This window comes from Gossypium hirsutum, chromosome D10, assembly GCF_007990345.1.
Source record: "Gossypium hirsutum isolate 1008001.06 chromosome D10, Gossypium_hirsutum_v2.1, whole genome shotgun sequence".
In the NCBI taxonomy this organism is placed as follows: Eukaryota; Viridiplantae; Streptophyta; class Magnoliopsida; order Malvales; family Malvaceae; genus Gossypium; species Gossypium hirsutum.
In genome coordinates this window covers 2,788,406-2,857,736 of record NC_053446.1, presented here as the reverse complement: position 1 = coordinate 2,857,736, position 69,331 = coordinate 2,788,406, and the positions used below count along the sequence as shown (strand labels likewise).

Below are 69,331 nucleotides of genomic sequence, written 5' to 3'. Positions count from 1 at the left end.
TCTTCAAACTACCACATGAAGATAAGAAGCTTTTATGGCAAAAACCAGATAACCATGAAGGGTTTGGTCAAGCTTTTGTAGTTTCACAAGATCAGAAGCTAGATTGGTCTGATATGTTCTATATAACCACACTGCCATACAATCTTAGGAACATTGACGTATTTGAAAAACTCCCCTTTAAGTTAAGGTATCTCTCCCATGGTTATTTTCAACTTTGGAATTTGAGACTTCGATTTACAGTGTTTTTCTTTTTAATGATTTTAATGCAGAGAGACCCTGGAAGTGTATTGTGTTCAAGTGAAAAATCTAGCTATGAGGATATTAGGTTACATGGCTAAGGCCTTAAATATGGATGCTGATGAAATAAAACAGCTGTTCAATGATGGGGTGCAAGCAATGAGAATGAATTACTATCCACCATGCCCTGAACCTGATATGGTCATTGGTTTCAGTCCCCATTCCGATGCTGATGCTTTGACGATTCTCCTTCAGCTCGACGAAACCGATGGCCTGCAAGTTCGAAAAGATGGGAAATGGGTTCCCATTAAGCCACTTCCCAATGCTTTTGTGGTTAACATTGGAGACATCATGGAGGTATATATACATATATATTGCAAGTGCTCCAATTGAGTCATTTCCTAACAATGATGATTGTATTTTGTGTGTTTGGTCTGCAGATTTTGAGCAATGGGATATACCGTAGCATCGAGCATAGAGCGGTTGTAAACTCAACCAAACAGAGGCTATCAATCGCAACGTTTTATAGCTCCAAGTTAGACTCGGAATTAGGCCCTGCACTTAGCCTTATCGGTCCAAATAACCCTGCAATTTTTCAACGAATCCCTTTGGAGAAGTACTTGAAGGAATTCTTTGCAAGGAAACTAGATGGCAAGGCTTACCTTGATTTCATGAGAATTAAAAGCAATGAAGAACATGAAAACTGAAAAACATTAGCTGAAGAATGGATTGAAATGACTATACTTAGAATAAAAACACCTATAACCAGGGTGGTTAATTGATCAAATTTACGTTGAATGCTTAACATGATTATCAAAATCCGCGTTTTTCGAGTTCATCATATCTCTATAACCTCACTAAAGCAGTATTAAAGAAGAAGAGAAAGGTCTCATCTAACTGGCAATGAACAATGGTTTCTAAAAAGGAGAACGAATCCACTAAAACAAATAAACAACTCAGTTCACGTGTGTAAATCCCCACATACAACCTTTTTTTCTTTACCAAATTCTCAAGCATTCTTTTTCCTTCTTTTAACATCACCCTCCTTTTTATAACCCCAAGCAATGTCGATCCCTCCAACAGGACATTATTAACCCAAATACCACCACAAGCCACTCTTGTTACTGATACAAGCCATCATCTTGCTTCACTACTAAACAATAAACCAAGCCTGGTTTTTTTATAACAATGCATAGATAGGCACGTTTGCATGTATTCCTATTTGGTGAGGGCTGGTCCCTTTGTAAATAAAGTTGTGTCTAATAACGCAACCCCATATACTCAGCTTTCAAACAAAGATTTCTAGCTAGTGCACTGTCCTTTCCAGCTATATTTGCTCTGTAGTTGGTTCTTGGTCACGCATCCTACATATATATCTAATTATTTTATGGTCCCTCTTGTGATTACCTATATAAGGGAAGTAAAGGGCTCCTAGCAAATTCAAAAATTACAATCCTTTCTCTCTTTAATATAGATGGCAACTTCATGGTTTTCAGTGTTGCTTTTGGTTTCAATTGTTTTTAGTTGTTTCTTGGCTGCATCAGCTGGTGATTTTTACCAAGAGTTTGATCTGACATGGGGTGACAAACGTGCTGAGATACTCAATAGTGGGAGGCTTCTTACACTTAGTCTCGATAAGGCCTCTGGTTCAGGTTTCAGGTCTAAAAGAGAGTACGTGTTTGGAAGAATCGACATGCAAATCAAGCTTGTCTCTGGCAACTCTGCCGGCACTGTTACTGCTTTCTATGTAAGCTCTTTGTCTAATTTTTTTGAATTAATTGCACCAAACGACCCCAAATTGTGATATGGATTCTAAATTGATCTCTAATATTAAAATATTTTAATTGAGTCCTCAAAAATACCAATATTGTATCAATCAAGTCATTCTATCAGCCTAGATATTAGCTTAAGCGTTACATGCCAACTTTAATCTATACTTAAACATATTTAAAACACATGAACTATTTATATTTTTTGCAAGTGTAGGAAACCATGTTTTGTAATGTCTAATTTTGGTTGCAGCTGTCTTCAGAAGGGCCAAACCACGATGAGATAGACTTTGAATTCTTAGGTAACTTAAGTGGAGATCCATACATTGTGCACACTAATGTCTACTCCCAAGGTAAAGGTGACAGGGAACAACAATTCTACCTATGGTTCGACCCAACAAAGAATTTCCACACCTATTCAATTATCTGGAGCCCGCAAGGCATTACGTAAGATTAAAATGTTGGTCTAATTTGGTTTCAGTCCCTCCACTATGCTATGTTTTGAGATTCAGTCATTCAATTTATTTTGATATAATTCGGTACTCAGGCTCAAATTGATAACACTATTAATTGTTTTTTAGCCATATAGTCAAAAGTCATGTAGTATCGGGAGCAGAACTTAAGAGGCTAAAAAATTTAGAAAATTGCCATTAAGTCTTTCATTTTTATTGAAAATTTAACTTAAACCCTTAATTTTTAAAAAATTCTAACTAAGCCCTACAAATGTTTTGAAAAAATTAGTTAAACCATTATATTTTTTAAAATTCTCATTAAATCCCAAAATTTTTAAAAAAAATTAGTAGATCCCAAAACTTAATGCCACCACCTCTCGCCACCACGTTGAACTCTAATAGATCATGTTCAACTAATAACAAAATTAGCCAAATGCTTATGACCATTTAAGAAAGAATTCACATAATTTTAAACGGTAGCAACCATCATTTAACAACGATGGACTAAATTATACTAAATCAAAATAGAGAGATTAAATCTCAACATAGTGAAAAGACTAAAACTATAATATACCCAAAAATATGCCTCTTTCGAAGTCTTTAAAATCTCTGAAAAAGATGAACTAACTCCTTTGTTTTTTTTTTCTCAACTCACCAGTTTCATGGTGGACAACATTCCGATCAGAGTATTCAACAATGAAGAATCCATTGGAGTTCCCTTCCCCAAAAACCAGCCGATGAAGGTATACTCAAGCCTGTGGGATGCAGATGAATGGGCGACAAGAGGCGGGCTGGTGAAAACCGATTGGTCGAAAGCTCCTTTCAAGGCGTATTATAGGAATTTTAATGCCTATTCATGGAACTCCGTCGGAACCGATGTTTGGCGAACTCGGGCACTGGATGCTACTGGAAGAAGATGGCTCCGATGGGCACAGAAATACCACATGGTTTACAATTATTGTGCTGATTTGAAGCGATTTCCTCATGGTCGTCCCCTTGAGTGTAGGCGCTCTAGGTTCCTTTAACCGCCCAAAAAGAATGTTGCTTCAATCTAGGATTTAATTTTGTCTATTGCTACTGTAAATTTGTTCTATTTATGGTTTAAATTTGGAATTCACCCATTTTATTTTTTATTTGGAAAAAAAATATTTATGTATTTTTATAATATTATTAATTTATCCAAATTAGAGATGTTATTGGAAGCCCAAATTTAAGGGTAAAAATATGTCAACTGAATGCCTTTAAAAAGAATCCAAGCTATTGAACCCATGTGTTGGCCTGATAGATAAAATATTCACCGCCTCAGACCTGACCTAGGTTTAAGTCGCGCTAATCGCGTTATTGTTAGAGCTTTGCCCTCTTGTAATTCACCAAAAAAATCCAAGCCATCACTTTATCAATAAAATGCAAAGGGAGCAAACGAAATCTCTGATCAATAGTTTAATGGCAGTAAAAGAAAAAACTGAAGAAATAAAAGCTAAACCATAGTTCTATCATCTAAATAATTCAAAAATAGATGGATACATTTACAATAATTTTTAACCTATCTGCTACACGGACCAATTGCTTCATTCCCTATTTCCAAACTTGTATTTCAATCCTTGATTTCCACCAACTCGTTACAAAGACGGGTCTTTCGCAACTAATGTCGGAATACAGCAGAATCCCTCCAGCAAGCATCGGTTGCATTGTCTCTCGACCTGTCATTTCAAAACCAGAAAACAATCATAACCAAACTTATGCAACTTCATCAAAGACCAAATGTATAGCCATATTTCCGGGTTACACGACAAGGCATGTACTAAAGTGCAGTTTGCAGAACCTACAATGATCATCACTCTTTGCTGCATACTCTCACCGATATGAAGCAAAAGCAAAAGAGTATGAGACAAGAGCATCCGGCTTGACCGTCTGGCTCACAAGTTAATAAGTTACTTAGCCAGGGAGGGGTACGAAACAAAAACATGCCGAACTCAAGGAGATTCAAAATAGGAAAGCCGGTATGATTGAAACTTTTAATGGTGGAGGAAAAAGTTTTGGTAGGGAAAAAGGAGAATGAAAATTATGATGCAAGAACTTTAGATACAGTCATTATGAATAATATATTATTGTGGTGGTGCCCCCTTTTTCTTTTAAACATTCCCACTTCTGGTCTATTTCAAATATTTTTCCACCGATTCGATTCATTAAACCCCCCGCATACATCGTACAATCATCCCAACTTGTCGATGAAAATTTCAACCCCACAAACTTTTATGCACACCAAGATCTACATAGATTCATGGTTTCCCGGACCTACGGAAGGTTACTATATGGTATTGTTTAGCTAATGCAAATGTATATCTGAGACACAGGCACGGTTTATCCCGAGAATCTAAACTAAAACTTCAGGTAAGACTCGGAAGCCATCGAAAACACTATGAAATCAACATCACTCATATACATTGTTAACACGGGATATTATATAAGTCGAATCTGAAAAGCACATATAATCTAGTCCATCAATCCGAAATTCCAAATAATCCAACAAATTGCAACTAGAGACCTTAATATAAGCAAGCACATTATGAAAATTTGCAATATCTGCCTAACAGTGAGATTTAAACTCTTAAAAACTATTCCAATCAATTGCAGAAGAGACCTTGACACCACAGCTTCTAATAATTATTTACATTCAAATCCTTAAGCCTCCTACATTTTTGCTCATACAATCTAAATCAAATACCATAATATATATAGAACAAGCAACCAAACATTCCAACAGCAACAGAAGCAAAAGCAATAACAAGCCCCCATTTTTTTTCTGGGTATAGTACAAAAGCAAGCAAAATTGCAGTATCAGACAACATTGTAATAAACTAAGCTAAAAAACCACACTTTATATAGCATAGTAAAAAAATGCCTAAATTTTAATAAACCCCAAACATTCTTTTAAAAGAAAATAAAACAAAATCTATAAAAAAATCCCCAAAAAAATAAAAAAATCAAACCCCAGACTTTAGCACAGCAAAATAGCACCTTTAAATGATGGGAAAAGAAAAAGGAAGAAACGGGGAAAAAAAGAACCTTGTGGGCACAAACAATATCCCAGGAAAATGTCGTGGCATGAGCAAACTACCACGGCCAAAGTGACCTGCTTGAGACATTGTAGCACAGCAGATTTTAAACCCTAAATTTTTTTTGAGAGAAAAAGACAAAGACAAGAGTTTTTTAAGTAAAAGAAAATGCAGCTTTTGTGTATGTATATATATTTATTGATATTGAAAATAAAGAAAGGGTTTAAGGAAAACAAGGTTCGTTTCTGGGTATATAATGCAACTTGGAAAATACAGAACTACAGGGAGTAAAAGAAAGTGAAAGCTTATAGATTTGCACGAGTCCCGATGAAAAATTGTGAAAATGGAGCAGTTTTTCGAGGAGTTGAATGTAAATTTTTAAATTGTGATTTTTTTTATATTTTTATTTTTTGCGTATCCGAGGTCATTTGTTGTTATTGTTTGCTGTTCTGTTTTTTTTTTCTTTTTCCTTTTTGTCTTTGCAAAACTGCATTTAAAACACACTTTGGGTCTTCCTTGTTGGTTTTCTGTACTTCAATTACTACAAACTGCAACTCAACTGGTTTTGGCATTAGATATTGTGTACTTTTTTTTTTGTTTAGGCGCGTTGGAAGCACTCTCCAATGGAGGTCTTTCATTAAGAGTTTCAGACATAATATTAGACAAAATCCTATGCCACCCTCTTTTGCTTTCCTCTGCAGATTCCTAAAAACAGATTGGGCTTTGCTTGTTCTTAGCTGGTAACACGTTGACAGGGCTGATGGTTTTTTATGTTTATGCTTGAAGGAGAAGTAAATTTAGGTTAAATTTCACTGTTGTTTAATCGTTACTTTGAGTCTTGAGATTGAAAACAATACTTATTATGTTTTTTAAACTGCCAAAAATTTTATTGTAAGAAAGTTATTTGAGCTATTTTTGTTGTAAAAAAAAGTTATTAATAAAATTAATTTTTATTGAATTTACTAATAAAGAGAAATTATTTTATGGATTTTTCTTACCATATCATCTATTGTTTCTTTCCAATCAAATAATGATGTTTCAATAATTTTTTTCATATAATTGACACATAATTTTAGTAATTTTTTTACCCTAAACCTTAAATTTTAAACTATAGATTCTAAGCACTAAACCTTGATCCCAAATCCTAAATTCAAACTTGAATCAATGTTTGAGTTTGACATTTAGAATTTGGGGTTTAAATTTTAGTTTAGGATTTGAAATTTCAGATTTCAAATTTGAGTTTAAATTTTTAGGTTCAGATCTAGGGTAAAAAAATTACTAAAATTATGTGTTAATAATATGAAAAAAATTACAAAAACGTCGTTAAATAATTAAAAAAATAATGAAAATAAAAATAATTTCACGGCAAAAAAAAAGTTAAGAAATGATATTATTAATCTATTTAATTCAAAACGGGTATCCTATTTTGCCAAATCAAGACAAGAAGTAATGCCAAATAATTATTAAGCTCTTTTGGGAAAAAAAGTTAAATTCCCATGTACCAAAGCGACATTCATACGCTAATACTACAACCGGCAAATGAAAGCGAAGAGTAGTATCATACAGCAACGTTGCTTTAGGGAGACAATTGGGATCCCCCGAATTTTTTTTTCCCTTTTTTGTTCTAGTAACAAGTGTCTTCTTCTATTTAGTGGTTTGAGATTAATCGAAAAATATTTAAATATCTTTTTTAAATAGTAATTATTTCAAAATTCAAACCCAATCTAGATGTTTAAAAAAAGAAGTAGAGGTAAAGTTAGAAAATTTTATGAAATTATTTTAATAATTTATATATTTATAATTTTTAAAAATTAAAATACAAATTTACTATGTATTAATTTAAAACTTTATAAATTAAAAGACTACAATAAAATTTCCCCTCCAGTCCCTGCCAACCTATCTAGGCCGCCCATGGAAAGAAGTCCACTCTACTCCTAGTCACCTATTTGTAGGTCCCCTATTGCTAACTTCTGTTTTTAATATACTGCTTTTTGGGGTACAATCTGTAGAAGAATTTTGATGCATGTTGCTTCTTTATATGAGGTATTTGTCAAAGCATGAAAGCTATCCCTTTCGAAAAACATTACATTACTTTAATTAGAAAAAATGATTTTATGATTAATATATATATACTCTTGGTTCCAAACTATAAGCAAGGAATAAATATCATTTCTGCTTCCAATTGATTAATTAGTAGTGGATCAATGCTTGGTTGATTGAAGTGCTATAAAGAAACAAACCATTATTATATTATATTGCATTTACCATATTCGGGGTCTAACATTGTTGAGGTAAGGTTAGGAGAAGGGTTATTGAAGAAGCTTCATACAGAGCTCTTTATGTATGGAGAGATTAGAGAAAGAGAGTTCACTCTTCCTAATAAGTGGGAATGTATATATGTATATATATATACATTTTGGATAAGTGTCTTCCCATCAACTCTTAGAAAATGAGTTATGTGGCCTAGTTGACACATGTGTTGGGATTTAACTCCTGAATTATGTGTCACCCAATAAGACCTTTTAAGTTTGATGAGTTTGTGTTTCAATTATATCTTTTAAGTAAACACATTTGTCCATCTAATGCTCAACATAATTGTGGAATTAATAATGCTTAGCCGGTTGTTGACTCGATTGATTGGGTCTTGTTGGAGACAGTTGTTCAAGAATCCCTCATTTACTAACCTAGTAAAGTGTGTAATCTTTCAAAGAATTTAAAGGAGTGTAAGAGTTAAACTTGTCATACGTTCTATCTACTTGTTTAGCCTATGAAGCATGTTGGCATGGTGCATGATTTTTCATGAATTGAGACAACCAAGGGACACATTGCCCCCTATGTTTACCTTTAATTTAGTACCTTGCTTGGATATGGCAAATATTCTTGGAGGCACACCCCCTTGGATGATTAAATCTATTTTGAGTTGAATCATGATGTGGGCTTGGTGTGTTTGAACAAACCATCTCTTATGTTTCTACATATCTGCTAGCTTTTTTAAATAAATTGTAAAGTTTATCAAGCTTTTCATTTGTCGATGCGTATTTTAGATTATTATATTTTACACTGGTTATATAGGCTTGAATAGCCCACTCATCAATTAGGTCTTTAGTTTCCATCATTGTTGCAATGAAAAAGTGAATGTATACTTTAAAGGGTTAGTTTTTATTCTCCCTAATAGAAAGTAAATTTGCAAGGTTTTTGAGGATTGCATAATTAGCTAGAAAATTTCCTATAAATTGACAAGCAACCTACTCGAGAGTGTGTATTGACCCAACCAATAAAGATTGATACCAAGTTCTTGCATGATCTATAAGAGACATTAAAAATACTTTGCATTTGAGGGTGTCAGTGGCACCCATAATATTCATATAATTGTTGTAATGCAACAAGTGATCATATAGGTCTATGTTGTTGTTATACTTTTCTTTTTTTTTTTTGGGGGGGGGGGGTTCTAAATGTGGGTAGTAAGTGTTCAATCGCAATTTGTAGCCAAATCGTTATTTGAAGAAGCGCTCACTCTACAACATCTAACTTTGTGCATTTATAGTGTTTGTAGTTACTATTTAATGGATTCCATTTGGTTCTTAAAAGACATCGGCAATGTTTGTGGCAAATTTTGAAGGTTATCACGAGATGTACTTGACAATAGCCAATATGCACTTGACAAATAGCCAAGATGAGTCTACTAATTCATTATCTTGGGGTGTCTGCTTTTGAGAGAGATTTCAGGTTGCTCGCAGTTCTTGTATGAGTTGGGTGTTTTGTAGGGTTATTTTTCGATTTTGCTATTATTTTTATAGTTTTTATTGCATCATTTTAATTTGTTCATGAAGTTCAAATATTTTTTAGGAGTTAAAATTTGAATTTAGAATGTGATTTGATCATCAGATGTTAGGTATGTGTAACACCCCTATCCCGTATACGTCACCAGAACAGGGTTTAGGAGTATTATCAAAGTTTTCAGATCAAACTCAGATATTTTATATTACTTAACATTCATATTAGAAATTAATTATAAATTAATTATATTGTCCCTTATATAAGCCATCGAGGCTCAAAACATACACTAGAAACAAGTCAGGACTAAATTGGTAACTCAGAGAATTTTTCGCGAAATTTTAAAAATTTTCCTAAGTGCAGGGGTCAGAAGCCCATGTGGCTCACACGACCAAGTGACACACCTGTGTCTTAGGCTGTGTGGTATTTGAAGTAGGGCACACAGTCGTGTCCCCAGTCCGTGTAACTTTCTAACTTGCAATACATTTAAGTGCAAGGGTCACACGGCCAAGCCACACGCCCGTGTGTTAGGCCGTGTGAAAATTCCTGAGCATTCTATTTGAATTTTTAAGATGTAGGGGACACATGTCTATGTGCTAGGCTGTGTGTCACACATGGCTGAGACACACGCCTGTGTGGACAAAATAAGGCCATTTTCAAGCCTTATTCCTCACTCAATTTCACCTTCCACCTACATAAACACTTAAACACATTCACCAACCAATTTAAGACATTTAAACCAAGCCAAAATCAGTCTTATGCATGATATTTCATCACATGTATTCCTATACTCGATCTTACCAAATTGATCAAATTTACATATATGCATACTTTATCAATTATGCTCTCTCCATCCATTCATCTATATGCTTACCATCATTAAACCATTTCAATTTCGCACATCAAACATGTTAATGCCATATATATACACATTTCAAAATATACCAAACACAAGCCATACCAATGGCTAGTTACAACCAAAATATTTAAAATGCCAACAATGGCCAAGTTAACCTATACATGCCATTATAACCAAAATTAGTTTCATAATTGTACCGAAATGGGCCGGTGGATAGTGTGAGTGATCTCTGCCAAGCTTCTAAACCAACGAGCTTCCGAGTACTATAAAATAGAGGAAATACAACTGAGTAAGCACTTAATGCTTAGTAAGTGATACGACCCTGCCTTGGAAACATTTCTTGGCTCGACTCACGAGCGAGGCTCGTTATTCTCACAAGCTCGTCCCAGCTCAATTTGGGCGGATTCTAGCTTATGGAGCTAGAATGCAATTTATTAAGTTTGCATTTAGATGATGGAATAAATAAGTTGCTGATTAGTTAATTAAATAAGTTAATTAATTTGTTTAAAAATCTGGACATTTTTATTTTAATGTGTCTTAGTTTATTACCTATTAAATAGATGTCTAATAGTTAATTAAGTGTGTCTAAATTTAAGACAAATTTAATTCATGTTGTCAATTAATTTTTCCAGACGAATTTAATGTGCAGGATATTGTGTACTTTGGACGAATTTAATGCTGTTAATTAATGTGTTTTGCTGCTGTTGTTTAATGCTGCTGTTGTTTAAATGCAGAATGTTAAACATGTCATGGTTCAGCCGAATTAATGTGTGAGATTTAAGCTAAGTAAATTTGTTGAATTTGCTAGGACAATGTACATGGACAGCAAAGAAGAGGTGGGCAACATCATGCATAATTTGTGGAACAAATTAAGGAAGCATTTGACCAACATTATGCATAATTCATGGAAGAATTTGAGGAAGCATTTGACCAACATCATGCATAATTCATGGAAGAATTTGAGGAAGCATTTGGCCTACATCATGCATAATTCATGGAAGAATTTGAGGAAGCATTTGACCAACATCATGCATAATTCATGGAAGAATTTGAGGAAGCATTTGGCCAACATCATGCATAATTCATGGAAGAATTTGAGGAAGCATTTGACCAACATCATGCATAATTCATGGAAGAATTTAAGGAAGCATTTGGCCAACATCATGCATAATTTAAGGAACAAATTGAGGAAGCACCATGGCCGAATTTGGCTTCCAATTTTACCCATTCGGCTACCCTTTTGTTTTGCCTATAAATATGTGTTAAATTTCATTGTAAGGGGAGAAGAACCTTGAATTAATGTTTTTACATTTTGTGAGATTGTTTACAACTCTCATTGTTCTCCAAAGACTCGTTTGACTTATCAAGTAACCCTTGTGGCGTCAACCCATTCTTCTTATCCGAACTTATCACTTTGCATCCAAAGTGTGGCGTTCAAGTTATACCGAGGTTCCTATCATCTTTGATAGTGGGTCAAGGTTCCATTTTATTCGTTTTCCATCCATACAACATTTAACCTTTCCTAAGTATTCGTATAAGTCCCGGGTTAACACACTTATATTGTGTTGGTTCAACTTGAATACTTGGTTTTCATTCACCTACCATCCTCAATACACTTCATAACCCCCTTTGAACTAAATTTGAGCCTTTATCCCTTCTTTCTTAACCTATCTTCGACAAACCTTGATATTACTCCAATTCACGATCGGGTACATCAACGACTCGACTCTCATCACCGAGGCCGGGGCGTATCAGTAAGTTCATATAACGGGAAATTATCTCACCATTCATTTACTCATACAATAAACATGCATAACAAATCCAAAGCAATTTGGCAATTAGGCTAACACATTTAACCTCAACAAACATGTTAGTCATGTATTTCATGTGAATAACAAGAAGAATGATGAGCTCATCAAGTATCGAGTTTCCAAGTATTTCATGCATATACATATAATAGTTTCATTTTGATTTCACATGTTCTCATGTCAGAATTTCACCCGTTGAACCATTTGAAATCTTGATGGATACTTGGGTAGTACACCTAAAGTGTACAATACTATAAATCCTTCAATTCATATCTGGGAGTGCTTTTATGATCACTTAAATAGAAAGCTGTCTCTCAAGCACTATAACGGGAAGCTCACAAAGAGCTTATAACTGGTAGCTCTGAAGAGCAATTAACGGGAAGCACCGAATAGCCATATAACGGGAAGTTCAAGTGAGCATTAACGGGAAGTTCATAAAGAGCCTATAATTGGGAAGATCACGAAGAGCCATATAACGGGACGCTCATAAGAGCTACGATGTGCCCACAACACATGTAGGGTCACAACCGATCGGGATGCTTCGAAGAGCATTTAACGGGAAGCTCGCAAGAACACTATAATGAGAAGCTTGAGGGGGCTTGTAACGGGATGCTCTTTCGAGCTACAGTACGTCCATAACATATGTAAGAACACTACCATTTTGGGAAACAGAACCCTGTATCCATCGAATCTCATTATCCAAACATGACTTATTTATTTATTAGAGATTTTCAGTTAGGAGATCAATTACATACACATATATGACATTTACACAATTTACATATTCAACACTCAATATAAGCATATAAATATAGACAATTAAGTTACACGAACTTACCTCGACAATTGTTCGTGACTTGTAAACTACTAATTCGATACTTTTTCTTTTCCATGATCTAACTCCGTTTTTTATCTATCCAGATTTATACGAGTAAATTTAACATCAATTTAATACAATTTACATTCAATCCAATACAAGTCACATCTTAGGTAAAATTATCATTTTGCCCCTATACTTTTAATTAATGACAATTTCGTCCCTAGCCTCGGAAAATGAAATTCATGCAATTTAATCCTTATTCCAAGCCCAGCTAAAATTTTCATGTATCAATAGTAGCCCATGTATTTCACAAAAATTATAATTTTTCCATAAATTTTACATCTTTACAATTTAGTCCCTAAATCACATTTCCATCAAAATTCCTTTAACAAAAGTTGTTTATCTATCAACAATCTTTCATTTTATACCATAAAATTTTATAATTCAACTACATTCATCCACGGAAAAATCCTAGAACTTTGATAACTTTGCAAATTAATCCCCAAAATAGCTTAATTGCGCTATTACAATATCAAAAACATTAAAATTACTAAAAATGAGACAAGAATTCATACCTAATTAAGCCAAGAAAGCTTGATTGAGCTCTTTTCTCTTAGCTAGGGTTTCCATAAAAAAATTTGGGAAAGATGATGATAAATGATGATATTTTCTTTATTTAATCATTTATCATCTTTTAATATCTTTTATTTCCAATTTCATCATTTTCTTTAATTAAATTTCCATGGATGAATCATCATCCTTATCTACTAACTTCTCTTAATGGTCTATTTGCCATATAAGGACCTTAAACTTTGAATTCCATAGCTATTTGATACTTATAGCTACTAGAACCCATTTTTTCCTTTTATGCAATTTGGTCCTTTTATCAATCAGACATGTAATCGGTAAAATTTTCTTAACAAAATTTTCATACTGTTTTCCTATTATAATTCAGACCATGAAATAATATTAAAATAACTTTATTTTTAGATTTGTGGTCCCGAAACCACTGTTTCGATTTCACTGAAACGAGTTGTTTTAGTAAGGTTGAATTTTTGGCATTGGTGGTGGAAAAGTTCTTTGGGACGAGTCTAGCAAATTGTAAGATTGTTTTCTAGCTAGAGGATAATTAATGGTGATTAGAAGATTCTCTTAGTTCAAAGGTTGGTGGTTAGAGATAGTTTCATTAGGATTAGCCATTGAAGATTTGAAGGTTTTTAGGTGTGTAGGTCAATGGTCACTACACTAATTCTTGATGCAGGGTTGCAAGAAAGAGAGGAGGGTTTGGGAAGGGGGTTATTTAAGAAGGTTCACATGAAGCTTTTTATGTGCAGAGAGCCTAAAAAAGAAGAAGAATAAGAGTCCTCCCTTTTAGGTAAGTGAGAAATTATATATGCATGCTCCCTAAACAAGTCATCAACTCTTAAGAGATAAGTCAAGTAGTCTAGTTGACACCTATGCTTGGGCTCCTAAGTCGTGTGGCTCCCAATAAAACCTTTTATGTCTGCATGATAATGAGCCGACCTATTTTACTAGTAGTGGATAGTATATGGCAAGGTTCCTATCACTAGTGAAGAGATGAGCTTTGGTGAGATAGACATTTGACACGACTTTACTGAAGTGAGATAGATAAGGTAAGGCATATAACAAACATATTTTTTTACATATATTGTGGAGTTATGTCTCGCATTTTGGACTAAACAGTGTGTGACGTCGCAACGAGGAAGTGTTCTTTGTCTTGATGAGTAGAGATGTCACGACGAGAAGGAAGCCCTCATCTCGATGATGCAGTCCTCTTTCGTCTCGATGACCCGATGGCACGTCATGATGTGGCGACGTGCAACTCAAATTTTTTGGTTTTATTCTCCCAGTTAAACTCTGTTTTTAGTTTCCCACTTAAACTCTGATTATCCTAGGGTGGTTGTAGTCATATATGCTACGAATTTCAGTCTATAAATAGGCTTTAGTTACTTTACGAATTTCAACCTATAAATACATAGATTGTTAGAAAATTGACCATTTTGTCAATATAAACAATATATATATTTATTAGAATATGTAAAAATCTAAATGTATAACATTGACATAAAAAAACTCAAGTAATAGGTTCATTGGCTGAAGTGGTTCATCCATGTCTAAGATCAATCAAAGTTCAATCCACAAACTTACTTATAGGGGCAAAGCCAGAAATTTTTTTATAAAGGGGGCCGGAATGAAATTTTAATTTTTAATAGTCTATATCTTTATAATTTTTAAAAGATTAAATTAAATTTTTATAATTTTAGGGGGGTCAAAGTGCAATTTTACTTTTACTAATTTAAAATTTTAAAATTTTCTAAAGAGTCAAAACAACAATTTTTCATTTTAGGGGGGGCCGGGGACCAAAGTTAGGAGTATCCAACTTTTTGGGAGTAAAAAAAGGGTTGTGATCGATAAAACAGAGAAATTAACTCGTCCAAATTAATTGCCCTTCATTGTAGACTTAAAAAAAAATGTTACTTATGATTTAAATTGGTATGATAAAACATAACAACCATTTAAAAATTAGGAATGAATGAAAAATAATTTTCCATTATTAGATTAATGATTAATATATCTTTTGGTACTTGATTTTAATTTTAATATGCAATTTGGTACTCTAACAATATTGTACTTTTTTTTATTTCACAAGCAGCCTTAAAAGATTATCATGTGCTTTTTTTTTTCTCTAAAATCATTATTTTTTTATGTTTTATTATACCCTATAGGACACTTGTTAACCTTCTAACCTTGCTTGATAAGTCTAAAACTTCACTAATAGTGTATCAAATATTTTCTCTAAACCATAATATTTTTCAATAGAATTTTTTTTATTATAAAAATCAAAAACTTTTCATTATATTTTTTTGTAAAATTTAACTCATCAAAAAAATTCATTAGACAATGTAACAAAATATAAATTTTTATTAAAAAATAAAAAAAATATTTTTTGGTGAATTACAATAACAAGGTAAAACTCGAATAACAAATACAACTAGCATAACTCAAACTCAAGTTTCACCTGAGGCAATTAACACCCTTAACCATCAAACCATCACATACATGATTTAAATTTGTTTGGATGATCCATGGTAATGTTCATCCACGTCAAATATTCATTAAATTAAGTAAAAAAAAATAGATAAATAGGTTGAGTTTGATAACTTCTGGTAGCTAAATTATTGTGATTTGTCAAAAACAAATATTTTTTATTAACATGTGAGTGGAATATTTTGATTTAATTAATAATTATTTGGAATGGCAATTGTTTATAACGTGAATCCACATTATAATTCAATCTTTTATCACATGAAGAATAGTTTGCTCAAACTTCAAAATTTCAAATCAACAGCGATATAATTCCAAGTTCTTAATAATGGAGAATGATTTATGTGTAAGTTAGAGATTTAATTTTTATATATTTTGAATTTTTTAATTTTTATGGTAAATGGTAAAACTTATAAAGTCAAGTTTTGTTATTTTCAAAATATTATGCGATAATTATATATGTAAGTTGTGTCAGGTTATTATTGTTACATATTAGTCACACAAAAAATATATAGGATTAATATTTACCAATTCGAAAAGCGTATGGACTAAATTTGATTAAATTAAAATATAATGATCAAATTTTATATTAAGTAAAAAAATTAAAAATGATTATCAAACACAATCAAAATATTAAATGTTAAAAATTTTCAATATTTTATTAAACACACCCTAAATTAAAAATAATAATTATACCTAAATAACATAAAAAACAATAATTTTAGTGTTGGAGATTTTTATCAGAAGAGATTGAGAGCAAAGTAGTAAATAGGTTTAACCTTGCAATTTTTAACTTAAAATTTTTTCAACATTTTTTGAAAGTATATATATTAAATAATATATAAATTTATAATTCAGGTGTCACATTAGATATTTTATAAAGCATAAATACCAAATATGATATTATCTTTTTAATTTTTAAAAGTAAAATATTTAAAGTACAATCTTATAAAATAAAAATTGAAAAATCCCCATATTAAGTGATAAGTATAAGTGTTTAGTTATTATTTTCTACAATTTTATTGAACAATATATTATTTACTTTTTTATCATGAATTATTAAATATATTTTAAAAATAAGGTTTTTAATTATGCTTGAAACATTTGGTGTCTTGGTACATATAAACATAAAAACTTCATTAATTAATTAGATTACATAGTTAAAAAATTGGATACTAAATATAAAATATTTTATTTTATTTTAAATAATTTTTACAAATGAAAGTCGGTTTATATTAAAATTCTAAATTATAAATTTATAAGTGAAAATAATGATTTATTTAAATGGAAATTAAAAATGAAAAATCAAAAGCAATGGAATAAAACCACAAATTTATTGTAAAAAAAGCCTCGTGGAGCTAACATGTCAGCACACGATGGAACAATAGAGTCATCAACAAGTTTCTAATAATTAACAAAAATAGGAAAATCGGATGTAACAAACACCAAATTTCTAGAAAGACCGAAAATTAAAATCAAAATACTAAAAAAAATTAATGATAAATTTAATCCTTAATATTTATATTTATTGTTAATTTAATTATTATTTTTTGGTAATTAATTTTTAAAAAAAGTCAAAATTATTTTTAACAAAAATACTCACTAAAACATTAAAGGGAATCTACTTGCAATTTATCTACATATGCTTTAAGATTATATTGTACTTTTTATTTTATATATAATATCAATAAATAATTTAATAATTATGCAAAATTTAAAATTTAAAAATTAGTCTGAATACACATGACATGCTATATTTAAAAATTAATTGATTAAATTTATCATTTGCAAATTTAAAATGCATAAATAAAATAGTAAGATATTAAAAAAAGTATAATATTAATAAAATTTAAAGGAATATATATATTTAACACATTAAATTTAAAAAATATATTACATATATTTTAAACACTTCTCTATTAGCCCAAAAAAGGAAAAAAAAAAAATTCTGATTGAGTTTGTAAAGGAATCATTAAATTTATTCACGTAGTACCCACCATAAATTCCTGCTTTTATTCAACTTGTTTACATACATTGCTACGTCTCTCTCTGTCTCTCTCTCTCTCTCTCTTTCTAGTTGGCCTGTGATCTTTCTTTAAGGGCTATTTTCTTGAATTTTCTTTTAACTGTTTTAACAATTTAGAAACTAATAATTAACCCAAGAAAATATTTGGGTTGATTTCCCTTCTTTTCTTTTCTTTTTGATCGAAAGGAAGCTGGAATATATATACGTACGAGAGGATTATTGAAGAAGCAAAAAATGGAGGTTGATACTGCTGATGGATCAACAATGAAGAGGGGTGAAGCAGCTGACAAAGAAGAAGATAAAAACAAGAACAATGGCAGTAACAAGAAGAAGAAGACATCTGCTGACGATCAAAAAGTGCCATTTTACAAGCTTTTTTCATTTGCAGATAGATTGGATATGTTCTTGGTAACAGTAGGAACCATCGCGGCTATTGCTAATGGCTTAACTCAACCCTTCATGACGCTCATTTTCGGTCAAATGATCAATTCTTTCTCCGGTGCAGATCAATCCGGTGTCGTTAAAGCAGTCTCAAAGGTTAAAAACACTACTTTCTTTCTTTCTTTTTTTCTTTCTTTTGGAGTTATTTCCGTCAAGGTTTTGCTTTTAAGCAATGTTCATATATATAGAATCAGAAAAAAGAAAGAAGGAATTGAAAGTCCATCTAATTATTGTTTGATTCATTGTTTCTTAGTTTTAAAGATTCAAAACCATTGAGGGTCTTTTCAATAGATTGTATTTGTCTGCTTCGAATCCTGTTATTCATTAGAACATATGAATTATCAAAGTTTAGGGTATTATGGCCGACAGAGTGTGGATCTTAGGAATAATTATGTTGGCAAATATTGGTTAAAGTTAAAGAGTTTAGTGACTTTACTTTTTATATATATATATATCAATATTGATTGAATTAAAAGTGAGTCAATCCGAATTTATTTTCTAAACAAATATGTATAATGAGCATAGATTTGGGGAGTATCTATATATCCTATTGTGAAGTAGTTGTAGTTACTAATGAATTTCTTTGTTTGATTTTCCAGATTGCAGTCAAGTTTGTCTACTTGGGGGTTTATGCCTGCATTACTTCATTTCTACGTGAGTGTTGAATTATACCTATTGTTCTATTTCAAGTTTTAAAAACAAAAATATAAAGTGAAATAAATTAATAATCATGCACAGTTTTTTTAAAAATATATATTATATATTTTTATTCATTTAAAGAAATGATTAGATCATACGTTTAACTTTTTGGATTTGGAACAATGTGAGTTTTTCAGAGGTATCATGTTGGATGGTGACCGGGGAAAGACAGGCCGCCCGCATTCGTGGCTTGTATTTAAAAACCATTCTCAGACAAGACATTGGTTTCTTTGACACTGAAACATCGACCGGTGAAGTCATTGGGAGGATGTCGGGTGACACTATCCTCATTCAAGAGGCAATGGGCGAGAAGGTCAATATTTTATATATACATACAAGCCATTTCATATATGTGCATATATAATTTGATATATATTTTTTGTGGGTAGTGCAGGTTGGGAAGTTTATACAACTAGTATCAGCTTTCATTGGTGGGTTTATAATAGCTTATGTAAAAGGATGGCAACTAGCACTAGTTCTATCAGCCTGCATCCCACTTGTTGTCCTTGCTGGTGGAACCATGGCCATGATAATGGCTAAAATGTCGAGCAGAGGACAGGTTGCTTATGCTGAAGCTGGAAACGTAGTGGAACAAAGCGTTGGGGCCATTAGAACAGTAAGTGATCTTTAACTTGAATTCAGGTTTCATTCATGGTGAACTCAATTGATTTCGTTGATAAAATTTTTATATTTTTCAGGTCGCATCATTTACCGGCGAGAAATTCGCTATCGAAAAATATAATGATAAGCTACAGATCGCCTATAGTGCCACCGTTCACCAAGGGCTGGTTTCAGGCCTAGGACTTGGTGTAATGTTGCTTGTTGTGTTTTCTACTTATGGATTAGCTGTATGGTTTGGCGCTAAATTGATAGTACACCATGGATATAATGGCGGACAAGTCATTAATGTTATATTAGCAATTATGACAGGAGGAATGTAAGTATAATTATATGTATGTTTGCCAAGTTTTTCTTGTTTGATCTCTTACATGGTTTATTCTACTGTTGGGTTCAGGTCGTTGGGACAGACAACTCCGAGTGTAAATGCGTTTGCATCTGGGCAAGCTGCAGCGTATAAGATGTTCGAGACTATTAAAAGAAAACCGACGATTGATCCGTACGACATGAGTGGAGTAATGCTGGAAGATATCCAGGGTGAAATAGAACTTAAGGATGTCTATTTCAGGTACCCTGCAAGACCAGATGTGCAGATATTTGCTGGTTTTTCGTTGCACGTACCGAGTGGTACAACTGTGGCCTTGGTTGGACAAAGTGGGAGTGGGAAATCAACGGTGATTAGCCTTTTGGAGAGATTCTATGACCCTGATTCTGGCCAAGTTCTTATCGATGGCGTTGATTTGAGAGAGTTGCAGCTTCAATGGATACGGGGGAAAATCGGGCTTGTCAGCCAAGAACCTATATTGTTTGCAACAACTATCAGGGAAAACATTGCATATGGAAAGGACAATGCCACTAATGAAGAGATTAAAGCAGCAATTGAGATGGCTAATGCTGCTAAATTCATTGACAAGTTGCCCAAGGTAACATAACATCATTTTGTTTTCCGATTGAAAATTTTAGAGCGACTAAGCTAAGGATTGCTGTATGGCTAACAGGGGCTTGACACCATGGTGGGGGAGCATGGAACTCAACTTTCAGGCGGGCAAAAGCAACGAATAGCTATAGCAAGAGCCATTTTAAAGGATCCAAAAATCCTCCTCCTCGATGAGGCTACGAGTGCGCTGGATGCAGAGTCGGAACGGATTGTTCAAGATGCACTAGTGAGAGTGATGACTAATAGAACAACTGTGGTGGTGGCACATCGATTGACGACTATCAGGAATGCTGACATGATAGCGGTGGTGCATTTAGGGAAACTTGTGGAGAAAGGTACCATCTCTAAACCAGTTTTGTTAGCCTATGTTTCTAAACTATTTCACCAGTTTTTGTAACATTAAGAGAATAAAAATCTAGGAACTCATGAGGAGTTGATCGGAGATCCAGAAGGGGCTTATTCCCAGTTAGTTCGTTTGCAAGAGGGAACTAAAGAAGGCGGTGATGCTCTTGGGAAGGAAGCCGAACAATCTGATGTAACCACAGATATAGAGAAGGACATTAGTCGGTCCGGAAGCCAGAGACTGAGTGCATCTCTGATAAGGTCCATAAGCAGAAGTGCATCATCAAGCCGACAATCCTTCACATATAATTTCGGTGTTCCCGGTCTTGCTAACTTTGCCGAGACAGAAGAAACAGGCGTAGAGAGCAATGTACCAGAAGAAACTAAAATCGAAAGACGCAAAAGTGTTTCAATTAGACGGCTGGCGAATCTTAACAAGCCTGAGGTACCTGTCCTATTGATTGGATCCATTGCTGCTGCTGTACATGGACTGGTTTTCCCAATATTTGGTCTCCTTTTCTCATCAGCCATTAAAACATTCTATGAACCACCAAGTAAGCTGTTAAAGGATTCCAAGGTGTGGGCAGTTAGTTACGTTGGAATGGGTGTGGTTATTCTATTGGTCGGACCGATGCAGAATTTCTTTTACGGAGTTGCAGGCGGGAAATTGATCCAAAGAATCCGTTCCTTGATGTTCGAGAAAGTAGTCCACCAAAACATCAGTTGGTTCGACGATCCTGAGAATTCGAGGTATACTTTAACCAAACTTTTTTTTTCTTTATGTGAAATTTCTTGCAGCTTTTAACAAATATCTCTTTTCAAACTTCACAGTGGCGCCATCGGTGCGAGACTGTCCACCGATGCATCGACTGTAAGAAACCTTGTCGGTGATAGCTTGGCCCTGATTGTACAAAACATAGCTACTATCATAGCAGGATTAGTCATAGCATTTACTGCTAACTGGATATTAGCTATAGCAATCCTAGCTGTCATGCCATTTACATTAATTCAAGGATACCTGCAGACCAAATTTCTCAAGGGATTCAGTGCGGATGCAAAGGTCAGTGATACTGATACTCGATGACAATTGTTTCGGCTATACGAAAAAAACGTGTATTTATATGCATATATGTAACATGTAAATGAATGTAAAATGCAGTTGATGTATGAAGAAGCAAGCCAAGTAGCTAATGATGCAGTAGGAGGTATAAGAACTGTTGCTTCATTTTGTTCAGAAAAGAAGGTGATGGGTTTATACCAAGAGAAATGCCAAGCCCCAATGAAGCAAGGAGTCCGTCTCGGACTCGTAAGCGGTTCCGGGTTTGGTTTCTCTTTCTTTGCTCTATACTGCACAAATGCCTTTTGTTTTTACCTTGGAGCTGTACTAGTGAAGCATGGGAAAGCAACATTTGAAGAAGTATTCAAGGTTTTCTTTGCATTAACGGTGTCAGCCATTGGTGTTTCACAAACAAGTGCTTTGGCTCCTGATACCAATAAAGCCAAAGATTCAGCAGCTTCAATATTTGAGATTCTTGATAGAAAACCCCCCATCGATTCAAGCAGTGAAGATGGTTCCACAATACCTACCGTTACAGGCAACATTGAGTTGGAACATGTTAGTTTCAAGTACCCAACACGACCAGACATTCAAATATTCAAAGATTTGTGTCTCAGCATACCTTCTGGAAAGGTAAATTTATTGCAGAATTGAATACCATTTAGAACCCAAATTCTATCTCATTTTGCGTACCTTTTTTTTTGTATGCAGACTGTTGCACTTGTTGGTGAGAGCGGGAGTGGGAAATCAACCGTGATTAGCCTCATTGAAAGGTTTTACGATCCAGACTCTGGTTGTGTAATGTTGGATGGCATTGATATTAGGAAGATAAAAATAAGTTGGCTTAGGCAACAAATGGGATTGGTTAGCCAAGAGCCAATACTTTTCAATGAGACCATACGTACCAACATAGCCTATGGCAAACAAGGAAATGCAACCGAAGAAGAGATCATTGCAGCTACGAACGCAACGAATGCACATGTGTTTATCAGTTCGTTGCCGCACGGTTACGACACTTCGGTCGGAGAACGGGGGATTCAGTTGTCCGGCGGGCAAAAACAGCGTATAATCATTGCTAGAGCCATTTTGAAGGACCCCAAGATCCTTTTGCTTGATGAGGCAACAAGTGCTTTAGACGCAGAATCCGAGCGTGTGGTGCAGGAGGCATTGGACGCGGTTATGGTGAACAGAACGACTGTTGTTGTTGCTCATCGCCTTAGCACGATAAAGGGTGCTGATATTATCGCGGTGGTGAAAACCGGAGTCATTGTTGAGAAAGGTCGACACGATACGTTGATGAATATTACCGATGGGGCTTATGCTTCCTTGGTGGCACTTCACTTGACATCTTCGGTAGACACGATACGTTGATGAATATAACCGATGGGGCTTATGCTTCCTTGGTGACACTTCACTTGACATCTTCACCACAAGGCAGAAACTTCATACTGTGATGCATATTATGTTGCTTGACTATTTGTAGAAAATGTCAAGTGAACACACACAATGCAGATGAAGAAGAAGATCTTCAAAACTGTAACTCCAATTTCTCAATTTCTCTAAGTAACTCCAAATGAAATCAGTTTCTTAGAGCCAAAAGGATTGGTTTTTGAATTTACCTTTTGTACCTCTTTTCTTTAGACATCATGAAAAACTACATGTTGAAGGTTAAAGTTTCATAAGATAGTTTGATAAATTTCTTTAGCTAGTTCCTTCTGGGATGCACCCAAAAAATGGATGCATTGCCTCAATGGTATAATTATGATTATAGTGCATTCCAAATTGTCAATTGTTTAATTTAGTCCTTTTAGCTTTTATTTAAATGGAATAATTATAATTTTGACTTTTTCAAAAGTTAAATATTTAATTAAAGTCACTTTAATACAATTCTTTTAGCTTTGGGTTTTACCTCACTCCCAATCATAAATTATTTATATTAACATTAAGTCTACACCAACAATCACCCCGCATTAATGTTGAAGAATTAATGCTTTAGTCGTCATTTTCATTTAAAAAATTTATTCGACTCTTCAATGTTTTTATCACTATTTTTATTAAGAACAAATGATTTGACTATTTTCAAAATATTAATAATTAAATTTAATTAAAAAATAAATATTAAATTGACAAAATATATAAATATATATTTTGATGTCAAACTAGTTTTTTTTATTATTTTCAAATAATACATATTAATATTGGAGTCACACTCACCTCTTTGATCTCATCCAATCAAAACTTATTCTCTGTCGACGGTCACGTGAGCCCCACATTTAACTTTAAATCCTATCCATATATGGAGCAGGCCGAACATGGGTTGGATCCGACGGTGCTTGTATTGGACCATGTATCACTATACATTTTTATAGTTGTCTAAGTACAATTCAAAATATGAGCTCAAATTGTGAAAGTTTATGCTAATTTTAATTGGCATAAATATGAATTAGTCTTTCACTTATTTCTTTTGTCTGTTTGATCTTTATTTTTTTAGAAACGAGACTAATATGATAACATACGCGCTCACGTATACTTAGAGAAAAAATATTAAAAATTTCAACAAATTAAAAAGAAAGTAACAACATAGGTAAATATTAAGTGCTAAGTTTTATTTTATACATTTTATTTTAATATATTTTTTAATTTTTAATTTTTTATTAAAATTTTAAATATAATACTTGACAATACAGGTAATAGTATTATATATTATTATATATTTAATTTTTATGTGATGTAAACTATATAATGTATAAAAATAAAGCAATATATTACATAATTAGAAAACATATCATCTTGATTTGAACTTTGATAAAATCAAACCATATTCTTAGTATTTTTATAATTTATAATTTTTTTTGATAATATTTGTTATACGATTAATGTACAATGTACTTCACCATCTCTAAAATTCTAAATAATATATGTTAGTATTCTAAATAATACCATCTCTAAAATTTTAATACAAATCTTTATCTTAATAATACAATGTACTTCAACATTACGCTCAATTAATTGTTGATAGGATAGTGAAGTAATAAGTCGAATTTCACCATTACACCTAACTCATCTTACCCAACCAAAGAAATTCACATCAACTTTACTAACATTAAAATTCACATCAACGATAGGTAAAGTAAACCAACTCCATCGAGGGAAAGGAGGGAAAAAAAAGTCTTTGCAAAATCCACACCACTCATTCCAAATTTCATCATTTAAATACACCCTCCAAATGGCCCCAGGGGCCATCAATGCAAAAAATCTTTCATTATTCCTAAATATTCCAAACTTCTCTCGAAGAGAGTACCCAAGCGGATAGGCAAACCAGTTTCTCGATTCCAGCAAGTAACAGTGACTGACGCTTTGGCTTTTGCTAATCGCCACTAATTCCTAGTATAATTTCTCAACGTACAGCTACTAAACATTACTTGCTCTTTCGTACAGCTAAATTTTCCCAGAAAGTGAGCAACAATTACAACAGGCAAGTAGTTAGCAGCCTAAACGATCTTTGAGGGGGAACTGGAAAAGGTTTTTAAGTACCCAGAAAGGGAGGAGGGAAGCAATTATGCCATCAGGTTCTAAGAAGAGAAAAGCTGCTAAGAAAAATAAGGAACAAGCAGCCAAAAATGAAAATTCATCAACTAATAACAATCCACATGGTACATGGATTTTTTAATTGAGAATTTTGTTTTGGGTTTTTGTTTTTTTGCTTGATTTGGAAGATGGGTACTGTTGTTTTTAATTTATAAGTGGCATTTAGTTCTTGGAGATTTATAGTTAACTAAATCATGCATGCTTGCTTTGAATGTTTGATGGCTAATATCATGTTTATAATAAGTTCATGCCCTGATTAACTGTTTACTTTGTGTTTTGTTTTACTGGTGATTGTTGCTATATTTTCATCAAAATTCTGGGCACTCAGTTTTTTGTAGTGTTTGTTTTGGCTTGATAAGTTTCTTGTTTGCGTGGTGATTGTATCAAATGGTGCTAGGAAATGATGACAGTAAAAGCCAAGATGAAGGGGACACTTATGGTGGTGATGTTGGCTCCCCTGCATCCCAGGATGACCATAATCACCACCATCGGTTCAATCACCGTGAAGAAGAAAGGGAAAGAGCGCCATCGCCCGTTGAATCGCATGCAACCATGGAGAAGTCTGTGGATAAAGTCACTAGAGATGCAGAAAGCAGAGAGAAATGTGGACAAGTTTTCTCATACTCGAGCTCTCCACCTGCTGAAGCTAGTAACGTTACGGAAAAAACCCAAGATTCCGAATCCCATGATCATTCTAAAAAGCAGGTATATCTTGCCCGTTTTCTTTTCTAGAGTCGTGGATTCGAATGTTTACTTATTTGACTGAAAAGTGATTTCTTGTTTATTTCCTGAATTGGTTCACAGCCCCTTGTTGCTTCAACTCCACCGGCAGTGCAAACAACCTCGTTCTTAAGTTGCTGTGGATTGTTCGATGTTCTTACCGGTTCAGGGAGATAATTACAGGTTCAGGTTAACCTTTGCGTTAAAGAAAAAACTATATTATGCTTTCCCTTGTAGTTGGTAGCTCATATCCTTTGTGCTTTCGTGGGTGGATGAGAATGCTAGGACTAGAAACCGCAACTCGAGACCTGAAATTATTGCTTGTCGGCTACCTGTTATTCTTTCACAATCTCATTGGCCTTTTTTCTTTCTTTCCTTATGGCTTCATTGCTTAAAGTAACCCCCAATTGGTTCCGCGTTCATCCTGATACATTATTATAAGTTAACAGCATATTCAGTGCCCAAAATAATACAACTCGAAGCAACCTCGTTCTGTAATATTATTTTGGTTATGTATACATTTCTTGTTCATATACACACATATATGTCTGATATGTTCTGTGATCTCCTATTTAATGCAGAACCATTTTTCCATGGTGATTTGGTAGACAAAGGCATTAAGTGATATCTACTCCCTTGATATCATTGAAATCTTCGTACACTTGCATCAATTCTGCCTACTATATTCAACATAAATGTCATCTATGATGCCAACGCGATTAGACTTAATTCGGATGTGCCAGTTAAATTGAGTTTAAACCTCGTATAAGGAGTCAACTTCAATGAAAGTATATAATTGTAAAAAGATGTTAAAGGAACAATAAAAGTACGGAGTAAAGCTTTCTTTTTCTAATATCAAGGCATTAGTAACAAGATCGAACAGAACAATAATTTGAAACTATACATAGAAAGCCTTTTTAGTTGTTTTTCTTATAGTTATATATATGAAAAAGCTAATAATTAAGCACATGATGGCTAATTCGTCCCCAATAACACTGAAAGGGCGGCCACTGTGCTGCATCAAGCAGTTGGGTATGAGGCTTCCATTGCAATGCCGCAGAGTCCTTCCTCAGCATCAATATCTCTTTGCATTCTAATGTATCCATCCTCTCCCCAGCTGGTGCCCCATGAATTTTTCACCAACCAATACTTTGTCCCATCATCATCTTCTCCATACCCAACTGCTGTAACCCCATGGTCGAGAGAGGTGCCGCATTCGCCGGTGAAAACACCGCTTTTGTAGTTCTGGAAGTCAGCACCACCGGCATCAATGGCAACCGAAACCGGTTGATTAGCCACTGCTTTTAACAGTGCTGACTCACTATTTGAAGGTACGTCTTCGTAACCGGTGATCTGAGCGGCATGGTTGGCAGCTGCCTTCTTGTTGCAAGTTCCATCAACTCCTTGGTAAGGGTAATTGGATTCAGTTGTAAGTCCTTTGTTTGAAATGATAAATTCAAAAGCATCATCCATGAGACCCCCACTGCAACCTTCGTCTTCCCCATTGATGTCACAATCAACTAATTCTTGCTCTGATAGTGAGACAAGGTTACCAGTTTTGAGTTTGGTGATCCCTTCCATGGCTGCCACAGCTGAGAATGCCCAGCAACACCCTACATCATTCAAAGGAAATATTAAGCATTATATATGGAATCATGATTAGATTGATTTCTTTATATACAAATTCTGTCAGTCTGACTCACCACATTGGCCTTGGTCCTTGATGTTGGTAACAGCTCCCTTAGATCTCCAATCCATGCTAGATGGAACTGCTGTAACATTTTCATACCTAAAAGAAGATGTTTTTGAAGACGCAACAATGGTGGAACGTTGCATTTTATAACCGTTCCTCATTGATTTAAACTCCTCGTTGGTCAAATCTGTAAATTCATTAACACCAAGCTTGTACTTTTTGGCAGTATGACCAGCATTGCGGGATTCGATGTACTCCACATTTTCCTTGAATATTTGAAACCGTTTATCCTTCTCAAATGCATCCTGGTAAACTCGGCCATAACTAGCCATCCATTGTTCAAACTTGTCCGACATGGATACCTCAGGAATCGAACGAGACGAGACCTGAAAAGCCCAGATTCCCAAAACAAAGAGCAAAGCCAAGCATGGAGTTGTAGAAGCCATTGTAAGTAAGTAGAGTCCACAAGAAAAGTAGAAGAAATGTAATATTGAAGGAATGTATGTGAGATATACCAATCCCGACATGCGTTGTGGTTTATATAGCTTCTCCTGGATTTTGTAACAGACAAATTCCCACAATTCTACGTGCCCTGGAAAATAAAATATCCTGACAAGGACTCCATCCTTTGATTTAAACAATATTGTACTTTCAGTAGATGAATCAAGCTGCTTATTTTCCTAGTAAACCTGCGTGTGTTCCTACAAGGTTGGCAAAATGTATAAGCGACACAAAATAAGGGTCCAAAAATTTTAATATAACAAAATTACTCCGTTTCATATAGTCAATGTATAAAATATTTTAATACAGAATAACCGATGGAGAAAGTTAGCATGCTAATGTAGGGCAGTGTGTTTTTACACGAAATCTGCAACCTTACAAATTACAAGCCCTCCCTGCTATAATTATTTGAAGTAAATAAAAAAAGAAAAACCCACTTGTATGGCATTTCTATCTTAAAACCAATCCTCAACTTTTCAATTGTAGAAAAGAAAAATCCTTATTTTTTTTTTCAACCTTGGGCCTGGAACATTATGGATTTGCATCTTATAATAAGAACATTTGGTTTGGGTGTCTAAGATTAAGACCCTAAGAGTTTAAAGCAGAAATTGAGGTTTACGTCGAAATATAGCTTGATCATGACAATTATGATTCTTGTAATTTGCAAATCCTCCTAACTATAAAAATTGTAGTTCATGGTAAATTTGTTACTGCAATATAAGTGGAGATTGAAGATTATATATTCACCTTCGTTTTGAAATCTGTACTATCTATATGGGATTCCTTTATCTGACATGTTTCCAATTCCGCTTTTTTCTTTTTCCTTTATAGACTATTTTGGTAATCCGCAAAACAGTCCCAAATTCTAAAGTTGGTTTGTGTCTATTTAAGTAAAGCTTGAGCCTTTACGACATTGATATCATTCAAATTCAAGTCTATATGTATAACGGAATAGTTAAAATAGACATTGATAATTAATATAAGTGATAATATTTTTTAATGAAATGTAGTCATAAACATTATATATTATTATTAATGAATTTTATGTTAAATAATAAAGTGAAATCATTTTTTTAGAACATTAATTATGATTATAAAATATTTTTAATACGATTTTTATTTATGTATAATAAGTATATAAAATATAATATAAATTGAATGATAAATAATATATTAATTTAATTATACGATAAATAGTGTTATACTTATCACGAATGATTCAACATGATTTATTATGTAATGTGAATAACATTACTAATAAAAGTAATTTCTTTTAATAAAAAATCATCTAAAACAAAATAAATTATTATTATTTAAATTGTTGAACAATTAAAGCAAAAGGAAAAAATACAATATCCAAATAAAACATATTAATTAAAAAAATTCTTAAACTCATAGAGTCATACAAATATATAAAAACCAAGTCATCCGTAACCCAACTCTTAAAAGTTGCAAGTAATAGCAACATCCAAAATTAGAATTACAATAAAAAAATTTATAATTAATCTTTGTATATAAATTTTTTTTAAAAGTAAAAACGATCTGAATTTTGAAATCTAAAAGGTAAAAAAAAAAATTAAATTTCTAAAAGTAAAAAATATAAAGACTAAATTCTAAAATTTCAAATAGTATAGAGATTTATGGGCATGCTTTAACTTATTTTTATCATTGGACAAAATTAATAGTGTATATTTAAAAATTATACTAATCTCTTAGCGTTAAATTCATGGCAGTGTCTTTTGGATGCTCTGAGGGGCTATTTCAAATGTTGAAGACGCCAAATAAAAGGTAAAATTGCCATTATCGTATTTGGCTCTGCAATTTGGTCGTTAAGTTGCCCTTTCGTAAGACCTTTGCTAAAAAGACTTGTAATCATCACCCGTTGATTTGGCTTTTGTTTATACCATAATACCATTACTTCTTTGTTTTCATTTGTAGCCTTTAATTGACTTTTGTACACACACATACGTGTTCGCAATGTGAATTGAAATTCCACTGTATTGCATGTAATATATTTGATAAATTTACATTTACCTTAAAATAATCATAAATAAGCTAATACGTCATCTTAATTAGATTCATATCGATATTATTATCAATAAAAAAGAATATAAATTCAGGCATGCTAAAACACGTTCATGCTCCTCTTTAAAAGATAGAAAGAGATTTATCATTTAACCCCTTAATTCCCAAAATGAAGGCAATGATCTTGACTCTCAAAAATGTTAATTTTATCATTTAATCCCTTAAAATTTTATAAAATTACATATTAAAATAATGATAAAATTACACTTTTATCCATCCTTAAAAATTATGATACACGCAATGACTTATTTAACATGTTTCATGTTTGGAAACTCCGACTTTTGTGTGACAATGATGGAGACCTCCACCAGCTTCATCAATTAGATATGATCGGAGCTACGACTGATCCACAGCCACAAGTTTTCCACTTTCTTTTAAGAGGTAAGTGGGCTGGGGTTCAGATTTTCGCCTTTTCCATTTATATTTTTTTACATCTGGTTGCTTTCTGTTCTGTCACCCACCCACTTTGGATTTTTGCAGAATTGATGTTGGAACAACTTTGTTTGGTTTTAACTTTTTTTTTTATTTTTTTCTTACAACAAATATTTTCTAATTACAACTTCGGTAATAATAAATCATTATAAACATAAAGTTGAATAATTAATTAAACTTAATCTGATTCATGCATGCATAATTTATACGAGTAAAACTCATACATAAACACTTAGAAAAGCCCAACATGCTATCAGTTGCATAATGACAGAAACTTAAAATTGAAACGTGTCTTCTTCACGTCAGATAGAAAGTTGCTTAATTCAATTTTTTATAAAAATTATGACCAATTCCTTATATTTGCATTAACCAATAGCAAAAAAATGGAGGCATATGTTAAAAGTTCATGAAAGTGAAAAGTTAATAAGATATATTATATTTAAATAAAAAGTTTTAGATTTAAATTTTAAATATAATATTATTGAAAAAAATAAATACAAGATTAATTTTTATAAATTATGAACAGGTAAAGTTAAAGGTCAAAATCTCATATAATTTATAAATATTATCTACAAATTAAATGCATTGAATCTGGACGAATTAACTCATAATTAAAAAAAATTAAATCTGCTAGTTTATTTTTTATATCAAGTTGGTGCCCATAAGGAAAATTGTGACCAATTCATGAGTTAGATGATAACAAAGAAAGACCTACATAGCCTATAAAAAGAAAGTCTTCCATTGAAGTTTTGTTTTGCTCTTTTAAAAAAGAAAATTAATGTAATTAATCAAAATGTGATGGAATCTTGATGTCAATGGGGAGGAAGTGAGGGCCATGTGTTAGCTTCTTCTTCTCAAACATCATCATGCCATGCAGTATTAAAATGGAGCTTTTCCAGAACTATACATTTATCAATATAAGAGTATTGTTTATATACTGATTTGTAATAAATTAATCATTCATTTAAAAATGAAATTAAAATAATCTAATTATAGATACATATTTTTATATAAAAAGCCACATGTTACCTAACAAATTACGTATGTTAAAAGAGATAACATCATGGTTTTTATGTGGTTAAGATTAAAAGTGTGATTATATAATAAATTTTGATACCCTGAATCTCAAAAGGCTTATGTATTCACAGTTCAAGGGAACAAAATTTCTGAAATGGGAGTTGTTTGGTTTGTTTTTATAGATTGAATTCAACGTATCGGAATTTCAGTTTTATAATTTTTTTACGAGATTTTTAATTTAATATATGAAGAAAGTAATTTCATGGGTATCGAGATTCGAACAATTTCACTTCAGTTAAACTTTAATGTTTTTTAAACCTTAAATTAAAACATTTCATAAGCATCTATCAAATTATTTAAAGTTAAGAATTTCGATCTAATTTCAATCGAAGGAAACTCCGATCTGATCATTTTTATATCCATGGGTGGTGAAGCATTTTTCAACTATTATCATTGAAGGATCATTGAAGTTCAATGTTGATGGAGCAATGTCATGATATCCACGAAATTAATTAAAAAATTAATTAAGGTAAGTCTATCTATTAATTAATAGTATAGTTACGAGAAGTAAATATATTATTCTCACAGAGTAATTACCGTCTTTCTATTATTTAATCGATAAATCCGAGTAATTGATTAAAAACTAAAATTAACTAAATTAATTGTTAACGAGCACGACAAAAAAACAAGTCAGAAAAATCATCGAATAATAACCAAGAAGCAAAACAATACCCAGGAAAGAATTCACCTAGCTAGATTTCATTTGTCACTATCAATCTAAATTACACAATTTCTTTATTTAGTATATTGATCCGTAGGAATCCCTAAATTATGTTAATATCTCTTTCGAGAATAAGAGCAACTTACTTTAGATTGATTAATTGAAATTTCTTTCTAATTAAAACCCCTATTATCACATTAACTCATCTCAAACAGGGTTTATTCCTCAATTAAGCAATATCTACTCTTAAACAGGGTTTATTCCTCCTCTAATTTAAGCACATCAAACATGAATCAATAATCTAGAAATGTCAAACCAAGAATTAAGAACACATAATTGAGAATAAGATCTAAGTATTTATTGCGTAAAATAAAAATCAAACGACAAAATCTATCATAGGGTTCATCTCCCTAGGTATTTAGAAAATTAGTTCATATATACTTGAAAATAGAAACATTCAATAAACAGTATAACTGAAAGAACTAAAGAAACTTATGATAAACTCCTAAGAAATCAATTGGGAATCTTCAATTCTGATGAAAATCTGCTTCAGAATCGGCTTTAATGGTGTTTTTCGAGTTGTTTTCTTGAATATTCTATGACAACTCTCTCCTATCTTCTTATTTTTGTCATACATACGTCTCAGAATTCCAGAAAAACTTAAAAATCACGATTTTCCGTAGTTCAGAGTGTAAACTCGCGAAATCGACATGGGCTACCGCATGATCGTGTGGAATGGGTCAACCCGTGTGGCTCCTGTAGCTTGCTTCGATTTTTCAGTTTTTGCTCTTTTTTTCACTTTTTTTGCTCCCAAATGCTCTATTAGGCATAAAAACAAGAATTTAAAGAATTAGAAGCATAAAATTCACAATTAACATCGAATAATCACCAAAAAACACATTAAAAATGAGATTAAAACATGTTACTTTTTAACACTTATAACAATGCAGAATTCGATTGGCAATAGTGGTTTTGGTAGGGTTTTACGAAATAATAAAGGTTCCATCCTGGCTTTGTTTTCAAGTCCACTTCAGGTTACAAATCCTACTATTGCAAAGCTTCTTGCTGTTGCAACAGCTCTGGATATTTTTGCTAAAACTGATTGGATTCACATAGTTAATTTGATTCTGGCAATGCTACTAATGGTATTGTTAATTGAGACCTGAGACCATGAACTTTATGGATGATTCGTGAGGATGCTAAAGTTTACAGTGAAGCAAACGGAATGGCAGATGCTATGGCTGGAACAGGAGTTGATAGATATGAATTATTCCAAGCATGGTGGCAGTATCAGTGTTGATTTTTGTAATTTGCCTTTTTAACCTTATGTTTTGTTTGAGACTAAACTTTCTTTCCTTTTATTCTCTTTTCAACATTCTAAAAATTTATTTCTATGAATAAATTAATCATGAAATAGTGATCATAAATAAAGGTTATGGATTAAGAGTTATCCGCAACACTAAGTTATGTTAGTCTAAAAATATATATTTTTTAAATAATTTTATTATGAGTTCTAATTATATCTACTTTTTTAACACAATATTTAGAATTACTCATAGTCTCTTCTTAATCCATAAATAAGAAGATAGAACATTTCAGTGTACTCAGACTCACATACTCTTACATTAACAATACTATCTATATCAATTGAGTAAAGACTAAATCAAAAGTATATTAACATTCATAATATTAAAATGGAAGTATTTAATTCCCATCCCAACTTTCTCTTTGTCTTTAGCCTACCACTTTTGACAATGAACATAGACAAATTGGTGACCCCAAACTCTATATTATAGTGAATAATGCCACAATTCCGTATTGAGATAATTTATTTAACATTAACTTAATAATTAAGTTTTAAATAGATATTATATATTAATTATACAAGTAAAATAATTTAGTGATATGAATAACATTTCTCAAAAGTTCACATTTATCAATAAGAGCACATTAAAATCAACTTAAAGTAATGTAATATATTAGGATATGCAGTAGATTTTATATAAAAAGCCAGATGTTACCTAACAAATAAAGTATATTAGAAAAAGTAAAAGATATACCACCATGATTGTTTATGTGGTTAAGATTAAAAGTATGATTATAAAATAATTTTTTGTATTTTTTTTAGGTCATTAAGATAAATTAAAAACAACAGTGCTTAATCCATTCCATTGACCTTCTAACACCATTTTTAAGCCCTTGTGAGAGATCCCATTTATATCAAGTCTTCTATGCTTACATAGCTCAGAGAAAACAAATACTCTTGTTCTTCCCTCCGTTGTTTGCTCCCTCTTGAATATTCACCGAAATCCCAAAAATCCCATCTTGTTTTTGTTTTGTTTTTGAGGTTCAAATTTCTCAAAACTCTGGAAAGGAATCACACATACCTATGGAGGAATTCAAGACGATCAAGAAGAAAATGTGGATGTTTTCTCTTTAGTCTTTCTTTCTGTTTGAAAAAACGATCTCCCTAGAATTGTTCACTTGCGTTATGGAAGCTATCATCGAAACAATCATAGCACTGATCATCGGCAACAACGAGAAAGTCGCTAACCATCAAAACTTTGTTCTTCAAAAGCTCTCTTTCTGGTTCGCTCCCACTACACGCCCACCTGGTCTACTCTCTTTCACTTCTGGTTCCTAAAAACAAACTCTCATACAACTTCGTTTAGCTTTCTTTTTATTTTTGTGTGTGTTTTTATATGGCTGCTTTCTATTTCAACAACAACATTTTTTTATCTGGGAATTGTTATTCTGGTTTCCTCGATCCCTTTTCCCGTGATTTGGATCCATGCAATGGGATTTCACAGTCCTTGGTGTTGGATAATGAGAAAAGTGAGCTGGTGGTGAAGTCGCCGGTGAAGGTTGGGAAGAAAAGCGTGTCGGAAGAGAAAGTTATAGCGGCTTTAAAGAGTCATAGCGAAGCTGAGAGGAGGAGGAGAGAGAGGATTAATGCTCACCTGGACACCCTCCGTACTCTCTTGCCATACAGAGAAAAGGTTCTTCTTACAACCTTCTTTGTATATGTTAGATGGCTAATACAGTTTATTTAAATTGTTTGCTTATATTATGTGCCTGCTAGGATTCTTTGAGTCTTAAAACTTGTTGTTTAGCAGTGATCATTAGATGTAATTACCAGGTAGTCCAGGTAGAGTATAAGGTAGAATATGAAGGGTAGCTATGAACCTGAAAGGATCTTTGTCGACCGTAAAATGAATTTGGATATTTTAATTATAACAAAAAAAAAATTGTTGTGAGGTCATTTGCTGCATCAATTTTGCACTTGGAAGGTCAACTCTGAATTTCATAAATGCTGGAGTCAACTAAGGGGATGCATCATTCTTTTTAGCAGACGTTTTACAATTTGACAATTACGAGATTAAGGTTTATTTAGGATCCCAGTTTCAGACCTTCAGTTCTAGATAATGGCCAGCCTTTGAAGCTGTAACTGCTTCGATTGATGGAGATATTATCTATAAGATTTATGGGAGAAATGTTTATACAGTGTGTGATATTAATTATGTAGTCATCTGCATATTGGTTACTTTCATAATTATTGTTATGTACTATATTGACACCTTTCTTTTGAACTTTGTAAGTCATATCTCCATCAACCAACACTCTTTTAGTTTTGTGAATCAAACCTATTGAGTCATGTTAGTTCTCGACGAAGTACAAAAAACAAAATCTCCATTAAAAGACAATACCTTTCATTGTTGGCTTCCGACGGCAAATGAAACTTCAAAAGTCGGGTCTTTCAACAAAAGTCAACTAAGGGGATGCATCATTCTTTATGATACATGTTTTATAGTTTGACAATTATGAGATTAAGGTTTCTTTAGGATCCCAATTTCAGACCTTTAGTTCCAGATAAGTTTGGTTTTATATTTTTCAAACAAAACCAATCAATCGTGCAAGATTGTCTGCAGTTAATGGTTAGCCAACTCTTTTCTTGCTACCTTTCAACTGCTTCTCCTTATCTTCGTGTTAGTTAAGAATTAACATCTCCATAATATAATATAATCTTTTGACATCACTTCGTGCAAATATTGTTTTTTTTTTTTCTGTTAAACCCTACCATCAGAAAAGTGTAAGCTAATAAATGATTGGACATGTAGGCGGGGGGGCAATGTAACATAACACCTGTTCTGCTATGAATTCTGATGAGGTCTATTTCTTGATTTATAAACTAATTTAGTTGACAAATAAATCTGTCTTATATCAATTGTTTTTTTCTTTCTTTTAAATAATTAGTTAACCAAGTCAAATCAAATGGTCATTGTAGATGGATAAAGCCACATTACTTGGTGAGGTGGTAAGACAAGTGAAAGAACTAAAGAAGGCTGCAACTGAAGCTAGCAAAGGGGTTCTTGTTCCAGTTGATGATGATGAAGTGATAGTTGAAACGTGTCACGCTGAAGCCAATGGGGCATATTGTTTCAAGGCATCAATCTGTTGTGATTACAGACCCCAACTTCTAACCGACTTACGACAAGCTCTCGATGCTCTTCCGATTAAGATGGTTAAAGCGGAAATATCAACCTTGGGTAGTCGGCTGAGGAAAGATTTTGTTTTCACCGGTTGCCGAACCACCGCAAATGGAGATGACGCCGAGTCACGGCAATATCTTGCCGGTTCCGTTCGCCGGGCCTTGAATTCTGTCCTGGAGAAGGCTTCTATCTCGCCGGAATACTTGCCATACTCGACGTTTCCAAAGAAGAGGCAGAGGATCTCATACTTTGATTCCTCAAGCTCATCTTCATAAAAAAGATGATTGCCATTGTTTCGTTTGTGTCAATCCACTGCGACATCTCCTTTATTTTCTGCAGGTGTTTGTTTGAATGTGCAAAGGTTGGCTTGAAATGCAAATTTAGAAAACATGTTATATATATACATATCATTAGATGTAAGAGTTCAATATTAGATCATACGACTGTTGTGTGTAAATTTATATGAACTTATCTCTTTTCGTTTCCTGTTATGACTGAACATTTCATTTCATGTTATCCAATAATTTTAGCTCTGTTGCTTATATATGATAAAATCTTGCCTGCCTACTTGCATCACTCGAAGTTCCAACAAGTTATGGAGATTCCAAATCCTTTTTTCTTAACTTGTTCTATTATATAAAAATTATGAACTTAACATCAAAGCACCAGTGGTCTAGTGGTAGAATAGTACCCTGCCACGGTACAGACCCGGGTTCGATTCCCGGCTGGTGCAATTATAACATTTTTGGCTTCATTCGCTTTCTTCATTATTTATATATATTTCCATATACTAAAAGAGAGTATGTATTTTTTGAAATTTGTACCAAAAAATGATAATTTTTATTTAGAAGAAAATAAAGGTATTTTTTTTCAAGAGAATAATTTTTAATTGGGTAGTTTTGTTAGAGTTGAATTCTTAAAAAAGAATAGTTTAAATTATTTTATTTAAATATATTATATCAATTTTTTTAAAATTGGATTGCTAATTACTAATTAGTGTTTATATTATTATCGGTATCTCCTTTGAGTTTTATTTTATTTTTTTTGAGAAAATTTAGCCGTATTTCCTTCTTCTACCTGCCTACTTGGAATGAGAGTTTAGTCTAACTGAACAAAGGGTTTAATCACAATCTTCCCCTCTTCCTCGAGAAAAAAACCTGTAAGTGTGTTAAAGAAAAAATTTTGTCCTCATTTTTCTTTCATAGTTTTGTTTAAGTTGTTCATGCCAAGTTTTAGCCTCGCCTGCAGTAACAAGTCCCAAAACCTGTTAAATTGATCACTATAACTTTGGGGTTTATCCACTAATTACTTTAATAGTTTACTTAATGATAATGTTTCTGCTTCTTGATCATCTCGGTGATCCTTTTCCTTAATTAAATATTTATGCTTCTGCATGTTGATCATATTAGTATTTATTTTTTGTTTCTTTTCTTATTTTAGGGCATTGAGTTCTTTTTCTTGGCTCAAGTTTTTTTTCTGTGTTTGTTGTGATGAAGACTTGTTGCTTTGATCCCCAAATCTTAATTTATTGTTGTGATCTCTCATATCTGTTCTTTATTTGATCTTATGATCACAAGCATTGCTGGAAATATGATGTTGTAGCATATCTGTATATTAGGAATAAATTTCTATTCCTTTTCTTTGAATAATGCAGTTCATGTTAAACCCAAGTGGGATCTGAAAATTGAAGTAAAACCATCCTTCTTGTTGTTCAATGGAAAAAAAAGCTAAAGGCATCGCTTGGGTAGGCAACCTCTATCAGAAATTTGAAGCTATGTGTATTGAGGTGGATGATATGGTCTGCCAGGTATTTTTTTGCCCTCTTTAAATTATGGCACTGTGCTTATCTGTTTATGGAGAAAAAGATTATCACTTTGGCTGCTTTATATACATTTGTAAAGTTCATCTTTGTAAATTCTTATTTCTTCCTATGCTGCTAAGATCTCTTCTGAAATTTGATGGCATTCTCTGTCAGGAAACATTGCGATATGTTGAAAACCAGTTGCAGACAGTTGGTTCTAATGTTAAACAGTTCTGCACTGAACTAATGCAAGACTTGGTCGCTTCATCTACCGATTCGTTAGAAGACCTTAACACGGTGCAAATTGCCGGCGTTGCAGCCTCTGTGGACTCGAATGGAAGTGCCAATGAAGATCACTCTCAGACCAAACTGGTCGATTCCTCTTCTGTAAAATCTGTTGAGGATGTACATTTAGGCTTGCCTTCAGAACAAATCACAGAGGATCAAAATTCCTTGGCTCATTCTAAAGGGTTCACAGCACCTGGTTCTCTAATTTTATCTAAAGCTTTCAAGAATGAACTTAAGGACAATGATTCTACTGCAGATGACACATTGTTAGAGTCGATGGGTACGTATTCGATTCGTATGTTATATGCATATATCTTTATATTTCAAACTATGCTCTTTATTTATTCATATATATGTTGCCCCAGAACCAGAAGTGAAAATGGGACCAGCACGTTTATTAGAGGCTTACCATAAATCTGTTTTGAAAATGGAACCAGAAGTTCCATCATTTGATAACACAAAGCTTGAAGAAAGCTGCATTATAGTAGACCGTATTGAGCTTCTTTCCGTCTCTAACAACGTAGGAAAACACAGGTCATACAAGGTATGATTCGGCTCTCCCTCTCTCTTGAGCCCTGACCCCTTTGCCACTGCTAAGGACAAACTTTATCCTACTTTTGTTACTTGAACCTGATATTATATATGTTTGTTTTATGGAACAGAAAAAGCTCCAGGATGCTTTTTCTTCTAAGTCAAGGTTCACAAAGCGGGATGATGAACAGCATGCACTATCCAGACAAAGGAACAAACGAGAATCACAAGACATGGAATTTTGTGAATCGGATTGGGAGATTATTTAGACAAGTTAAATTGGTTTTTGGTTTTTGTTTATGGACTTAGGTATGCATATGAAGTAATAAGAACACAGATAAACGTTGTTATGATACGAGACTGGATGTCCCTCGGTTGAAGATGTATAAAGATGGAGAGAATTAGGCAGTGGAGTAGAGCGTTAGGAAATCTCCAACTTGTTGGATTGGTGGAACATCTGACATTGTTGTCTTGTTTTCTTTATTGGAATTCTTTTATAGTTTTTGCTTTGAATTCGTAGTTCTTTTAGATCCTTCTATATAAAGTCAAAAGTCTAGTCGAGTTATACCTGGCCAAACTGTTCCAGGATTGTTTTTTTTATCCACAAGACTCAAACCTTAAACCTTTAAGATATTAAGTTGCTTATCATTCGACCCGATAAGTGATAATGAATCTTTATCCACAACATATACGTTTCAATATTAACATATTTTATGTTTATCCAAGTTCGATTTAGCCCGAAATATGAGTCCAAAATTTTGCTTGAATCCGCCCATATTGTAAATGGTTAAACCAAACCTATTTTGGGCTCAACATATTTTTTAAAATTTTTTGAAAAATATTTATATTTTTTCTAATTTAATATTTAATACTTGTATATATTTTTTTCATTCATTAAAACTATATATAGACAACTTAACATTTTTTAATATATTTATGCTATAATATTATATATTATTATAAATTTAATTTTTATGTGTTGTAAATCATATAATACATAAATATAACATAATATAATAATTGAGCCAAGTTTGCGATGAATAGGGACTGGAGTTAGAAGGGTGGTAAAAAAAAAAAAAAGGCACTGGAGTTTGGATTTTGGAGCACCTTCCTATGTTTAAGTCAAAGAGGTTTATGAAGGAAGATAAACATAACTTTGGCTGGGGTAAAAGGCTTACCTGTGCGGAGTCATTTGTGGTGGTTTTTTTATGTCTTTGATGTTTTTCTCAGGAACAATTAGACAAGTGCCCGAATCTAACGACTATGGCTAATCTTAGTTCTTAAAGAGGGTGCATCCTTGCGTGCTCTTAGCTAAGCTAGTTGATTGATTTTGGAAACTTCCCGAGACTACTTTTGACTAGCAGTTAAGGTGTGAACATAGGCATTCACACAATGGAATGAACTTTCTTGGGGCTTAGGTTATCTGGACCAGTTTTTATCAATCCTTATTGGGTTATATCAGTTATAAAGAACCGAACTTCCCTGGTCGGATTATCGGGCAAATAATCAAAAAAGTCCTTTTTTTCAAAAATTATTGAAATGGGTCAATTATTTAATTATTTACCGGAATGGTCTATTTTCCGCGAAATCGCGTCCACGTCAGTGCGATGTCAGGGTACGCGCCAGGAAATCACGTCTACGTCAGCGCGATTTGCTTACGTGGACACAAGTCACGACCTCTAGGACGCGATTTGCTGACGTGGATGAACATTTTCTCATTTTTAGCTTGGAAAACTTTGAAAGGCCATAACTTTTCGCTCGGTTGTCCGATTGAGACGAATTTTTTTTTGATTTCGAATAAATTTTCGAGATCTACGCGTTGACAAACAGCCGAAGGCGGTTTGCCACACTTTTCATCGAAAAAGATCCCTTTTTGCCCTTAAATTTTGATTTTTTCGGTTTAAAATTAAATTTTGAAACATTCAAATCATTATTTTCCTTACTTATTTGAATTAAACACCGGATTTTTTTTTACAGAATTGTTGTATTATTCTTCTGATTTGACATGTGTATGGAATAGGTCCGATAAATCGTTAGAACGTAAGTAATATAATTAAGATAATAACAATATTTTTTATAATATATCAATTAATTAGTTTAGCTTAGTTGGTTAAGATGCTTGCTATTTTCTCTTAGTACCTTGGTTCGAGTCTTGTTGGTAACAATTTTTAAATCTTTTTTGAATCAATAGCAACAAGTTTTTAAATCATTTTTGAATCAATAGCAACAATTACAAAAAAGATTCAAATAGCACATCACATTCCTCAACAGTCAACTCTTTTAGCATAGAAAAAGAATTCTTATGAAATTTGCTGTGCCATATCCTCTTTGCGTTCCTCAAATGGCAGATTGTGATTTTCTCCAAGTTAGGAAAAGTAACCTGCATAATGATAGAAAGTGCTAATTACAATTAGAAATAACTTATATAAAATGTTAGCTCATCGATGCTTAGGCAAAGGCATCGGTAACTCATATAATTAAGACAATTAGAATAATTGGTCGTTTGAGAAGAACTTAAATGAATTTAATATAAAATTATATTCAGTTGACTTTTCTGTACGTAACTATTAACATATACACAACTACAAATAATGATTTGAATGTTTCAAAATTTAATTTTAAATCGAAAAAATCAAAATTTAGGGACAAAAAGGGATCTTTTTCGATGAAAAGTGCGGCAAACCGCCTTCGGCAGTTTATCAGCGCGTAGATCTCGAAAAGTTATTTGAAATAAAAAAATCATCTCAATCGGACAACCGAGCGAAAAGTTATGGCCTTTCAAAGTTTTCTAAGCTAAAAATGAGAAACTGTTCATCCACGTTAGCAAATCGCGTCCTAGAGGGCGCGATTTGTGTCCACGTAAGCAAATCGCGCTGACGTGGATGCGATTTCCTGGCGCGTACCCTAACATCGCGCTGACGTGGACGCGATTTTGCGAAAAATAGGCCATTCCGGTAAATAATTAAATAATTGGCCCATTTCGGTAATTTTTGAAAAAAAAGGCCTTTTTTGGTCATTTGCCCCAGATTATCAATATGTTTGGGTCCAATTTGTGTGGTGTACTAACAATAATAATTACAAACTTCAAAAACAGATCTTTGGTATGGACTCAAGCGTTGAATGCTTTATTACATTTTATAGCATATTTAGGAGATAATTTTAGCATTTAGGCTAGCTTTATTATATTTTATAGTTTTTCTTATAGCTTAATCATATTTTATTTGAATTTTTTTTTATCATTTTTTGAGTTAGCTCGAATTTACTTGCTATTTTTTATCTCTACATTGTAAGTTTTGGATGAAGAATGGAAGGCTTGAAGTATAGAGTAACAATTAGTGAAGAGAAGACTTCTGCTCCACCGGATTTCAGTGCGATGGAGCACAATCTTCAATTCAGAATTTTTAGACAGTAAGTAGTCCGCTCCACTGCAATTTTGTGTACGATAGAGCAGAATGATTAAAACCATAAAAGTAAGAGGAACTTATTTAATCAATTTGGAGGCTAAGAAACAATTCTTTCACACCAAGAGGAACTTAAAGCTGGCAAAGACGATAAGCAAAAGAGATCTGGAGCGCTCGACATTAGCTTGATAATTATTTTTCCCTCTAGATTATTTCTTTTTACTTTCTCTCAATGCAAGTTTGTTTTAAATTACTTCTTGTGATGTTTTCTCAAATCAACATAAACTAAACTCTATTTTCTTAGAACGATGATGAATCCAATTTTTAGTTAATTAATTTATTCTCTTTTCAATTGTTTCAATCCTTGTTAAATTTTTTTCAATCCCGTATTTATTTAATCTGCTTGTCTAATCACTAAGTTGCATTAATTTGATAATCTTGATTTGTCTTGGAAGAGAAATTTGAGATTTAGATCTAGACTGAATAGATTAGGATTAAATTTAGTAGCGTCGATGAACAAATTAATTTGCAGCTAACATAGGAATATACCTAAGGCCCTAATCAACCTAATAGGCTTATTGTAGTGACTTCGCCCAACTTGCCTAGCATAGACGAAGATTAACTTAGCTAGATACTGGAAGGATTTAGTTAATGCCAATGAATCTTGGGTTAGTTGTTGACACCATTTTTTTTGATGAAACGGGGTCGACTTGGATTTAAAAAAAGAATGAAAACGGGAGTCGCCACCAATCCTTTTTTGACGAGGTGTGATCGGGTCACCTCAAAAAGTGGTTGTTTTTAATAAATGATTTAATTTTATTAAAACAACGATTTTGGTCTACGAAATTCAGAAAAATGAGTTCGGGAGCCGGTTACGCACGAGGAAGGATTAGCACCCTCGATACGCCCAAAATTGGTACCTAGTTGATTAATTAGTGTTTTAGTGTCGAAAATTGAAAATTTGAAGAGTTTTAAAAAATGCGATCCTTAAAAGAAAATCTGATATCGTGAATTGAAACATAAGATTCTCTTGTTCCGAAGGAATATCACATCCAGCACGTTAGGACACGATACTCTAAACCATCGAAACCAAGATCACCTTATAGTTTAATGAAACCATAATTTGAAGCTTTAAGAGGATATTTGGCTATTTAGTCAAACGAGAAATCGAAACCCAGCACGTTAGGGCACGTTTTCTCGAGTTTCCAAACGCGAAATATTGCCTTATTTAGAAAAATTTTCCTTTTGGTGTTTAGTGTCAATGCTTGACAAAACAATAACGAATGCGACAAGGTGAGCAAAGTAAAGTGAGTAACAACAATGCAATAGGCAAAATGAAATGACGAGGCGATTACATAAACAAAGCATACAAATAAATAAATAAAACTAACATTTAAAAAAAAGCACAAGCGTACACGAATAAATAAACAAACACCAAATAACAATGATGACAATAAATACAATTATGTAAAAATGTATATGCATGTATAATTTAAAGCCATATACAATTCATTTGAGACCAGGTGAGGGAAAAAAAAAGAAAGAAAGAGGGAGAGGGAGGGCACGGAGCGATTTCCGGCCAAGGGGGGGTCACCGGACGGCCACCGGAGGCTCGCCGGCGCCGGCGCCGGCCACCGCACGCGGTGGCCGGAAAGGTAAAAATTTTTTATTTTTTTTTGTTGACTCCTTTTTTATAAACTTATGCTATGTAAAGATATATGATAGATGAGTTTTTGAATAATAAAAAATAAAAGAAACCTTAGATCTGACTGCCTTTTCTGTTTTCGGGTGTTTTTTCTTACTTGAATCTGCTTTTACTCTCGTATTTTTAAGTAATGTTACAATCGAAAATGAAAGGAAAAAATCCCCAAAAAATCAAAAATCCCCCTGATACAATTTTTGATTCGGGTTTTTATAACCCCTTTTCATCCTATTTCCTATTGTTTCTGTTCTGTCCCTTTGCATGGGATAGGCACAATGGAGGTGACAGAGGCATGGTGGTACAGAGGAGCAGGTGGCCGACATGGTGGCATGGAGAGCTGGGCGTGGCAGACGAGGAGGCCATGCGAGGCATGCGGCGCTAGGGTTTGGGGCATCTTTCTGCCGAAAATGTTAATGTTGTATGGGCTGGGTTTTTAATTTTTGTTTCGGGCCATGGGCTACATTGGGCTTGTTATTTTCCTTTGTAATTGGACTGTTGTTTATCTTGTTTTAATATTCGGGCCTGGGCATAAAATTGGGCCTTACATTAGTAATTACATAGGTTGAACAATTAAATGATAGATTATTGATTAACTGAAATAGGTGAAGTTAGAGTTTCAAGATCTTAAAAATCATTAAGAAACTTAGTAATTTTCATTATTTTAGTTTAATAGAATTTTCATAGTTAGTTTAGTTTAATTCTAATAGTAATAAGAATTTATTTTCTTGATCGTTAGATTAGATAAAAATGAATAGTTAATAGTTAGTAGCTTAGAATTTGATCCTCATGAAAACGATATCTTTTTATGACTTTATTACTTGATTTAATTTTTTTTTCATATAAGTTTACTTTCGAGCCTAATAATTTTATCTAAACCCTCTTAAAATTCAAGAAAACTTTTGAACTTGAACAGGTAACATTTAAAAGACTAAGCTAATTGAAGTTGGAACAAGATTATGAGTATTCGAAAACCTTTATAAAAGGTTTAGGATGCCCAAAAACACTGGTTAAAGCAGCAAGTGGTAGGAGAAAGATGAGTATTGGACAACCTTTATAAATTAAACTATTCGTAAAGATATCTTTAATTAACAAATCTAGATAATGTTTAAACTCTAAACAGATTTTATTCCTATTCCTAGCGAGGAAAGGTTTTCCAGCAGAACATATGCAAGTTGACGAACCAGACATGTCTTTTTTAAGTTTAGCAAATTTGGTTGTTAAATCAATACTAAAGCACTGCGGTTGGTCCAGATATTGGTGTATTAATATTATAAGATTAATATAAAGGGAAAGAGGCTAATGGATAATGGATAATGATTGATTACTTTCCATTTCGACCTTACAATGTCACTACCCTACATCCACATTGGTTGAAATATTAGGTTAAGAAATTATTTATTTCACTTTGAAAACCAATCATGATATTTATTTATGTGGTGGACACTAAGAGAATCTTTAATGTTTTCTTTTTAATTTTATTTATTGATGTTGGACATAAACATGGTAGGAGTAGGGTTTGGTTGTTTCTAACATTGATACCATTGATATATGTTTAGAGTAGTTTTCAGAAATTTCATAAATGATTTAATTAGGGATATAATATTCATTTCAGTCCCTACTTGCCTTTACCTCCATTATTGCTAAGTATCAAGCTCCACTTTAATCTCCCTCTATTGATTTTCTTGACATTGATTTCAAAATCATCTTTAAATGCATATTATAATTCAAACATCTTTTGAAAAATTGACGATGTTCACCATCTTAACAAAATTTAATCATTAAAAAGGAAACAAATAATTTTGACAACTTCATCTATCTAATAATTAAAAAAAAGATGGATTCCAGTGTTTAGCTCATTAGTTAAGAATGTTCACTTCATGCTCACATCATATAATCAAATTGTAAGAATTATCTGCTAGTAATGTGTGACAGTGATTTACTCCTGTTAATAATATATGAGTTTTACCCAAAACAAATATAAAAGACCAACAAGTTAGAACTAGTCGGTTACTCGGTCAAGTGCAACTTACAAGATACATAGTTGTGAGCTTAAACAAAACATCTTCCCCAACGTTGTGGAGAAGGGATGTTGTGTCTTCTTATTCTTAATAGTTCCTTGAGCAATAAGCAATTTGTAGTAAAGCTTTTCAATGTGGTCCTCCATTTTACGAGTGCAGCTCCATTTGCCCACTTTTAACTCACCTCAGTCTTTCTTTTCATGGTAGGACCTGACAATATCGTTCATATCCCTTCAAAATTTATATAAATGGATAAAAGTACTGTAAATACTAGTATACCACATAAGTACAAGTATTATTTGGTTCAGTTTACCAATTCAAACCATTAACAACAAAACTGAAACAAGATGAGTCGATATCATTTGGTCCACCCTAACAAGTTTTGTTCAAAAAGAGTGGGCAAATATAGGATGGATATATACAAGGATAGTGTAGTAGTCAAGCCAGCCTTCTCACAAAAGTCTCATCAATCAATGTATAGACTTCGATTCTCGATGCTTCATTTTTGGAACTTAATCATTTATAATTCCGAAAAGAAATAACAACAGCAAAGAAAAACGACAGCTGATCCTTTTCTTCCTATTCTTCCTTAATATCATTGCTTGTTCATGTATAAGACCTACTTAATTTTAGACTAATATGAATCTTATATGCATGAAGGATATTTATAATACTCAATGTTATAAAAATCAGATCGGTTGTTAAATAAATTTTTGGCTATTAGGTGGTGACAGAAGTTGTTAATGCAATTTCACATGTTAATTAAGTAATATAAGATGAGATCGTTTTTACGAGGATTAAATTCTAAGCAATTAAGTATCAACAATTCACTTTTATCTAATTTAAATTCTAATTACTGTTACTCTTAACAAAACAAATTATGAGTATTTTATTAAACTACAAGTCAATAAAAACTTTCGATTTTTTCATTAATTTTATAATTTTTGGAATTCTAAGTTCACCTAATTTAACTAATCAATTATCTCTTATTTAAGTGTTAAGTTTATATAATTATTAATCCAAGATTTAATGGCATTAATTAGACTTTTACGATATCTAACTAAGATAATATCCTTCCCCACTAGCTATATTCTATGCTATTCAAGTTGAGTTAAGTCATTAAGAATAAAGAATTGATTGCGCATTAAATATATTCCTATCATAACTCCATAATCAATCCTATTTATTCAATCTAAATCTCAATCCTATCAAATTAATATGGTGGTTAAACAATTGAAGAAAAAATAATTAATAAATTAATATATAAGATCCATCATCATTCCAGGAAAATGCAATTCAATTCATTTTAAGCGAAAAAAATATCATAAAAAAATATTCAAAACATTCTTGTATCAAAATAAAAAATAAAAAGAAATACTCTAAAGAGAAAATAGATAAAAGAATTTGCCAATATCTCAAATTTCTATTTCAATGAGTTGTTATTTATCAATAAAAATTAAATGCTTCCTAACAAATTTGACATTTTACATTGAATTGACCCCTTCACCTTCAATCTCGACGATTGACTAAAAAATGGGTTATTATGATTTCGAGCAAGCCGCTATGGTGAAATCGGTAGACACGCTGCTCTTAGGAAGCAGTGCTAGAGCATCTCGGTTCGAGTCCGAGTGGCGGCATAGTATCTTCTAAAAGAGATAGAATAAGTCCTATAATGAAAATGAATTTCATTCTTGATTTCCATTCCATAAAATCGAGAAACCCAGGCTTTTTTCATGATTTTTTCATAATTTTTATGATTTTTTCAACTTTAGAGCATATATTAACTCATATATCTTTTTCAGCCGTTTCAATTGTAATTACAATTCATTTCTTTAACCTTATTATTATTAGTAGATGAAGTCGTAGGACTATATGATTCATCAGAAAAGGGCATGATAGTCACCCTTTTCTGTACAACAGGATTATTAATCACTCGTTGGGTTTATTCAGGACATTTCCCATTAAGTGATTTATATGAATCATTAATCTTTCTTTCATGGGGTTTCTCCCTTATTCATATGGATATCTCGTCTCTTTTTGTTTTGTCTTTGCAAGTTTAAATTTTCTCTTAGTGTTTCAGAGTTTTCTTTTTGGGTAAATTACAAAAATAGTCACTTTTTTGCCTCAGATTATATTTTACTCACTTATGTTTGAAATGTTACGTTTTAGTTACTTACGTTATTGTTTTGTTACGAAGTGGTTACTCTGTCGTTAAGCTTCGCTACCTCCCTAACAACAATCCTATGTGGCAGCCCAAATGGGTTTTAAATGCCAACTTGGATGTCCAACTAGGATGAGAATAGGTTTTTAATTAAATAAATTTAATTAATTGAAATTTTAAATTAATTACATCTTGAACTGGAAAAGAAAAACCGTCAATCTCAATTTTTCTTTTAGTTTTCTTTTCCATTTTGACTAAAAAAACTATTCTCATCCCAGTTGACTATCCAAGCTGGTATTTAAAAACTATTTAGACTGTCACGTAGGATTGCCGTTAGGGAGGTAACATAGTTTAACGGCAGAGTGACTACTTCGTAACAAAATAATAACGTAAGTGACTAAAATGTAATTTGAGTTAAAAAAAATGACTATTTTTATAGTTTACTTTTTTTATCTTCAAGTAACTTCTCACTCTTTTTTCTTAAAAAGTTTTTAATCTTGAAACGCTTGAAATTTTTTTACCAAATATTTGGTAAAAAATTCAATCTAAAAGATAAAAAAATTAAATTATAGTAATATAAAAAAACATAATGAATTAAAAAATTATAATATAAACAAATCTAAAAAAATAAAAATCTAATCTTAAAATAACTTTAATGTAAGTGAGAAAGTTCCAAGAGAATGGATGAGGGATGTCTGGAAAGCTTAAATTACAGTGCCATGAATCTTTTAAAAATGGGAGTGATAAATCATTACAGAATACTGATGTATGTTTAACCTTTTGAATTAGCATTGGTTTACATCTTTCACGGATGTCCTCGAGGCTTGTCCCATTTACCGACAAGTATCACGGGTGAGACTCCTGTTAAGTGTGATTCACTTCTAAGATTCTTGGCAAGAGACGTACTGGCCATGCTTTACTAATCTTGTGTCTGCCTTGTAATCTGCATATTTGTCATTGTATGGATACTGTAAGGGCCCCTCCTCCTCTTTGCCTGCTTAGTCAAACCCATTTTCCAGACAATTCTCTCGCCTCTTTTCAGCATTGAAAATGATAATCTCTTCTTTGATGGGAAACATCCTGGCTTGGGAGAGACTGATTATTAAGAGTTTTATTCAACAAGTGAAGTATTATTATTTTTAGCATATGGTTCCTGACATCAAGGCATTTTGTTAATTAGGTAGTAAACTAGAAATTTATTGAGTGGAAATCCGAATCAAGCTCATTTGTATTTAGCAGCATTTAAAAAACCCTAGTGGTGAGCTGTTTAATTTTGTGGTTTAGGAGCAAGGAGAGAGACTTAACAGAGAAAATAAAATATCCTTCAAATTCAATCATTTTGTTTCCTTTCTCCCTTTGACTAAGTTAGGGTGAACCCAGATTATAAAATAAATGGTAAATTACATCATTAGTCATCAAATTATAGAGAAGTTTTTGTTTTGGTCACTTAATTAAAAAAAGATATAATTTAGTTATTGAACTATTTAAAAGTTTTTTATTTAAATCACTGGACTGTTAAAATCAATATTATATTGCTTTCTCTATTCGCATTACTTACACCAATCGAAAGCTCTTTTTTTTCTTCTCTTCTACAGTTCAATTTTGTTCATGAAATAGCTTTAGTTGTCATGAATCTACAAATCAAAATTCAAACATTTTTTTTTAATTTTCGATACTGATCATTAGATTGACTTGGATCTAAGATATGTTCTTCCACTTGTCGATAAGTATTAATTCACCATACCGATATTGAATCGTTGCTTTGAAACTTCCAGTGACTTAAATAAAAAGTTTTGAATAGTTCAGTGACTTAAATAAAAATTTTCGAATAATTTAATAATCAAATTGCAACTTTTTTTAGTTAAGTGACCAAAATGAAAACCTAACCATAATTTAGTGACTGATAATATAATTTAGTTGATTGATGCAACTAAGGAGAGTTTCTCTTCTAATCCCACTATTGAAACCGGCTACAGATTATGATTCCTTACATGTGTTTGGATCCACTGCATATTACCATGTGAAGGAGTCAAAGTTAGATCCGAGGGCAAAGAAAGATCTCTTTATGGGAATCACTTCTGGAGTGAAGGGATTTCGACTTTGCTGCTTAAGCACAAAGAAAATGATCTGTAGCAGAGATGTTACCTTTGATGAATCTGCCACATTGAAAAAGGTAGCAGATAAAGATATTCAGACGAGCAATACTCCACAGCAGGTGGAGTGTACTCCAAAACAGGTGGAGTTTGAGCAGATGGGGATTTGCCCAGTTAATAAGTCTAATTATCCAGCCACAATGGAGGAATTAGAGGTTGAAGAGGTTCTGACCCAAGAACCACTAAGTACACCAGAACCAGTTGCAGTTGCAAGGCCACGGAGAGAAATTCGTAAACCTACTCGATTTACTGATATGGTGGCCTACGCCCTTCCCGTTGTTGATGATATTCCTATCACTTATCAAGAAGCAATGCAAAGCTTAGAAAGTGATAAATGGAAAAGCGCCATGGATGAAGAAATGCAGTCTCTCCGGAAGAACAATACTTGGGAGTTGGCGCAATTACCGAAAGGTAAAAGGGCAATCGGATGCAAGTGGGTATTCGCAAAGAAAGATGGATCTCCTAGCAAGAAGGATATTCGCTACAAGGCAAGATTGGTAGCTAAAGGCTACGCTCAGAAGGAGGGAATTGACTACAATGATGTATTTTCCCCTGTTGTGAAGCATTCCTCCATTAGAATTTTGTTGGCCTTAGTAGCACAGTTGAATTTGAAGCTAGCTCAACTTGATGTTAAGACGGCTTTCTTGCATGGTGAGTTAGAAGAGGAGATCTATATGACTCAGCCCGAAGGATACACAGATGCTGGTGGTAGAAATTGGGTTTGTAAGCTGAACAAATCGCTATATGGATTGAAGCAATCCCCGAGGCAGTGGTACAAGCGATTTGATAGCTTTATGAGAAGGCAGAAGTACACAAGAAGCAAATATGACAATTGTGTGTATTTGCAGAAGCTGCATGACGGATCTTTCATTTATCTACTCTTGTATGTTGATGATATGTTAATCGCTTCGAAGAGCCAAAAAGAGATAGATAAGCTGAAGGCTCAGTTGAATCAAGAGTTCGAGATGAAAGATCTAGGTGAGGCCAAGAAGATTCTCGGCATGGAGATAAGTAGAGATAGACAGAGAGGCAAGCTTTGTTTGAATCAGAAGCAATATCTGAAAAAGGTATTACAATGTTTTGGTGTAAATGAAAACACAAAACATGTAAGTACCCCACTTGCTTCTCATTTGAAACTTAGTGCTCAATTATCTCCGAAGACTGAAGATGAAAGAGAATATATGGCGAAAGTCCTATATGCTAATGCAGTTGGGAGTTTGATGTATGTGATGGTGTGTACGAGGCCTGACATTTCACAAGCTGTTGGAGTTGTGAGCAGGTATATGTATGATCCTGGAAAAGGACATTGGCAAGCTGTGAAATGGATTCTACGGTATCTTCGAAAAACCGTAGATGTTTGTTTAATTTTTGAGAAGGATGAAGCACTTGGTCAGTTTGTAATTGGATATGTTGATTCCGACTTTGCTGGTGATTTAGATAAACGTCGTTCAACTACAGGGTATCTGTTTACTCTTGCGAAAGCCCCAGTGAGTTGGAAGTCTACCTTACAGTCTACAGTAGCTGTGTCTACTACAGAGGCAGAATATATGGCAGTTACAGAAGCTGTTAAGGAGGCTATTTGGCTTAATGGATTGTTGAAAGACTTAGGAGTTGTTCAAAGTCACATAAGTTTATATTGTGACAGTCAGAGCGCTATTCATTTAGCGAAAAATCAAGTCTATCATTCAAGAACCAAGCATATCGACGTAAGATATCACTTTGTGCGGGAAGTCTTTGAAAAAGGAAAAATTCTACTTCAGAAGATTCCGATAGCAGATAATCCCGCAGATATGATGACCAAGGTGGTAACAACAATCAAGTTTAATCATTTTTTGAACTTGATTAACATCCTGAGAATTTGAGCACCTTCAGGTGTATGGCGCTCGAGAGCGCATTTGTAGGCACTACAAAAGATAGCTTTATCGAATTTGGGGAGTTGAAGGAAGTGTGTGAAGATGTGATTATCCTAATCAAATCTTCAAGGTGGAGATTGTTAACATTAATGGAAGACAATTAATAATGGTTGCCATTAACATTAATGGGAGACAATCAATAATGACAACCACCAACTTTGGAAAAGTGGCAAGGGATAATTTTTTGGTCCTTGAGATAATGGGCTATTTATTGTTTGGTCCTTGAACCTCAACTATAAATAGGCCTTCTCATTTCTCATTTCAATTCATCCCAACCAATCTTTCTCTCTTAGTTTTCTCTCTTCTCCCATTTGAGAATTCTTAAGGAATTCTATTTGTTTGTAATATTTTGGAGATAGTAAAGTTATCATCTGGTTTTAGTAGCCCGAGGACGTAGGTATAATTTACCGAACCTCGTTAAAACTCTTGTGTTCTTTTTGTCCTATTTTTCTTTCAATATTTAAGGGTATAATAGTAGTATTTAATTGTGCTATTAAATTACGTTAGAAGGAATATTCTGACTAAGGCAAGACTTGGTATTTAAGAGATCCTTGTGATCCACCTCTCTTCCCTGGGAATTGAACTTTGTGTGATTTTTTAGTACAATAATTTACACGCTTCCGACCCTATTGGAACAACAAAAACAATGCCAAAAGTGTTTGTGAATGGAGAATTTGGGAGATAGCATTGGCAGTGCATCATCATTCTTCTTTTTATCATTACCAATTTAACCATTTTTGTTTAACAAGTAATCCATTTCAACTTCATATAGGACAAGTTTTCCTTTCGAAAATAGACAACCTATTACTGGAGCATTAACTAACCTATTGGTAGCATAAAGCTAAATATGTAGTAAATTATTTTAGTTCCAAGGTCCCATCCCATGAATATTCCAATGAGAAACATATTTAAGAATGGAAAATCCTGAAGTGTGAACCATGAATGGAAGCCCCAATTTCAGAAATGATGATTTTGCGTTCAAAGGTTGCCTTCTTATGCCTCCAATGGACTAATGACCAAACCTCACTGACATGATATGATATGATCACCTTTTAAAGTAGGCCACTGATTTGGTAAATGGGTGTCCCACTCACCCTGGTGTGGTTTATTTGAACGGAATATCGTGAAGCTCAACCGCCAATGTGGTGGGCCTTGTTATGGTGATGGCTGGGAATGAGTGATCTGATATTGGAGCTTTTTGATCATATCCTTACGGGAAAGGTCTCTAGAAAAGGTTAAATTCTGTTATTAGTCCCTGGTTTTTGTGGAAGTTTTAAATTTAATTCCTATATTTTAATTTGGTTATTTTTAGTCTGTGTATCTTTTAAAGTTTAAAATTTCAATCATCACTAAACGATAACTATTAAATTCATTAAAATATACTATTTTCAAAATCTGATGCGATATGTTAGCTTGTTATTTTCACATATCACACACTGAAAATTTAGTTAACGTCAAGACTAAAATTTCAAAATTCTAAAAAGTATAGGAGCTTGAAATAATCAAATTGGAGAATATGGACTAAATCTACAATTGTAGGCATGGCACATAACTAGCAACTGAATTTAACCAAACAGATTTAACTGCTACTTTTAGGGTCGGGACTTAAATTTTAAAACTCGAAAAGTACATAGACTAAACTTAATCAACTTAAAGTACAAGGACTAAATCCTCATCTTTTGCAAAGTATAGGGACTAATAGCAGAATTTAACCCTCTAGAAAACAACTTGCATTTCCCTTGGTTGTTTTATGTAATTCCATGTGCAGTATCCCCCCCCCCCACCCTCCCCCCAAAGAATTCTGGTTTCTATACGCCAATTATTGGGGGAAAAAACATTTACTCTTTTATTTTGTTTAGAGCACCCCACCTTCGAGGAATCGACTATGAAACTGGGTTTATTCTGAAGGAAAGTCTCCTGTCAAGATTCAGGCCCCCTTGACTCTCGTCTTGTAATGGCAATACCTTTGTTTTGGGTATCCTTGTATGAGTTGTCCATCACATAGCCCATTGGTCCCCCTACTATGAAATATATATACATATTTGCATGATTACCTCCCTTGTAAGCATTAACCATTCCAGAATTTAGGCCAAATCATCAAACACCAGTCTCTTCCACAAATTAGTTATATGATTGCTTTTCACTTTGTCAATCATAATACACATGTTCCATTATCTCCAATTTGGTTACACCTTCTCTTTCCATTAACTAAAAGCAGTGTTTTTAGTTTGGTTTAACTAAGTTGTTAATGAATATTATTCAGACATCTTTGACTCTATCTTTGTCTTAAAAGTTTCACCTTTTGACATTTATAGCAAACACAAACTGATGTTGTTGCAGTTTCTTGGTTTTACTATACTAGACTATGTCTATCTACAGAAATAGAGTGAAAGTCAAGCTAACCGTCAAAACATAAACCCTTTTTTTTCCCCTTCTGTTTCTTCATTTTAACTCATCTTCCCGTGAAAGCAAAATACATTTCTAGATCTATATAATACAAAAAGATCATACATTTTATAATGTTTTCGTGTACAGATCGAACACAAAAAAAAAAAAATTTAGTATCATTATTAATAATGATCATCACGGGACTAATTTCTTCACTCAAAAAAGTCAATATAAAGGCCATGCCATGTGCTATTTTATTCTTATATTATATTATTGGTTAAATTCTGCTATTAGTCTCTACACTTTTATTTGGTCATTTTTAGTCTTGTACTTTCTAAATTTTAAAAATTTCAATTCTCACCGAACAATAGTCGTTAAATTCGTTAAGTAAAGTTATGTTATTTTAGAAGTGTAACGCCATGTTAGCTAGTTGCTTCCATATATTACTCACTAAAAATCTAATTAATGGATCAACGATTGTCATTTATGTCAATATTGAAATTTCAAAATTTAAAAAGTATGGGACTTATAATGGTGTAATTGGAGAATATGGACTAAATCTATAATTGTATGCATAGTACAAGATTAGTAATTCAATTTAACCAAACGTATTTAAAAGTACAGAAATTAAAATTGATATAGAGACTAAATTCATAACTTTTGCAAAGTACAGGGACTAATAGCAGAAATTAACCTATTATTAACATATGTCTCATGACATGCAAGAGAATGTAATAGCCAAAGAAGTTTACAAGAAGCTTATGTTAAATAATAATAATAATAATAATAATAATAATAATAATAATTTAAGAGTTCGATAATTCCCGAGAAAAATACCCTACACATCATATTATAAACGAATCCTTCCGAAATCTCCCACAAATTATTATTTGTAAAATTTAAAAAAGAGATTGTGGTCTACCTTATTCCATGTGAACCCACCAAGCAGCTTTTTTATTTTTTATCCCTTGGCTTAGTCGTCTCCTCTCTCTGTTTCCTCACTTTCAGTCTCTCTCATACACTTGTATATAAGCACTGGGTCTACAGACAAGTTTATTTCATAACAGAGCTTGTTTTAAAGACACAAAATCCCAGATGGGTTTCGGTTGCAAAGCACTGTTGTGTTTGTTTCTCACAGTTGTGGTTGTGTTATTGCAAGAAGCAAGTGCAAGGCAGCAGCAATATTATTACAATGTGAGTGGGTTAAGAAACCGAAAGCAAGTGAGTGGATGTAATTTGTTTCAAGGCCAATGGGTGTTTGATCCTTCTTATCCTTACTATGATTCCTCGGGATGTCCCTTCATAGATGCTGAATTTGATTGCCTTAAATATGGCAGACCAGACAAACAGTACCTTAAGTACTCTTGGAAACCTGACGGCTGTAACTTGCCAAGGTACCCTTTTTTTCTTTTCCCTCTTTGCTTTCTTTTTTAACTATCAACTTCATTGTATACACTTTCACTGAGTTTTGTTCATTTTGATGGTAGATTTGATGGGGCGAGTTTTCTGGCAAAATGGAGGGGAAAGAAAATAATGTTTGTAGGTGACTCACTGAGTTTGAACATGTGGGAATCTATGGCTTGTATGATTCATGCTTCTGTGCCCAACTCCAAGACCACATTTGTGAGGAAGTCCCCTTTGTCTTTTGTTATCTTTGAGGTGAGTTACTGTCTTTTTCTTTTTTGAAAATTCAACTTAATTTTTACACTCCATTGGATTGGATTGGATAGTTCCTATCCTTCTCTTTAATTATCTTTTTCATGAAGTATGGTTCCAAGCTAGGATTTGAAGATATGGCTGCGTTGAGTAAAGCTGTGGGCTATAATAAAAATAGTAACAATAATCGATTAAATCTTAGTTTAATTGATATCTAACGAAAGTTCGGGTAACGTATTACCCACCTTTCTCATGATTAAAATTCACAGGAAAATGGATGGGATACTGTAATTTTATCTGTCATTTGTGCTTTCCAAGCCACTTTTAGTTCACCATCTTTAGATGTTTATTAGGATTCTGAAAGAGGCAACTTAGGACTTAGGAGGGAGCCATAATGACAGGGGAAGTGTTTCCACCTATTTTGGGTTGTATTAATTTATATTTCATATTTTATTTTATTTCTTCACAACAAAAGGGACTGTTTTATTCGAAGCCAGACATAGGCCTTTTTATCTTTTTAGACATTTTGACTTGGCAAACAACAAAACATCAATGCTTAAAACTTAGTGGCATGATTAGTAGGTTGATTAACAAGCATCATACATCTTCATCCATCACCGCACACCATAGACAGCTGTTTTAAGCGACCTGCCAACCTGTTTTATTATATAGTATTTGACCTAATCTCATTATTTAATCTCATCATTTGAACATTGCTTACCGGCACTGCAGATTTTAATTATTTATTTATTTCATGTCCATAAAATACTGATCCTTACTACGTACGCAGGATTATGGGGTAACACTCTATTTATATCGAACACCATATTTAGTGGATATAGTTAAAGAAAATGTTGGTGATGTGCTTAATCTAGGCTCCATCAAAGGTGGCAATGCATGGATAGGGATGGACCTCTTGATTTTCAACAGTTGGCATTGGTGGACCCACAAAGGAAAATCCCAAGCGTAGGATTTTTTTTTTCATCTTATTCGTTTTATGAAATCAACCCTGACTATTATTATAATGTTTGTAAATATCATGTTTGATTAATGTATAGATGGGATTACATTAGAGATGGGTCTGCATTATACAAAGATATGAACCGTTTAGAGGCCTACAATAAAGGGCTTACAACATGGGCTAATTGGGTCGACACGAATGTCGATCCCACCAAGACCAAGGTCTTCTTCCAGGGAATTTCCCCTACCCACTACGAGTAAGTCAAAAAAGAAACCCTTAGAACATTACATTTTATTATGTTTATGTACTGATTGTGTTGGATCAAACCAGGGGTAGGGAGTGGAACCAACCAAAAAGGAGTTGTTATGGAGAACAAGAGCCACTATCCGGTTCCACATACCAAGCAGGGGCTCCACCATCTGCTGCCATTGTGAACAAAGTATTGGGGTCGATGAACAAACCGGTTTACTTGCTCGACATAACGACGTTGTCACAGATGAGAAAAGATGCTCATCCTTCGACTTATAGTGGTGACCATTCGGGTAATGATTGTAGCCATTGGTGTCTTCCTGGTTTGCCTGATACATGGAACCAGCTTCTATATGCAGCTCTTGGTATGTGAAAAGGTCCACATTGGGCAACATAGAATTTACCTCTTTTTCTTCTTCATATGAATTATACAATATTCAAAGGTGATGAAAGTTATCATATACTACTTGTAGGTGATAATTGGCGGGGGGGGGGGGTAAAGATCAAATGTAAAAGTGATTGATTTTAAATCAAAATAATCAATGCTCTTATAAATTCCATGCAGTTGCCCGTGAATTATTATCAGTTTCACATGCTAAAACACCGTGTATAGTTAAAAAACGAAGTTAAAATGGTCGGTACACCTTGCTTTTATACGTTTTCTACCAAGCAAAGTCTCTGGCAACTAAGCTATGCTTTGTAATTTATCTTGTTAACCAAACCAACACATGCATGAAATTGTCCCTTATTCCCGGGACACATTACACTCTCAAAAACAGTCACATGAAAAGTACCTCAATTTCAAGTCAACACTGGTTTTTGTCTATAACCCTATAAACCCTAATCAAGTTCACGGTTCAGAAAAAAACCAAAATGTACATGGGTCAACATCCAACTTCTGTGTACTTCCTACAGATTTAGAGAACCTTATGAACCCCACTAGTTAGAAGACGTGAGCAAGATGGTTAAGTTATTTTGGACGTAAGTTATAAATTGCAGGTTTTTTTTGGTCTTCCCACGTTGAAACAATAGCATTCAAATGCATTCTTTAAATATAATCAATAGGAGAAAAGTACGATTTGATAAGTCTTAAAACTATTTACACTAACTCCCTGACTCAAGGGGTCAAGGCACAATTACCAGCTAAAGTAGAACAGCTGGGTTTAGGTGATACAGTAAATTCCCAGCTTCAATAGCTGGCATTAAATGAATTGAATGTAGGTGGATAAATAGCAGCTGGCTCGTTGTATTCACAAACATGATGTTTCGATCTTTACAACAGAAAAACTGTAGGTGGAAAAATCAGCTTGGTGTAGTAGACCTGCAAATGAATTTTTGCTGGTTTTGGCATTGTACATTGCATGATCTTGCTTTGTCTCTCAGTTCCTCGAAAGCCCTCATTGTTTCGACATCAAATCCGCCGGCAAACTGTCCATAAAGAAAAATGGGTTGCCTTCACTATGCCTTCTTGGTTCAAGTTGTAAAAATGAATGAGAACAGCTGTTACCTGATGTACACGGAATGCAAATCTAACACCTTGAACAATCAGTTCCTCTTCTTCAGGCCCACCACCTCCAACTGCTTCAAGCTCTGAAGATATCCGTCTCATGTACTTCATCGCTAGTTTCACCGACGCCAGCTTGATCTGTCACAATTTATTTGCATATATTAATGAGTTGAAATAATGCACCATCTGTAATTAGTGTCTAATGTTATAGAACATGAGGGTTGAAAGCTTAAGTTACCTGGCTTACAATACCAGTTTCAAGCATCCAATCCATGGGAATTTGGAACCCCTTGTATCGCTTTGTAGCGGATTCTCTCATTCGGGAGAGATTGTAAACGCCATGTTCTAGCCTGCCATTATTCAGATTAATAATTGAATGAGATATATATTCAGATTAATAATTGAATGAGAACAAGCAAGCAAACAAAGAAACAAAGAAACAAACAAACAAGCACTGCAAACAGAGAGATATTCAGGATTATATATACTTTTCAAGCAGAGCCTGCATCTTCTTGAGAGCAGGACCACAAGGTTGTCGGGCATCATCACGAATCGATGCAGCCTCGGATTCTAGTTTCTTCAGATCACAATACCCAAATGCAGCCTCGCGCAATGCATCAGCCTTCTGTTCTGGCCACTCAAAATGTTTCAGTACAGCTCTTTCATCCACCTAAACGAAGAACAAAACATCATCAAAACAAAACAAGAAAAAAAAACCTCGAAAAAACCAAAAGGATGGAAAATGTATACCAAGTAGGAGAGCTCATCGTCTAGCCATTTAACAAAAGGCACAACATCCTCAATATCTGTAAATGCAGCATTCTCAACTTCTTTAATCAAAAACCTTATGAAGTCTCCTTGTGTTTCTACATCTGTCTTTATCTGTGTATTAACCACAAAAATTATCATCAAATTCCACTAAAATCTTTCAAATAAGTGCCAGTCCAACATATTTTCCAAAAACAACACCCGTACAATAAGATATTTCATCATGGGACCATACAAAAATGCCAAATTTGTACGATATTATTTGAAATTTAAGCTAGTTGGGCCTGAAATTGAAATTATAAACTATATGTTTACCAAAATTCGATTAGACCTTTTCTTTTTATAATTTTGTAAAGTTCCTACATCGAATCTACATGCTGTCTTATCTGGCAAGAAGCAATAAAGTCACGGACGACTAGTCACTTGTCACTGACACAAACACCATACTGTGAGCCACAGTGGTATTATCGTAATAAACTATAGAACCGGAAACCGGAAACTCACCGCGAGCAAATAAGATGACCGGTTCTCAATCTCCCAGATCATGTCCCTGGCATTGGCGGTTGCAGGTAAAACCTCCGGCGCGCTACACCCACCGGCGGCTTCTCTTTTTGAGTCTCTCCGCATGAGCGAGTGATAGAACTCCACGACTTCCGGAACTCTCCTCACTTTCGCCACGATTGCTTTCGTCCCTTTAGGAGGCTGTGGTGGAGGTGGCGGCGCAATAGCTTTTACCGGTGGTGGAGGAGGAGGAGGAGGGGGTGCTAGTTGTTTGACTGCTGCTACTGGCGCCGGAGGAGGCGGAGGTGGTGGTGGAGGAGGAATTTGCTTCTCTGTAAAATCAGGTGAGCCATTAGGTGAAATCGATGACGAAGATGAAGGTCTCGGCGGTGGTTTTGGGATCCTAGGAACGCGAGATCTGATGTTAAGAAGAGTCGACTCAGCGAGTTCGTCTGAGTTACACCTCGAGTGTCTCTGTCTATCAGCTTCAAGTTCCTCTCTTTTAAACTCCAAGCTGTCAACTTTTTCATTACTCGAAGCACTAAAAACAACAGTTTCCCAACATTTACTGTTACTTCTCTTCAAATTCTTAACCAGATTCGACTTCGCACTAGCTTCCACTAACCCATTAAACCTCTGCGAAGACGAAAGCAAGTCCTCGTTTTCACCAAAAACCTCAGCTTTACCATTACAAACAGGGTGCGAAGTCACCATTTTCTTCAACTCACTTATCTCGCTCTCCATTTCTCTCACTTTCCTCTCTTTCTCTTTCCTTTCTTCTTCAACCTTTCCCTTCATTTCTTCTACCTCTGTCCTCAACTTTTCATTTTCGTTCCTCAAATTCTCCATCTCTCTCAAAGCTCGTTCCAGCTCTGCCTTTTTAACAGCAATGTCATTTTCAAGAAGGGGAACAATGGAAACCGATTCTTTTAAAAGCTTGTGTTCTAGGAGCTCGGTTTTGAGCCTGGACTCTCGGTCTCTTAACTCTTCAACGAGTCGAAGGAGTTCGGTAACATCAGGTGGACGAGGCTGGACTTGAGCTGAGGATCGTGGGAAATAAACACCAAAGGAACGTGAAAAAACAGTTTTTTGGGAAGAATTGGTTTTGTTAGCTGAGCTAGGAGACGGCAATGGAGGTTTAGGTGGAGTTCCATGCTTTGGTGATTTTTGTAAACCCATTGCTAACCTTACCTTACCACCCACCATGATAAGGTCTGTTTTTGCTCTCTCACTCACTCACTCTGGTTTTGGTTTGGGTTTTGGATTATAAGGTCCTATATCATCTAATATGTAATCACAAGGGGGAAGGGCAAGGAAAAAAAGTTCCTTTGTCAGGTTGGGTTTGTTTGGTTCTCTCAGACAGTGTGGTCTTAAACTTGGGAGTTCGTGAAAAATTGAATAAATACAAAAAAGAAAAAAGGAAATAGACGTTGAAAAGATGAATTGAAGAACTGTAGGTGGAGGAGAGTGAGGGGAACTAGGTCAAAAATAAAGAGTATAGGAAATATAATAATAACGGCACGAATATCGAGGAACGGTCTTCTCTTCTCGGATCCAGTTTGAAAGAAGAAAAAATTTTGATTCTTTTAAACGATTCGAATTTGGAGTACATTTCAGGGTAAACTGCATCTATGGTCCCTAACTTTATTTAAAATTATATTTTAATCATTCAACAACCACTAACATTATCAAATTATTACAAATGATCATCTAACTATCTCTTAAGTGTCGTTAATGAGATCATGTTTATCTGATTTGGTACATTAAATATGCCACATATCTTTTCACATGTTTTATCACCTTATTATTTTACATTTATTATCATTACAGTAGAAGTCATCCAATTATGTTTTCTTTATTTTGAGTCACTCAATTATAAAAAGTTACAATTTGATCACCTAATTCTTCAATTTTATTTTATCTTTGTCATCAATTGGTAAATATAAAATTGAAAACACTCAAAATCCAATATAATTAGATGGTCAAGAGACAAAAACTAAATAATTAAGTAACTATTTTTATATTTTTTCGAATGACAAAAAAAATTAATAAGACTACCATACTTTTTTTAGGAGTAACATGTCATTACTTAATAAGGCTACCATACATAAATAGGGCTACCATACATAGGATAGGATAGTTGACCACATCAACCCTAAAAACTTGTGAAGTATGGAACATAATAATACACCACATCATCATAAAATCAAGGTTGTTAATCGTCCAAACATCTATTTCCCTCTAAAAAATAGGAGAATTCAACTGCGTTCAAAAGTTTTCAAAATAGTCCTACAATCATGTAGAGATGAAGCAAAATATTTGTGGAGGCTGAACCTTGAATGAGACTAGCGGCAGCACTAGAATCTAATTCCACAATTAAATGGTGATGTTCAGATTACAAGCAAGTAAGAGATGAGGGTTCATTGTTGGTGTTATCTTACGGTGATGGAATTAGAATGTTGTTATTAATGGTTTATCACCATCATACATCTCTTAAACTTTTTAGTATTATTAATTTTGTACTCTCTTTTTTTTTATCTCTTATCCATTCTATTTTTATGTTATAATTTTTTAAAATTTAGTTTTCGGTTAATCGAATTAACCAATTAATCGAAATATTTGTTGTTTTTAAGACTTATGTAGTATTTGGTTGTTAACTTTCAAGATTTATGTAGTGTTTCTAATGTATTATTTATTGTTTTCACATCCATTTAAAGTTTTTTTAACTATTAAATAAAAAGATTAACATTAGCAATGTATTTTTTATATGTTTTGTATTTATTTTAAACAAAACACAAAATATATAAATTTCGATTAACCGATCGAATTAATCAAATATTTCAATTCGATTAATATATTTAAACAAAAAACTTCAGTTTAATCAACGGTTAAAATTTTTACATTTCGACTAATTTAATTAATAATAATTCGATTCGAATATTAATCTAACCAATTGTTTAAACGCCCTAACGATTATGTCATGTAACCATTAAACAATGGAAACAAACAATGTTTAGTGTGCTGTATTATTATTATTATTATTATTATTATTATTGTAGTTTGTAACACCACTAATTTATAAAATCACTTTTTACTTTATAAATGAAAAACAAAACAAAAAACAAAGTAATGGACAAATCTTACTCTCGCACCTAATACTGGTGAGAAAATAGGTAGTTGGTGCTCCATTACTTGGCTTTTCATTTAGAGGTAAACTGAAAACATTGGGATTCTTTAATGGGGAAAATAGTAAGAGATATGTGAAAAAGGAAATGTAGGATAATAGTTTTTCCTTTTAATGATTGCGATTTCTATATCTATATATTCATGGGTAGAGTCATGTTGAGTGTAAGTATAATATTAATATATTTTATGTTTATTCAAATTTATCCGGTTTAAAATGTGGGTTTAAATTTTATCTAACTTATTCATATTTGCAAAGAAAATTAACTTAATCTCATTTTAAGTCCGCCATATTTTTTTTATTTTTAAAAAATATTTATATTATATTATTTTAATATTTAATATCTTATATATTTTTTATTTATTGAAATTTTTATATAGTCATTTTATATTATTTTAATGTTTACATAAGAGTAATATTATATTTTTGTATATGTTTATTTTTATGTGTTCTAAATTACATAATATAAAAATAACATAATATAAAATATTATAAACTTAAAACGGGCCAAGTCGGGTTCAGACATTAAATGTTCAAGCCCAAGCCATTTTTGGGTCTAATATTTTTATCCAATCCTCTCAATTTGGGTAGACTTTGAGTATACAAGTAACTCGACCTTTTAACAGTTCTAAATTCAAATAAGAACTTAATTGTAAATTTCATTAATGTTGTGGAATTTTATTTTTGTCGTAACATATATAAGTATAAAATAGACATAATAATACGTTAGTTATAAAGAAAAAATAAATAATAAATTAGAAGAGGATGCAATTGGGCTGAAATTATTTGGATAATGTCATCACTGTCTTAAAATTAACGTTTTGTGATGTGGTCTCAAGGCCCAAATCATGATCGATAGAACGTTATACCCCACTTATAAATCCCATAAGACTAAGCCAGCCCATTAATAGATTTGATTCAATCAAGTAATCTTTTAGACTTAAGCCTTATTTGATATTCCATATTAAAAATAATAATCTATCATGATCGATAAATTATTTTATGAATCTTTCTCATCACATTATTTATTGCCCTTTCCAATTATTAATAACATTTCAGTAATTTTTTTCCATATCATTGACACATAATTTTGGTAATTTTAAATCTTGAACCCCGAACCTTAAATTCTAACCCCAAACTTTAAACCTCGGTCACCGTTTGAGGTTCAAAGTTCAAGGTTAGGACTTCAAGGTTCAAGTTATGAGTAAAAAAATTACCAAAATTATGTGTTACATGAAAAAAAATTATTAAATATCATTAAATAATTGAAAGAGACCATAAATAATGTGATGAGAAAAATCCATAAAATAATTTCTCGATCATTTAAGCATACTTAATAATCTATCATTAAAAAACAATAGAAGTTTTCGATAAAATTTGATAAGTAAATAATGAATTACCTTTCACTTGATAACTAAAAAAAATTAAATATTGAATTTTATAAGTATTGAATTTGTATTATAAATTTATTTAATATATTTATAAAAATTAAGCACTGAATATAATTATTTGATTTTTAAAAATTCATTATTTCATAATTTAATATTATTAATATGATATTATTTATTTATTTTGAATAGTTTTAGATAAAACTTAAAAATAAAATTTGATTTTATTTAATTCTTGATAAAATGAGGAAATAATTTTTTCAAAATAAGATTTTAAAAATAAAATCAACATAATATTTTCAACATTAAGTGATAAAAAGCTATCTACTTACTTATCATATTCAATGTTTTTTTTTGTCGAAAAAATTATATCAAGTAAAAGTTAATATGATTATCAAACCATTAAAAAATCAATAAAAATAAAAAAATTTAATGATTTCTCAAACATACTCTTAATGTAGAATTGTTTCAATTCTTTTTATTTTATTTTATTGACATTATTCTTTAAATATTTACCTTTAAAATTTTTAAAGTTAGATTCGTCAAACAACACTTAATTTTTTTATTCTTGATCATTCAATTTATCAAACAACATCATACTTTTCTTTTGAATAATAAAAATTAAGATATTTTAAATTTTATTATTTAAAAATTATTGTATTTGCGATTATATATTTTATTCAGATAAATACAATTTTTTAATTACAAAGTAGTGCTGAATAGAGGTATCTATAGGTCGGGCTAATGTTGGATTCAAAAAAATTCATACCCAAACTCGTTTTTGGACTAATTTAACCTACCTAAAAAGTCCATTCCACTATTCAAAAAATAATAAAATACTAAAAATTGTATTTTTAATTGATATGTTACATACTTTTTAATTAAATTTAAACTTTAAAACATTTTTATCATTTAAATTAAATTTCGATCCGACCAACTCAAAAATTTTTATTGACCTAATTAGTTCAAACCTACCGAGCTACTTGACCCTTGGACGTGGTGAAGCACTAAACCGAAGGATCCAGACTAGTGCTTGGCTGCTTGCCACGATTATAGACAATATTTTTTATATTTAAAGAATATAATTATTGGGACTGATCATGCCATGGTAAGGCCATCTAGCAACACCACGCTCCCCTTGAAAAGCCGAGCAGCTGCATCCCAGTAGCCAGCCACTGCTTCCATCTCTCACTTCACCGCCTGCAGCTATGCGAAGCAATGTAAGTATCATTATTTTTGTAAATATATATATCTCAATAGTATTTTAATATAAAAAATATATGAAGGTAATAAAATGATCTTTTTGGTTTAATTTTTATTTATTTTATATGTGAATTAAATAAGAAAGTTTTGGAGAAATTTGGAAAAAACCACTTTTTGGTGAAATTTAAATAATTTGATTAGTATAATATTCCTGACTTCCCTCTTTATTTCTACACAACAAGTCAATTTATATTTTAGAATTTATTACGTATATATCAAATATAACCAAAAACAACATATTTTTAGCCAATAAAGAAAAATATCCTTAAATTCAAAGGTAATAAATATTTCTAAAATTGGCTCCAGAGAGAGACTTCACCAAAACTGAAAGACTCAGCAAGTATCTATCTATGTGATTAAGTCCCGACACTTGCCTTCTTCCTTCTGCAAGCATCTCTTAATCTCCTGCCATATATTCTCTCTTTTGCTAACTTCAAAGCAAAGTCACTCTATTTAAGATTTTCATCTGCTAAAACCTAATTCAAGCTTCTACCAAATGTTTGTCTATTGATACTATATTCCAAAGCATTCTGATTTTCTCCCAACTTTCGTGGAGGTAACATGAATTTCCTTGTCCAAAAACAGGTAAATGCCCTTCAAAGCCAAGAATATTAGTTTGAAGATTTTTCTTTTATAATCCATGAAGCTGGAGGAATCTCGTCGGAATTAAATTATAATTTTTTTGAACGCGTAATACACCTAGTGCGATACTCAACACTAATACCAGAAGATTTATTAATTTCTGAAATTTATACGTGAAAGAAACATACCGTAAATCTACATGCTTTTAAATTACTTGGGCTTATATTAAGACAAATGAAGTAGCCAGAAAATTCCCAGGAGAGAAGTTAATGTGTTTGGTTTTTCATGTAATGATTTTGACATATAAAACAAGCCGTATAAGTCTCTAATATGGTATTATATGATAATAGTATATGTGGAAGACTGGTTGTATTTTCCTTTTCGAGCTGTCACTTGAAACATCGTAGTCTAAGTTCCTGTATAGTGCAATTAATTGCACGTCACCTTAAGAAAATAAAGATAATCAACATATAAATATATATATAATGATGAATTTAGTTTTTAGATATCTTTTATCAATTTAATTTTATTTATTTTTAATTAAATTTTTCTTTTATTTTTTAAAAGGAATTAGATTTAACTATTAATTTTTCAAAAAAAAGTCTACTTGTTGGTTTTTTAATAAAGACACAAATTAAAACGTTAAATTTTTAAACATGATAACCTATATAGCAATTCATGTGTACTTCGTGTTATTTTTTTAATATATTATTTGCTAGCATGTCATATAAGACAAAAAGTATCATATCAACGTTATATATATATATATGAACCACTATGCATGTTGCGAACCAACATCACTAAAAAAGTGGTTTAGCTCAAAAAAAAAAAAGGAAGAGAATTAAATTGATAAAAAATGTAAAAGAATATGATTCAGCTTATATACGGTAAATTATCATGTAACTTTACAAACTTATTTTGTTTGGTAAGTGAAAATCTAACCATGATAGATTTTTTTTATGGCAATAAATTACATTGCTTGCATAATAGAACTTGAGTAGTTAATGTTGGTGCAAGTCAAGTTTGGTGCTATAAATAATCGATGAACAACATGAAGATCCTTGAAAGGCATGAAACGATGCATTTAGAAGTGTTCGTAGAAAACAAGTAATGGCAGCAGTATAGCAAAAAAATGGAGGATTAATGCCAAAAGAATTGGGGAGAGCTTTTGACCTTAGACATTGATCTCCGGCGTACATTTTCATATGGAGAAATGGCTCAAGCTACTATGTCTTTCAACACCGAAAGGCATCGAAATTTGCTGGAGTAGTTGTATGCAAGAAGATTTCTTTTCTAATGTGAATTGGAGAAAGGCAATCCTTATAGGTACAGGTGACGAAATTCTGTACGCGACATACAGATTCAGTCCCTGAAGCGTTTTCGTGAAGCGATATCGAGGAAGCTTGGAATAAGAATCAAATTGGATCGGTACGTTCGTGCTACGGATAAGGAAGCAATGTGGAGGAGGGACTGTGATTGCTTGGAGGAACGGTGCGACTTGGAATGGATCGATGATTTGAGTTTAATGGTGTCACTGGAAATATTGGGTGATCACGAAGTGATGTTAGGTGCATGAGGGTTGGTACTCGATTTCACCTCGGTGACACGTTCGCCCTATAACAAGCAGTGCCCGGACCAGGTGAGAGATTCTTTAATTCTTTACCATAGTAAGTTAATGATGTTGAGCGAATTTGATTTCATTCGAAAA

The 69,331-nt window shown here is 33.0% G+C and overlaps 9 protein-coding genes, 1 long non-coding RNA gene and 1 other non-coding gene across 15 annotated transcripts in view; 8 read left to right on the top strand and 3 right to left on the bottom strand.

Annotated features, from left to right (window-relative positions):
• Positions 1-1,075, top strand: part of LOC121222306 (protein SRG1) — a 1,531-nt gene extending 456 nt beyond the window's left edge. Inside the window, exons 2-4 of the mRNA XM_041102787.1 lie at positions 1-187; positions 270-594; positions 678-1,075. The exon at positions 1-187 is cut by the window's left edge and continues 61 nt beyond it. Of these exons, the coding sequence (XP_040958721.1) occupies positions 1-187; positions 270-594; positions 678-944 (779 nt within the window). The 3' untranslated portion in view covers positions 945-1,075. The remainder of the gene's footprint in view (positions 188-269; positions 595-677) is intronic.
• A 564-nt stretch (positions 1,076-1,639) lies between these two features.
• LOC107925319 (xyloglucan endotransglucosylase/hydrolase 2) lies at positions 1,640-3,681 on the top strand. The gene is made up of 3 exons (XM_016855985.2): positions 1,640-1,984; positions 2,260-2,453; positions 3,117-3,681. Exons 1-3 carry the CDS (start codon positions 1,712-1,714, stop codon positions 3,481-3,483), a joined length of 834 nt encoding a protein of 277 aa, XP_016711474.2. The 5' UTR covers positions 1,640-1,711; the 3' UTR covers positions 3,484-3,681.
• A 143-nt stretch (positions 3,682-3,824) lies between these two features.
• LOC107925320 (uncharacterized) lies at positions 3,825-5,955 on the bottom strand. The gene is made up of 2 exons (XR_001691945.2): positions 5,525-5,955; positions 3,825-4,158 (listed from the first exon to the last, which is right to left on the bottom strand). It is a non-coding gene; the product is annotated as an uncharacterized lncRNA (long non-coding RNA).
• Positions 5,956-17,837: 11,882 nt separating this feature from the next.
• LOC107925235 (ABC transporter B family member 9) lies at positions 17,838-23,665 on the top strand. The gene is made up of 11 exons (XM_016855878.2): positions 17,838-18,404; positions 18,908-18,962; positions 19,145-19,320; positions 19,402-19,623; positions 19,706-19,944; positions 20,023-20,548; positions 20,624-20,897; positions 20,982-21,654; positions 21,736-21,964; positions 22,064-22,594; positions 22,673-23,665. The coding sequence occupies exons 1-11, from the start codon at positions 18,102-18,104 to the stop codon at positions 23,330-23,332; spliced, it is 3,888 nt and encodes a 1,295-aa protein (XP_016711367.2). The 5' UTR covers positions 17,838-18,101; the 3' UTR covers positions 23,333-23,665.
• Positions 23,666-25,116: 1,451 nt separating this feature from the next.
• On the top strand, positions 25,117-27,122 carry LOC107924948 (uncharacterized). Of its 3 annotated transcripts, none has more exons than XM_041102786.1 (4): positions 25,117-25,300; positions 25,400-25,614; positions 25,947-26,254; positions 26,354-26,640. In XM_041102786.1, the coding sequence occupies exons 2-4, from the start codon at positions 25,521-25,523 to the stop codon at positions 26,444-26,446; spliced, it is 495 nt and encodes a 164-aa protein (XP_040958720.1). In that variant the 5' UTR covers positions 25,117-25,300; positions 25,400-25,520; the 3' UTR covers positions 26,447-26,640. The 3 variants fall into 3 exon arrangements, with proteins under 3 accessions (XP_040958720.1, XP_040958719.1, XP_016711014.2); XM_041102785.1 differs by adding an exon at positions 26,851-27,122 and having other exon boundaries at positions 25,198-25,614; positions 26,354-26,452; XM_016855525.2 differs by having other exon boundaries at positions 25,198-25,614.
• Positions 27,123-27,164: 42 nt separating this feature from the next.
• On the bottom strand, positions 27,165-28,706 carry LOC121222305 (senescence-specific cysteine protease SAG39). Its single transcript, XM_041102784.1, has 2 exons — positions 27,973-28,706; positions 27,165-27,882 (listed from the first exon to the last, which is right to left on the bottom strand). The coding sequence occupies exons 1-2, from the start codon at positions 28,487-28,489 to the stop codon at positions 27,290-27,292; spliced, it is 1,110 nt and encodes a 369-aa protein (XP_040958718.1). The 5' UTR covers positions 28,490-28,706; the 3' UTR covers positions 27,165-27,289.
• A 6,126-nt stretch (positions 28,707-34,832) lies between these two features.
• LOC107925310 (transcription factor bHLH30) lies at positions 34,833-37,752 on the top strand. The gene is made up of 2 exons (XM_016855973.2): positions 34,833-35,717; positions 37,004-37,752. Exons 1-2 carry the CDS (start codon positions 35,421-35,423, stop codon positions 37,481-37,483), a joined length of 777 nt encoding a protein of 258 aa, XP_016711462.2. The 5' UTR covers positions 34,833-35,420; the 3' UTR covers positions 37,484-37,752.
• A 118-nt stretch (positions 37,753-37,870) lies between these two features.
• On the top strand, positions 37,871-37,941 carry TRNAG-GCC (transfer RNA glycine (anticodon GCC)). Its single transcript has one exon. It is a non-coding gene; the product is annotated as a tRNA-Gly (tRNA).
• A 69-nt stretch (positions 37,942-38,010) lies between these two features.
• On the top strand, positions 38,011-40,341 carry LOC121222304 (uncharacterized). 3 transcript variants are annotated; one of them, XM_041102781.1, is made up of 5 exons: positions 38,011-38,367; positions 38,863-39,015; positions 39,184-39,577; positions 39,663-39,841; positions 39,960-40,341. In XM_041102781.1, exons 2-5 carry the CDS (start codon positions 38,923-38,925, stop codon positions 40,095-40,097), a joined length of 804 nt encoding a protein of 267 aa, XP_040958715.1. In that variant the 5' UTR covers positions 38,011-38,367; positions 38,863-38,922; the 3' UTR covers positions 40,098-40,341. The 3 variants fall into 3 exon arrangements, with proteins under 3 accessions (XP_040958715.1, XP_040958717.1, XP_040958716.1); XM_041102783.1 differs by having other exon boundaries at positions 38,213-38,367; positions 39,735-39,841; XM_041102782.1 differs by having other exon boundaries at positions 38,213-38,367; positions 39,669-39,841.
• A 16,020-nt stretch (positions 40,342-56,361) lies between these two features.
• Positions 56,362-58,988, top strand: LOC107886680 (protein trichome birefringence-like 38). Its single transcript, XM_016810728.2, has 5 exons — positions 56,362-56,958; positions 57,052-57,223; positions 58,011-58,186; positions 58,279-58,437; positions 58,512-58,988. The coding sequence occupies exons 1-5, from the start codon at positions 56,660-56,662 to the stop codon at positions 58,801-58,803; spliced, it is 1,098 nt and encodes a 365-aa protein (XP_016666217.1). The 5' UTR covers positions 56,362-56,659; the 3' UTR covers positions 58,804-58,988.
• Positions 58,989-59,450: 462 nt separating this feature from the next.
• Positions 59,451-62,762, bottom strand: LOC107886681 (protein CHUP1, chloroplastic). The gene is made up of 6 exons (XM_016810729.2): positions 61,210-62,762; positions 60,688-60,819; positions 60,426-60,607; positions 60,176-60,287; positions 59,938-60,075; positions 59,451-59,858 (listed from the first exon to the last, which is right to left on the bottom strand). Exons 1-6 carry the CDS (start codon positions 62,410-62,412, stop codon positions 59,733-59,735), a joined length of 1,893 nt encoding a protein of 630 aa, XP_016666218.1. The 5' UTR covers positions 62,413-62,762; the 3' UTR covers positions 59,451-59,732.
• Between the last annotated feature and the right edge of the window lie 6,569 nt (positions 62,763-69,331).

What these genes read in the sequence shown, in the direction of transcription:
- LOC107925319 (XM_016855985.2), top strand. Translation starts at nt 1,712, where the DNA reads ATGGCAACTTCATGGTTTTCAGTGTTGCTTTTGGTTTCAATTGTTTTT. An exon ending in GCACTGTTACTGCTTTCTAT is followed by an intron (nt 1,985 to 2,259) that starts GTAAGCTCTTTG and finishes TTTTGGTTGCAG; the next exon opens with CTGTCTTCAGAAGGGCCAAA. An exon ending in TGGAGCCCGCAAGGCATTAC is followed by an intron (nt 2,454 to 3,116) that starts GTAAGATTAAAA and finishes TCAACTCACCAG; the next exon opens with TTTCATGGTGGACAACATTC.
- LOC121222304 (XM_041102781.1), top strand. Translation starts at nt 38,923, where the DNA reads ATGGAAAAAAAAGCTAAAGGCATCGCTTGGGTAGGCAACCTCTATCAG. An exon ending in TGGATGATATGGTCTGCCAG is followed by an intron (nt 39,016 to 39,183) that starts GTATTTTTTTGC and finishes ATTCTCTGTCAG; the next exon opens with GAAACATTGCGATATGTTGA. An exon ending in GAAAACACAGGTCATACAAG is followed by an intron (nt 39,842 to 39,959) that starts GTATGATTCGGC and finishes TTTATGGAACAG; the next exon opens with AAAAAGCTCCAGGATGCTTT.
- LOC107886680 (XM_016810728.2), top strand. Translation starts at nt 56,660, where the DNA reads ATGGGTTTCGGTTGCAAAGCACTGTTGTGTTTGTTTCTCACAGTTGTG. An exon ending in GACGGCTGTAACTTGCCAAG is followed by an intron (nt 56,959 to 57,051) that starts GTACCCTTTTTT and finishes TTTTGATGGTAG; the next exon opens with ATTTGATGGGGCGAGTTTTC. An exon ending in CACAAAGGAAAATCCCAAGC is followed by an intron (nt 58,187 to 58,278) that starts GTAGGATTTTTT and finishes ATTAATGTATAG; the next exon opens with ATGGGATTACATTAGAGATG.
- LOC107925235 (XM_016855878.2), top strand. Translation starts at nt 18,102, where the DNA reads ATGGAGGTTGATACTGCTGATGGATCAACAATGAAGAGGGGTGAAGCA. An exon ending in TCGTTAAAGCAGTCTCAAAG is followed by an intron (nt 18,405 to 18,907) that starts GTTAAAAACACT and finishes TTGATTTTCCAG; the next exon opens with ATTGCAGTCAAGTTTGTCTA. An exon ending in GCAATTATGACAGGAGGAAT is followed by an intron (nt 19,945 to 20,022) that starts GTAAGTATAATT and finishes TGTTGGGTTCAG; the next exon opens with GTCGTTGGGACAGACAACTC.
- LOC107886681 (XM_016810729.2), bottom strand. Translation starts at nt 62,412, where the DNA reads ATGGTGGGTGGTAAGGTAAGGTTAGCAATGGGTTTACAAAAATCACCA. An exon ending in ACGATGAGCTCTCCTACTTG is followed by an intron (nt 60,608 to 60,687) that starts GTATACATTTTC and finishes TTCTTCGTTTAG; the next exon opens with GTGGATGAAAGAGCTGTACT. An exon ending in ATGCAGGCTCTGCTTGAAAA is followed by an intron (nt 60,288 to 60,425) that starts GTATATATAATC and finishes GAATAATGGCAG; the next exon opens with GCTAGAACATGGCGTTTACA.
- LOC107924948 (XM_041102785.1), top strand. Translation starts at nt 25,521, where the DNA reads ATGCCATCAGGTTCTAAGAAGAGAAAAGCTGCTAAGAAAAATAAGGAA. An exon ending in AACTAATAACAATCCACATG is followed by an intron (nt 25,615 to 25,946) that starts GTACATGGATTT and finishes AAATGGTGCTAG; the next exon opens with GAAATGATGACAGTAAAAGC. An exon ending in ATGATCATTCTAAAAAGCAG is followed by an intron (nt 26,255 to 26,353) that starts GTATATCTTGCC and finishes ATTGGTTCACAG; the next exon opens with CCCCTTGTTGCTTCAACTCC.
- LOC121222305 (XM_041102784.1), bottom strand. Translation starts at nt 28,489, where the DNA reads ATGTCGGGATTGGTATATCTCACATACATTCCTTCAATATTACATTTC. An exon ending in CAAGGACCAAGGCCAATGTG is followed by an intron (nt 27,883 to 27,972) that starts GTGAGTCAGACT and finishes TGAATGATGTAG; the next exon opens with GGTGTTGCTGGGCATTCTCA.
- LOC107925310 (XM_016855973.2), top strand. Translation starts at nt 35,421, where the DNA reads ATGGCTGCTTTCTATTTCAACAACAACATTTTTTTATCTGGGAATTGT. An exon ending in TCTTGCCATACAGAGAAAAG is followed by an intron (nt 35,718 to 37,003) that starts GTTCTTCTTACA and finishes TGGTCATTGTAG; the next exon opens with ATGGATAAAGCCACATTACT.